General features: G+C 48.5%; 1 protein-coding gene across 8 annotated transcripts; it reads right to left on the minus strand.

Moving 5' to 3' along the window:
• Positions 1 to 14,010: 14,010 nt before the first annotated feature.
• CSF1 (colony stimulating factor 1) lies at positions 14,011 to 33,794 on the minus strand. Of its 8 annotated transcripts, none has more exons than XM_023547449.2 (9): positions 33,622 to 33,794; positions 30,226 to 30,348; positions 28,932 to 28,994; positions 27,006 to 27,176; positions 22,987 to 23,134; positions 20,791 to 20,921; positions 20,169 to 20,221; positions 19,788 to 19,846; positions 16,060 to 16,173 (listed from the first exon to the last, which is right to left on the minus strand). In XM_023547449.2, exons 1-8 carry the CDS (start codon positions 33,658 to 33,660, stop codon positions 19,801 to 19,803), a joined length of 774 nt encoding a protein of 257 aa, XP_023403217.2. In that variant the 5' UTR covers positions 33,661 to 33,794; the 3' UTR covers positions 16,060 to 16,173; positions 19,788 to 19,800. The 8 variants fall into 8 exon arrangements, with proteins under 8 accessions (XP_064138505.1, XP_064138504.1, XP_064138500.1 ...); XM_023547448.2 differs by having other exon boundaries at positions 20,791 to 21,815; positions 33,622 to 33,753; XM_064282435.1 differs by lacking the exon at positions 19,788 to 19,846 and having other exon boundaries at positions 14,011 to 16,173; positions 20,791 to 21,815; positions 33,622 to 33,753.
• Positions 33,795 to 70,951: the final 37,157 nt, after the last annotated feature.

A 70,951-nucleotide genomic window follows, 5' to 3' on the forward strand; every position in this document is an offset into this window, starting at 1 on the left:
ACCAGGGCTCCTCATGTGTGGGATTATTTATTTGTATAATAATTCTTTGTTGGCGACCTACTGTATGTGTGGCAGCAAGTTGGAAGCTGGGAATACAGAGGTAAGTAATGTACAATCCTTGCCCTCACATTGCTCGGTCTCCAGGAGAGACAGGCAAATACATAGTTCAAGGGTGAATCGTAGGTGTAATGGTAATTGTGATAGGCTGAATAATGCTCCCCAAAGATGCCCAAGTTCTAATCCCTGAAACCTTTGAATGTCATATGGATAAGGGACTTCACAGATGTGATGAAGCTAAGTATCTTTAGATGGGGAGATTATTATCTGAATCATCCAAATGGGCCCTAAATATAATCACAAGTGTTCTCATAAGAGGAAGACAGAGGAAGTTTTGACTAAGAAAGAGGAAAAGGCGAAGTGATCCCGGAAGCAGAGATTAGAGTGATACCCTTTGAAGACAAGGAAAAGGACCACAAACCAAAAAATGTAGGCAGCCTCTAAACCAAAATAAAACCAAACCCATTGCCATTGAGTCGATTCTGACCCTATAGGATAGAGTAGAACTGCCCCGTAAAGTTTCCAAGGAGTGCCTGGTTGATTTTCATTTATTTATTTTGCATATTGTTGCCTTTTTATTTTTTTTAATTTTTATTATGCTTTAAGTGATGGTTTACAAATCAAATCAGTCTCTCATACAAAAATGTATATACAACTTGCTGTGTACTCCTAGTTGCTCTCTCCCTAATGAGATAGCACACTCCTTCCCTCCACTCTCTATTTTTGTGTCCATTCGGCCAGTTTCTGACCCCCGTGCCCTCTCATCTCTGCTCAGACAGGAGATGCCCACATAGTCTCATGTGTCTACTTGATCCAAGAAGCTCACTCTTCACCAGTATCATTTTCTATCCCATAGTCTAGTCCCTGTCTGAATAGTTGGCTTTGGGAATGGTTCCTGTCTTGGGCTAACAGAAGGTCTGGGAACCATGACCTCTGGGGTCCTTCTAGTCTCAGTCGGACCATTAAGTCTGGTCTTTTTTATGAGAATTTGGGGTCTGCATCTCACTGCTCTCCTGCTCCCTCAGGGGTTCTCTGTTGTGTTCCCTGTCAGGGCAGTCCTTGGTTGTAGCCAGGCACCATCTAGTTCTTCTGGTCTCAGGCTGATGTAGTCTCTGGTTTGTGTGGTCCTCTCTGTCTCTTGGGCTCATAATTACCTTGTGTCTTTGGTGTTCTTCATTGTCTTTTGCTCCAGGTGGGCTGAGACCCATTGATGCATCTTAGATGGCCGGTTGCTAGCGTTTAAGACCGCAGAAGACCCGTAAGGTCTTCTTAACCCTCAGATTATGTCTTTGGATTTCCAACATCCATCACCTTCACCTTTAGAGAAATATCCCAGCTCCTCGTTAAGGTGCCCAGAGTTGAATCCAAGTTTTGTGACTCCAACCGGTGCTCGTTTTCACCATCAGTGTGCTCTTTCAACATGAGGCAAGTAGTTAAGGGCTAGTCTTCATTAGTCTTCTTTTTTTTTTTTTAAAGGCTGCTCAAGTTATTTTTAATTTTTTATTTTTCAAAACATTCGAAGGATGAAGAGAATCGACTCTGGGCGAAATGATCTATTACATTGAGCCAAAAAGTCAAATGCTGTTAAAAGTGTGTTCTATCTGGACTGCTAACGTCCCCATATCAAATTACACTGTGCTGAAAATTGTTGGAGAATATTTGCACTAGAATAAACATCCTGGTTCAGGGTTTGCTTCTTAGTTCAAAAATAAAAAGTGAAATAATTAGTTTGGAAGTTTCGATTGTCTTCTCTTTCCATTATGTTCTTTTCAGCTACAGAGAGCTGTGTCCAACAGTGTGCTGGGTGGTGGGCAGGCCTGGAGTTCTCAGTCTGATGGGTGCCTGTCAAAGGAGGTTCCTCTACTTCACTATCTGAACTTTTAAATCAGAGTGTTATGATATTTAAGAAGACTCTAATGCCCATTTCAAATTCCTCCTTTTGTATTCTTCCCTAATCATTAGCTAGAAGCCATCTTTCTCTCTTCCTATCTATCAATCATATATCTATCTATCTATTTATCATGGATTGAATTGTGTCCCCCATTCCCCCAAAAATATGTGTTGGAATCCTAACCCCTATACCTATGAATGTAATCCCATTCGAGAATAGAGTTTTCTTTGTTATGTTAACGAGGCCATATCAGCATTAAAAAAAAAGTGTTCTAAAACCTAATCACTTTGAGATATAAAAAGAACAGATTAGGCACAGAAGAAAGCACAAAGAAAAGATAGATGCCACATGGAAATTTCCAAGGAATTGAGGAATACAAGGGCTAGAGAAGCTGAGGCAAGGATTTTCTCCCAGAGCGGACAGAGAGAAAGAGAATTTCTCTAGAGCTGGTACCCTGAATATGGACTTCTAGCCTCCTCAACTGTCAGAATGGTGGCTGGGTGGCACAAACAGTTAAGTGCTTGAAAGGTTGATGGTTTGAACCTATCCAGAGGTGCCTTGGAAGACAGGCCTGGCAATCTGCTTGTGAAAGGTCACAGCCTTCAAAACCCTAGGGAGCAGATCTACTCTGCACACATGGGATCTCCATGAGTTGGAATCAACTCGATAGCAACTAATAACACAATAAACTGTAAGAAAGTAAATTTCTGTTGGTTAAAGACACCCACCTGTGAGATTTCTGTTACAGCAGCACTAAAAAACTAAGACTGTACTTAGGTCAGTGAGTTGAACCCATAAGCTGCTCTATGAGAGGAAGATGTGGCAATCTGCTCGCATAAAGTTTACATCCTTGGAAGCCCTATGGTCTAGGTGTTCTACTCTGTCTTATAAGGTCATTATGAGCCAGAATTGACTCAATGGCAATGGGTAGTCTACTCTAGGAGAGCAAGAAGGATATGGAAGAGAGTGGTTGATTGAAGGGTCGCCCAAGTGATGTGTGGGCTCCCCTGAGCTGGAGATGTGTGAGTAGAATTTGGGTTGTGAGGTGGATGCCACAGCACATCTCTGCATATGTGACATCTGTGCCACAATCTGCTTTTGCACGTGTGAGGACATATGTTTAAATAGTCACTTATGAATGAGGAAACTAAAGATCTCTCTCTTTCACATAGCTCAAATGGCCATAGTCTTTGGAGGACAGCCATTCACAGAAAAGATAAGTGTGTCAGAGTTGGAAAGGGCCTTCAGAGATGCTAAAATCATATCTTTTTTTTCTTATAGATGAATATCTAATCCCTGCTTCATTCAGGGCATTGCTCTAGGTTAACCTAGACCAGGAAGGAGAAGAAGTTTGAGATCAGAAACAGAATTCTCATTTCTTCCTCTGGTGGGGCAAACCTGCCATCTGGTCCCGTTGTCCTGGTGGCGGGACCCTCAAGCATGCCTGCCAGGGTGGGCTGTGCTGGTCCTACCTTTGCTTGAGGTACTTGTAATTTCCCATACTGTCTCACTGCTAGAGGGATTGCATCTCTGTGGCTGTAGGTGTGAGTTCTTATGATAAGTGATTTGAAGGAGGGCAAATTTTGATTTGAAAGTGGTGGGGCTGGGCTTTCTGGAGACCCAAGCCCACTGGCCAGAACAGCTAAGACAAAGGTCTGTTCTGCTGGCCTTTCTGATTAATTGCTCTCTGCTCCTGCTAGACCCATGAAACTGGCAGAGCAGTCCTGGTGACCAAAACAACCATTCAGACACACCAAACAACCAGTGAGCAACGAGCAACTGGCCACTAATTTGTTCAAATAGCCAAACTGGTTTTTATGTTTAGCTGTCATCTCAGAAGGTAGCATTTTGTGGATCCTTCTTTGCTAGAGTAGATAACTTCAGACAAATCACAGCTTCATGTACAAAAGTAGGAGTTCCACACAAAATTTTTTTTTAATTCTCTGATTATAAAAGTAACATAAAGTTAGCATTAAAAATTGGAAAATATAGAAAGGATAAGGAAGAAATTATCCATAATTTTAACCTTAGTAATAACCTCTATTAGCATAAGTGTTTTTTTCCTGCCAATTAGTAGTTCCTTCCAGTCTTTTTTCTGTGTGTAGCTATGTGGCACACTGTATGTACTTTTGATGCCTGCTTTTATCCCTCAACATCATATGATAAGCATTTCCCCACATCACTTAATGTTCTTTAAAAACTGACTTGTAATGACTGCATAAAATTCCACTGTATGATGCACCATCGTTATGCAGCTATTTTCTAATATCAGACCTTTAAGCTGTTGCCAAGTTTTACAGATATAAATATCCTGAGGAAAAAAGAGAGACAACCAGTCCTATGTGCCTTCTGATCAAAGTACACAACACCACTTATGAAGTATCCTTGTCAGAAAATTGAACCTGGATCTGATCAAGCCTCTAGACCCCTAACTTCTGATTTATAGGAGGTAGGAGGACAGATGAACATGTTAAAGACACTATGGGGCTGCAATCAGCAAAATCCATATTCTTTGAAACTCTATAGGACAGACGCAGATTTTGAAGCAGATAAATTACTGGGGAGAGATGAGGGACCTGTGCTGAAAAGAGGCTTAAGAGACCTATCAACCATTCGCAATGTTTGGATGATAAACCCATTGCTGTCAAGTTGATTCCTACTCATAGTGACCATATAGGACAGAGTAGAATGGCGACATAGGGTTTCCAAGGCTATAATCTTTACGGGAGCAGACTGCTACATCTTTCTCCTGTGGAGCAACTGGTGGGTTCAAAGCACCAACCTTTCAGTTAGCAGCCGAGTGCTTTACCACTGCGATACCAGAGTTTCTTGTATGAATGATATTTGGGTCCATATTCAAGCAAACTCTTACAAAAATTTAAGAGACAATTAGGGAAATTGAGACACTAACTTAGATATTTCATAATATTAGAGAATTATTAATTTTTCAGAAGTGATAAATATATTGTGGTTATGTTTTTCAGAATGAATTCTTATCTTTTAATGATGCACACTGCCATTTTTAAGTTTGAAAGATATATTTGGAATTTGCTTCAAAATAATGGAGTGGAGGGAGGGCAGAAGATAGTGTGTGGGAATATGGATGGATCCAGTTTGGCCATGATAATTGTTGAAGCTGTGTGATGGGTATAGAGGAGTTCATCTTACTATCTCTCTACTTTGGTCCATGTTTGACATTTTCCATTATTAGGAAAAGGACCAAAAGACAAGGAACTCTTCAATCAAGTTTCCTTGGAAATGGATGAATGAGAACCTTCTCTGCTTGGGAGATTAGGACAGGAGAGCTGCTGACACAGGCCAGCAAGAATGCCAGGATCAAGAAGAAAAGTAGGCAGTGAAAACTAAAGCTCCCCCATCTTGATGGCCATATGAGTTCAGGCCTGTAGGTTCACAATGGGCAAGGACTTACGTCAAACCTCAGAAATCCTTGGTGGTTTTAAGCATGCCAATGTTTGCCTATCCGTGCTTCCACGCCTCTGAGGGCTGGTAGGAGAGGGCTCTGGGTAAGGAAGGCTGCAGGTCAAATGTGAGCTAGGTTGAACCCAGATATAACCCTTAAAGCCCTTGCTTTGGGACTGGGCACTTGAAGCTCTTTGGCCATGAGCTGGCATCTTGGCGGTGTTTTCTACCAGGGATTGGGGTTGGGGCAATAGGGTGGAGTTGGGGTGGGGTGGGATGGGTATGAGGAGGGAAGCAGAGGCAAGAGAGAACTGTGCCTGGAAATCCTAAAAATGCCCTGTAACTAACTTTCACCAATGCCACTCCCACTCCAGTAGAAAATTCCATCTAATGAACTCCCTTGAAGAATTCAAACCCCAGAGATGCTGGTGACAGCTAAAGAGCGGGGATCCTACAGCCCCTCTTCTTGCTTTGCAGGACAATCCTGTCCCTTTATCATCTCCATGCACAGAAAGCTATGTGCCTCCCTCCTGCTGGCACAACCTTGGCTGCATTACCTCATTTGAAAATTGTAGACGCACAAATTCTCTATTTCCCTGGAAGTAGGATCTCATGCTTTTTTTAAAAGAGAATTTTTATTGTCCTTTAAGTGCAAGTTTGCAAATCAAGTCAGTCTCTCACACAAAAACTTATATACACCTTGTTTTACATACTCCCAGTTGCTCTCCCCCTAATGAGACAGCCCGCTCCATCCCTCCACTCTCTTTTTTCATGTCCATTTTGTCAGCTTCTAACCCCCTCTACCTTCTCATCTCCCCTCTAGGCAGGAGATGCCAACATAGTCTCAAGTGTCCACCTGATCCAAGAAGCTCACTCCTCACCAGCATCCCTCTCCATCCCATTGTGGATCTGATGTATTTTAGAGGACTCTTCAGCTTTAAAACTCAGGACTCTATAATCCATGCATTTCAAGAACTGGGTGGATGTTGAACTTACTTCTCCCCTTGAGGGACATCGTGAGCAAGAAGCCATTGGACTGATCTCCAGTAGAACAGAGATCTTGCCCCATTTAATTTCAGTGCTGGGCATAGAGTAGCACAGGGGTAAGAACATGAGTTTCACATTTTGACAGACCAGGGTTGTAATCCCAGGTCTACCACTTATGAGCTGTGTGACTTTGGATAAGTCACTAAACCTCTCTGAGCATCTGTTGGTTTTGCTTGTAAATAAGAATAGTGGCTACTTGTAGGGTTATTGTGAAGAATAAATGAGATGACCGTATTAAAAATACTAAACTGGCAAAAGGGGTCATGAAATGCTGGCTTTTAAGTGTATGTCTAATGCCTTCCTGCCCTAATTTCCTTGTGGTTACCCACCATTGCCAAGGTGGAAACACATTGTGCTCTGAGAGAGTGAAGACCTGGTGGGATGTGACCAAAATCCCTGTTTCAGTCTGGACACCAGCTCTGCCTTGCTCCTGGACCACACCTCAGACCCCTCTATTCCCACACTTGGGAAGCTTGAGATTAATGCTAGCATCTCTGCTGGCCAAGCATTCAGCTGAACAATGCAGAGAAAACGCTGTACTTGAGTAAGACAGACCTCATTTTAGTCCCAACTCTTATAATTACTGGCTGTATGTTCTTGGGCTGCTCACCTAACCTCTCTGTGCCTCAGAGTCCTCACTTATAAAACTGATATTAAAAAGCCTGCCTCACAGGGCTGTCATGAAGAGGAAGTATGATCTTATCTGGGAAAGTGCTTGGTGAAAAGGAATCCTGGGTATTTTATTTTAAGGGATGAATAGAGTGTGGGGTCAAGGGGCAAGGGGGATGTGCACACTGACCCTCCTCAGGGAGTTAAGGCTCCTCATTTTTCACTGACAGGTTAAGAGTGAGACTTCATAGAAAAATACTCTAGTGCACCATTTTAATTCATTTTACTATATATATTTTGGGTTATTTTCTTAGTGGTTGCTCTGGGGATTACCATTAACATCTTAATTTATAAAAATCTAGTTGAGATTAATACCAGTTTAATTTCAATATTATATAAAATCTTTGCTCCTATTTAGCTCTATTTCCCACTTTTACTCCTTTATACTATTATCACAAGTTACATCTTATACATTCTGTGTCCATCAACATAAATTTATAATTACTGCTTTATACTGTTGTCTTTTAAATCAGATAGAGAAAAAAAGGGGTTAAAAACAAAAAATACATTTAAAGTCTCTTTATATTTACATATGTCTTGTGTATTTACTGGTGCTTTTTATTTCTTTGTGTGGATATGAGTTACTGTCTTGTGTCGTTTCATTTCAGCCTGAAGAATTTCATTTAATATTTCTTGTTGGATAGGTCTTCCAGCAACGGATTCTCTCAGTTTGGTTATCTGGAAATGTATTAATTTCTCCTTCATTTTTGAAGGATAATTTTGCTGGAAATAGAATTCTCGGTTGACAGGTTTTTTTTTTTTTTTTTTCCAGCACTTTGAATATATCATCCCACTGCCTTCTGGCCTCCGTAGTTTCTGATGAGGAACCAGCTGTTACTGTTATTGAGTGTCTGTTGTATATGCTGAGTCTCTTCTCTCACTGCTTCCAAGATTCTCTCTTCATTTTTGGCTTTTGACTGTTTGATTATGATATATCCAGGTGTCAACCTTTTATTTGTAGATTAATGATTTTCGTCAGATTTAAGAAGTTTTCAGACATTATTTCTTCAAATATTCTTTCTGCATCTTTCTCTTTTCTCCTTCTTGGACTCATATTTATGCATGTTGCTGAGACTTTGTTCATTTTTCTTAATTTTTTTCCTCTCTGTTCCTCAGATTGAATAATCTCAATCTTCAAGTTCACTGATTCTTTCATCCGCCTGCTCACATCTGCTGTTGAGCCCCTCTAGTGAATTTTTTTTTTTTTTAACAGAAATTTATTTTCCCACAGTTCAGTAGGCTAGAAGTCTGAATTCAGGGTGCTGGCTCTAGGGGAGGGCTTTCTGTCTTTATCAGCTATGGACGAAAGTCCTTGTCTCTACAGCTGGTTTCCTGGTTCCTTGTAGATCTCCATGTGGCTTGGCATCAATCTTCCCCCATATCTGCCTGCTTGCTCACTTGTTTAGTTTCTTTTATATCTCAAAAGAGATTGACTGGAGACATAGCCTACACTAATCCTGCCTCATTAACATAACAAAGACAATCCATTCCCAAATGAGATTATAACCACAGGCATAGAGGTTAGGATTTACAATGCATATTTTTGGAGGACACGATTCAATCCATAACAATAGTGTAGCTGTTAGTGATGTTGGCAGCTTCCTTAATCTTTTTATTTTCTTCTGTAAAATGTGGTGTATAAAAGTAATTATATCATTGGATTCAAACTCTGGCGATATAGTGGTTAATAGTTCAGCTGCTAACCAAAAGGTTGGCAGTTTGAATCTACCCGGAGCTCCTTGGGAACCCTATGGGGCAGTTCTACTCTGTCCTATAGGGTCGCTATGAGTTAGAATTGACTTGATGGCAACAGGTTTGGTTTTTGTTTTTTTGTATCATTGGATTGCTTAGAGGATTAAATGAGAGAATCTGTGTAAAATAAATTGAATAGTCTTGATACATGTTGTATTTAATTGAATCTAAGATACCATCAAATTGAAGATGTAGCACTACCATTACCAAGGCCTGTCTAGTGAATTTTTCATTTCTTTTATTGTACTTTTCAACTCCATAATTTCTATTTGGTTCCTTTTTATAATTTCTATCTATTTATCGATATTCTCTCTTTGGTGAGGCTTTGTTCTTGTATTTTCCTTTAGTTCTTTAGACATGGTGTCCTTTAGGTCTTTGGGTATATTTCCAATAACCTATTTAAAGTCTTTGTCTAGTAAGTCCAATGTCTGGACTTCTTCAGGGACAGTTTCTCTTGATTGCTTTTCTCCTGTGTGTGGGCCATGCTTTCTTGTTTCTTTGCAAAATTTTTGTTGTTGAAAACTGGACATTTTAAATAATATCATGTGGGAACTCTGGAAATCAGATTCTGTCTCCTCCTCAGGGTTTGTTGTTCTTGCTGCTATAGAAAACTCTGAACATAGCATAGATCTTGGCTAAATTCCCTTTAAGCCTGAAACTCTTCTTTGAAAGATTAGATAATCGGACAGGGCTTCCTGCATGTGGCTGTGGAGCTTGTGTCAGCAAAAGCAACATGGATTGAGCATCCACAGGGTACTCTGAAAATGCAGCCTCTTTGAGGCCCTCAAAACATCACAGACAGGGGGAGGACCCTGTCCCCATTCCCTGGGCCCTCCAGCCTCCAGCTTTCTGCCTGTTTCCCCAGAATCACTAGAGCATGTTGAACCTGCAGATGTCACATTTAGTGGTTCTGATCCAGCCTTGCCCACGCAGCCCAGCACAGGTCTGTAACCTCCCCTGGAGATCGTGCTGGGGCTTTGGGGAGCAAATTTCCAGTCTCTTTATCCAAGAAGGTCACTATCAGGCAAAATAAGAGTAATATCAAAGCCTGTTGTCAGCTGGAATGATCAGCGCCCAGATGTCAACTGGGCCAATAATTAACCAGGGGGCTGGGAGGTGCATGCAGAGTGGGCAGGAAGAGAATGCACGGGTCACAAAAGATTCAGGCCAGAGGAAGTTAGACGGAGGGATTGGCAGTCAAGGGACTGGAACTTTCCCAGAGCCCCAAGCAACAGGAGTGTTCCTTCCATCTTCCCAGGTGGTTTTGGGGTTAGCAGCAGAGCTGAGAGAGCAGGGATCTGTCATACGTACTCCCTGCCCAGTGCCTAACTGTACAATCCTTCTGAGGGGAAAAAAAAGGAGGATGCTGAAACCCTGGGGACTTCAAAGTGCACCAGGCTGGCATGAGCTGTTTATTTGTACAACAAGCATATGTTACATACCAGCTAGAGTGTGACATTATGGCAATAGCATGAGCTTTGAAAACAGCCAGACCTGGGTTCAAATCCAGGTTCTGTCACTTATCAGCTGCTATGACCCTGCCCAAATTATTAAGTTTCTTTAAACCCTAGTTCCTACATCTATATAAGAGGATATTAGTACCTACCTACAGGACTCTTGTATAATGGAATGAAATAGCAGTTTTATAAAGTACCTTAAACACCAACCAGGTAATTAGTAAATGAAAGCTATTAAATCTTCTTGGCAGCACCGGGTAAGGGGGAGGAATAGACCAGGCATCACTGCTTATAACCTTCCTATGGCATCCTGTCACCTTAATTCTCCTGAAGGCCTGCAAGGCCCTGCATCCCTGGGTCAGGTCCCCTATTGTAAGCTGCTACAGCATCTATGTCTTCTTTTCTGTATTCAGGTATTATGATGATACAGTTATTCATGTGATTGCTTGACTAACATCTGTCTTCCCCATTGACTCTTTGGCTCACCATATGCTCAGTGTCTAGCAGTAAATGGGGAATGAATGAATGAGAATGAGGCTCCTGCCTTCACAGATCTCACTAGGTACACGCACATGAAAAGACAGAACAGTAAAGTGGGTGGGCAGGTGTCCAGGACCTCAGAGCAGGGGCAGGGCCGGGGGACTGGAGCTGTTGGGGGAAAAGCTACTGGAAGGAGGACAAGAAAGAGACTGGACAATAGGTAATAAGCAACTCAGGAATCCAACTTGGGATTCCAACCCAGCCCTCCTTCAGGATTCACCCCAAAACTCCCCTGATCCAGCCTTTACCGCCAGCCCAAGTCCATAACCTCTCCCGACTCCCAGCCACCCAGTCCTTGACTTAAGTCAGTGTGGATGGTGGACAAGGCCATGGGGGTCAGCCTGTGGGCTTTCCTGTGGTCCCAGACCAGTGCCTCGGAAGTGAGCCTTCTGTGGTTCAGCCACTTTGTCATGGGGCTTTCCAGGCAGGCATAGTCCACCTTGCTCCCTCAGCATTTCCAGTATCCAGGGCAGCAAAGCCTGGCCATCCCCCTTTCCCAGAGGGCAAAAACACCACTCTGGCAGAGAGGGCCTTTGCTGGGGCAAGGGGAGGAGTGGGTGCTGCCTGGGAAATATGGGCTCTTTCTGCCACGGCTGCCTAACAGCTGACCTGAGCTTCGGGCTGCTTGGTCACTGCCCACCCCTTAAGGACTTTAGCTTCTTCCTCAAGGGGTCTTCAGACACCCACCCCAGCTCTGCCCAGGCCCCCACCAATCCCTTCCCTTCTGTGGCCCCCAGTCTGCCTGAGGTTAACCTCAGGCTTCTTCCTGGTTGCCTCTGATTCACTTTCCTGCCTCTGGCCGGATAGTGGTTTGGGGTTTGGCCAATTCCTTCTGACTGCAGACCCAAAGCCAGCGTTCTCAACCCTGCCTACCAACTGGCATCCCCTGCTCTCCAGGTCCCTTTGCTCTCCAGTCTCCTACCTGTCCCCTGCCTCTAGCCAGATGTCCTTGAACTACAAGGTATCTGCATCCTAAGCCCTGCAGGGAGTTCACAGCTCTGCCGGCTTCAAATAGCCCAGGTCCTGGCAGCATCCGGGCTCCCCAATGACTGCCCAGAGGCATGTGGGACCCACTGGTAGAGGCCCCATCAGGACCCACTTTATTTGGGGACAGCCCTTTGGAGTCTACAAGGTGTTTTAGGGTTTGTCACCTCATTTGAACCTCAGACCAGGTATACCTGGCTTGTACTATTAAGCCAGTTCTACAAATGACTGTTAAGGTCACATGGCTAGGCAGTAAGAGATCTAAGCCAAGGGTCTAGGTCCTCTCGCTCTGGAACCCAAGTGACCATTGCTCCTTAGGCAAGGCACTTTCCAAGCAGCCCTGCAACACTTGAAGCCCAGGGAAAAGCCTGCTGAGATTCTCTGGCCTTTCTGGATACTTCCCGGGGCTTTTGGGCCCTGGTCTGGAAAGGAGGGAGAGGGGCAGGGATTTTGTTTTTGTTTTCTTTTCTGCCAATCCTTGCTTAAAGCCTTGAAATATACATTCCATCCACAGCCTGGCGATCAGGCGGATTTTAAATCTGGACCTATCCCCATCCAAAACTGGGGAGACCCTTCTGCTGAAAATGCCTCCTCTGGTTGGCCCTGAATTGTAGTTGTCAGATATTCATTCCATTGGCTAATAAGAGTAAGGCCCCTAAAAAAGGCCACCTGTTAAATCTGGTGAGTATTTGCATCACCATACCTTTGCTTATGCATTCATCACTATCCTTTGACACACATTTATTGAACACCTACTGTGTGTCAGATACTTTTAGGTACTGGTATACAAGGAGGTATGTGGCACAGTTCCTGCCAGAGCTCATAGCCTAGTGGGACAGACAGACATACAAATGCGCTCTCGGTCCATGGGAGCACAGATGAGAAAGGGACTAAGTAAGCTTGAGTGGGTCTCAAAGGCCTAGGCCTTGGGTCAAGCTGGGAAGGCTTCTCAGAGGAGGTGACTTTTGAGTTGTATCTTGAAGGATGAAATGTAAATCTTTAGAAATCTTTTCTGAGAAGCTTTTGATAAAGAGGGAAGAGCTAGCCTAAGGGAAGTGATGAAGGACAGGGTTGGGGGTAAGGGCACAGAAAGGGGTGACTGAGGCACCTGTACAATTAGTTCCTGGACAAGTAACTTGGTGCCAGTCATGGCCCTATAACCATGGTCCTCTAAATCTAGGGATCCAACCTTCTGTGCAATGCTGTCCAATAAAGTCTTTACGATGACACAAATGTTTTATTTCTGTGTTGTCCGATATGGTAGCTGCTAGCCACATGTGGCTACTGAGCACTTGGAACGTGGCTAGTGTGACTGAGGGACGGAGGGTTTAATTCTTACCAATTTTAATTACAATAGCCACCACGTGGATGGTGAAGCTCTGTGTGCTTCTCATCCTGGATCACGTTTGAATCACTTGAGATGACTTTTAAAAGTCCTGATGCCTGGTGCTTGAGATTATAATGTTGTTGATCTAGGTGGGGCCTGGGCATCATTATTTTTTTAAACTCCCCAGGTGATCCTAAGGTAAGCCAAAGGTTGAGAACTACAGACGCAGAACTTTGTCCACCACTCTCTCATGGGTGGGGAGGCCCCTGTCATAGCTTTGCCCAGGATATGTGTTTGTACTATCTGGGCCGTCAGTCTATGGGTTCTCCCTAACACCCTTCTGCGCCTAAGTGGCCCCAGCTTTGATCAGGTTCCTCTCTATGTCCAGTGGGAAGGTCAGACCCTGAGGACCCTCACACAGCCTTCTGGATCTTTCCCCCTGCTAACCTTGCTGGGCCACAGACAGTGGTCATTTACCTCAGAGCCCTGCTAGAAACTGGCCAGCTCCCTCTGCCCTGAAGCGTCACTCAGTGGTCAAGGAGCTGGTCCTTGCAGACCCCTCAGGCCCTTGGACAGAGCCCAACCACCCATTTACCCAGGCTGGGCTGGGTTGAGCTAGAACGGGGGCCAGTGGCCAGGCCTGCGGTTTGGCTGATTATTGCCTGTTTCCCTATTAAGCAGATAGGCAGATGAATGTGTTTGGGGAAGCAATAAGAAGACGGAAATTTAGAGAGAACCCTCCTTCCCCTTATATCTTGGAAAGAGCTTTCCGAGCTAGGGATCGCCCAGCAGCCGCTGCCTGCCCGCCTGCCCCCATTTTTACCACCCACACCCCGAAAAGCAACTTTTCCCATGACTCACACGTGGCAGCTTGTGCAATTCTTTTATTATTAAATATATAAGCAGCTTCCTATTTTTTTTTAAATAGATATTTAGATGACTTTATATAAAATAATTCACTTCCAAGTATAAAAACAAAATCTCACAGTGCGTGAGCCAATGTTCCCTCTCAGCTTTCCCGGAGAAAAGAAGGGATTCCTGTGCAGTCAGAGGAGACACCCAGAGGCGGCTCTGGGGCCCGCCCCGCTTCTATGTCACCAAGCACTCACAAAGAGCTTCTGCGGTGGGTTGGACATGCTTTTTTGACTTTTAAAATACTGTATGTTTAAGGAGGGGTAATGCCTTTTTTCTGGGGTTTTTTTTTTTTTTTCTTCCAAGCTTCCATTTTTAAATGTGTATTTTCTAGTATCAAATATAGAGTTTGTGACCAGAAGAATGAGTCCTCAGTGAAAGTTCGCTGCCCTTCCCTCGGCTGTCTGCATCAACCTGGGCAGGCAGGAGCCAGCGAGCCTCCCTTTTCGGGGCAGTAAGGGAAGACCCTGAGCCCTGGGATAGTAGCCCAGGCAGGGCAGGGTCTTCAGTGGCAGGGCAGCCAAGGAGGGACACAGCAGCACAAAGGGGCCAAGGGCAATCGACAGCCCTGTCGCCGTTGAGCCACGGCCATGGGCTAGGCCCAGGAAGCTAAGGCCCTCATAAGCAGAGATGAAAAAAGGTGCCCTGATCCCCTCTGGCCCCTTTCCCATCCTGGCTTGCCTGGCCAGAGAGGTGGTGGTAGTGGGGGCTGGAGTGAGAGTTGGAGGGTATCAACTGCCTACTGGGGTCAGGAAAGAACAAGTATGGGAAGAGAAGGGGAGCTGGGTGCCAGTACAGGTGGCAGCCCAGCCCCAGGCTCCTAGCAGAGATAACCTACTGAGCTCCAGGTGCCTGCCGGCAGCAGCCATAAACTGTGGTTGGGGCGGGAGCCTGGTAGGGGGGAAGGAGATTGGGCTGGGGATCAGGGGCCAGGAGCCATAATATCAAAGACCCATTTTCTGTCAGAGCTCCACCCTGCACCCGTTTTCTGTCTCTGCCCTTCCCTCCTTCCCACCAATCACTTCCCTCTTGGGAGTGTCAAAGTGCAAGATGCAGAAACCTGGGCGAACGACATAGCCTAAAGACCAGCTCTGGCTAGCAGCCCGGGCGGTTCTCCCACCCAACTCCTCCGTGGGGTGTCAAAGGCCGGGTCAGGAGAAGGTTAGGGCTTAAGGGCTCCTTCCGTCAACAGGCAAGGCCAGCTCGGTGCTCAGCGCGGGAAGCTGGGAAAGGCTGGACGGGTGGGAGGACGGACAACTGTTTCCCCCGGGACAGCCAGGGCAGGCTGTACAGCAGGCAGGTTCAGTGTTCACAGTGCAATCAATGGTTTCCTTCATGAGGGGCAGCCTCTGCGTGGCTTCCTGAAGACGCTCTGGCAGGGGCTGGAAGGAAGTGGGAGCAGAGGCCAGACCTTGGTCCTCCCCTAGGCGTCAGGAGCAGGCCAGGCAGGTCCTGAGGACAGGGCTGGCCTCCCTTCTCTACCCAGCAACCAGATAGGACACTTAGATGAGCCGAGGGTGTAGAACCCTCTGCTGTTGGTGCAGACCGGCAGGCCCAGAGACCGCCTCTTCCTGTTACCTCAGCTGCATGTGTTTTCAGGAAATCCAGCTGATGCTGTCTCACCCTGCCAATCTCATGCTCCTATCCTTGGAGACAAGTCCTTGCTTGCTGATGCTGGAATCTCTTGGCACCAGGTGGGTCCTCTAGGCATAAGGGCTCTTCCATTCCTCAGCCCCTGCCCTGTTCTCCCTCATCCCACAGGCCTCTGGGTTTCTCGCCCAGGTGTTGGCTTGGAGGGGAATGTGGGGAGGGCACAGCCCCTGGGGGCCAAGGGTCCTGAGACACGCTTGCCAGCCTTCTTCAAGCAGATGGGAGCCTCCAGGCCCCACAATAAATATCGGTATCTCAGGGAGCACCCCCTGGCACTCTCTCAGTCAGTCAAGGGACAGAGAGGGTTGAGGGCAGAGGAACCCCAGCCTGGCTGCTCTGTTCCAGTCCTGGCAGGCGGGGGTGCTCATAGTGGGCAGGCCACCATCCCAGGAGAATGGCTGGGGAGGGATGGTGGTGGATGCCCCCATAACTTCTCCTCCCATGGAGAAACTGTCCTGTGCGCCCAGCTGCAGGGAGAGAAAGAAAGGCTGGTCAGCCGAGTGGGAGTGGAGGAGGGTCGCTGAGGACATGGGTGGGGGAGGTGCGGCGTTCCTGTGGGCTGTTGGTGGTGCTGCAGGAAGGGCTTCCTCCCATTCTTTCCCTCGCATTTCCAGCCACCCCAGACACCACAGAGGGGCCAGGCGGCCTTCCCTGGCAACAGCCCAAGCCTCTGGTCAGACTGGCCTCACCTCCTACCTCCTCCTGTGGAACCAGGGACCACAGGGGGAGGCAATGGGGCCTGATGGAGGTTTGAACAGGGCTGGGGGGAGGGGTCATTGCTCAGGCAGAGGGGCCTGACAAGAAGGGAAGAGGACACTTGAGTGTCCTTAGACCCCTCCTCAGGCAAGGCCATCTCACTGGCCTTTGTGCAGTGAATCTAAGGGTGACTCCTGCTAACTCTAGCAAATAAGAGGAATTTTTCATTTCCACCTCCACACCATTCATCAGTTACCACAGATGATATTCGGGACAGCAGAGCAGAGGTAACTGAAGAGGAAGAATTTGGGCCAGAATGGAAAAGTCTAGAGGCAGTGCTAGGACAAGGAAACTCCCACCATGCCATTAGGCATGCTAACCCTTGAGCTACCCAGCCTCCTCCTGGATGGGCCAAGGGACTTGCCACCCCAATAATTCATAGGAGTCAGGGCCCTGCCCTCTCCCTACCACACCCCCATCCTTGTCCCTTTGCCCAGCATCCTCAGAACGCTTTGTTCCCAGAGCAGAAATCCCCTGGACTCCATCCAACAGTTTGACTTTGACCCTGTGTGGAGCCTCCTACCCCAACCATCCATAGGCCCTACTGACAAAGCCTGGGAAGGGTATGGAGGGAAGATGGGACCACAGCCTTTGGCTCCTAGCCCATTCCCATGCTCTGGAGGGGAACCATAAACTGAACATGAGCCATGCTGGGTACAGCCAGGCCACAGGCCCTGCTGGGGCCCAAGAGGCAAGAAGGACCAGCTGGGAAAGCTCCGGTCTACTGCCCCCCTCTCCCAGTTCCCTGGGGTTGGCATGGTTATGTCTGAGTTTCCTTTCTGTGGCTCTGGGTCTCTCAGTGTCTCTTTCCGTTAGAGTAGCAGTCAGTCTGGGGCTGGCACTGAGTCTTCCTTGGGCTCCTGGTGCCCGGATAGGGGACAGCCTGAGGACTCAACCTGCTGATCTAGGTGGGGTCAGGATGTAGCCCCTGCCTGGGCTCCTCTCTAACTGAAAACTTAAGAGGAGGAAGAGGAAAGTCTGTGACAGGTGTGAGACTAGGCAGGCAGGGGAAGGTGAATGTGAATGCAGAGGGAGGGGACAGAGGGCTAAGACTGGGGAGGGGGGGCCAGCAACCAGTACAGTGAGTGGTGACCCTAGGGACCTCTGTCCACCCTATGCTCACCAGTCCTGAGGGACCTGGGCCATCCTCACAGCCCAGCTAGGGGTCCAGCTGATCTACTGACACACCTTAGTCTACCCTTCTGACAAAGTAGTCCCCAGGGTTCCAGATGTGTGACTTCTTGCTCTTCTCTAAGTTTGCTCCCCTGGTTTGGAGCATTTGCCAGATCCCTTGTCTCTCCAGGAATTGCCCAGGCCTGTTGCTGTACACATAGGAAGGCCTAAGGTGCTTGCTTGCATTTGGCACGGGGTATGACTGGCAACTTCAGTGTGTTGCCCCAATGACCTAGCCAGCCAGCCAATCAGCCAGCTATTCAGTTAACCCAACAACTTGCTAGTCAGGCAGTCACCAGCTAGCCAGTTGGTTAGTCAGTCACCCAGCCAGCTGGTCAGTCAGTCAGTCAGTCAGAGTCAGTTAGTTAGCTGGTTAAGTGGTCAGTCAGAAGGCTGGTTGGCTAGAGACAGCTGGCCAGGGCCAGTCAGTCAGTCAGCCCAGTCAGTTTACTGAGCTATTGCCAAGTGTGGAGAAGCCCTCCCAGTGCTAGAACCTGTGATAGAAGAAACACACAAAAAAGTGGTAGACACATTCCCTGCCCTCGAGGAGCTTACAACCTTGTTAGGGGTGCTGAATGTACACAGACACATAAAATAAGATTTAAAAACTTACAAAAACAACACCCAAATAAGTGCAAATCAATATAGTATTAACCAAATACAAAAGAACAAGAGGGGTAGGAATTAAAGGAGCAACCAGAGGGAGAGGGGGCACTCAGGGAGGCCTCTGACGGGGCTGCCTGTGGGCGTAGGCAAGGAAGGGAGGAGGGCCGGGGACAGGTGGGCTGGGGGAACAGCTGGGAGGAAGAATAAGAGCTACATCTTTATCAACAACGTGGGCAAGGACAATAGAAGGCACTCCTCAGTGTGCGGGAGACGCAGTTGGGATTAGGACTGAAAACAATTTCGTTAGGCCTGGGTGATGGGCAGAAACCAACAAGGTGGCTTTAACAAGGATGAATATAAACTTCTGCACTTTGGTTAAAAAAAAAAAATTGTCCAAGTACAGGATAGAGAAGGTCTGGCTTGACAGAGGTTTATGGGAAATGGGTCTAGGGTTTTTAATAGACTACAGGTTCAACACATGACAACACTATGATGCGGTCGTGAAAGAACTAATGCAATCTTAATCTGTATGAATAGAAGAATATTGTCCAGATCAAGGAAGGTAACAGTCCCACTGTACTCTGAGCTGGTCAGACAACATCTGGAGTACTGTGTCCAGGGCTGGGTGCCACATTTTCAGAGGGACATTGACAAACGAGTGTGTCCAAAGGAGGGCGACCAGGATGGTGAGGGGTCTGAAAACCATATCATATAAGGAATGTTTGAGGGACTTGACCACACTTAGCTTAGAGAATCCTTAAAGGGGACATGACTAACTGACTTTAAATATTTGAGGGCTCTTTGGAGAACTGGAGGGAGGACCAGTGTGGAGGGGGCAGAGCTACCAGTTTTGCTCGTGCAAGGAAAGACTTCTCAGAGTTATTTGGAGTTGGCATGGGCTGTGGCTAGGCAGGGAGCTTGCCTGGAACTGGGAGTGTGACAGGAAGCTGGCTGGGAGAGGGGTGGGACGCTTGGCCAAATGACCCCTGAGGGCCCTTCCAAGACTGAGGTTTTATGGCTCTGTGACTCTAAAGGCAGGGAGGTAGAAATGGCCTTGGTTGAGAAGAAGAACCAAAAAGGGAGCAAACAGAGGGGGAAGCTGGTACAAGGTACCTGTTGAGGGTAGCTGCTGAAGGGGCTTGGAGGCCAAGCTGAGAATATTGGCTGTGAAGTGGCTGGCAGTGTAGAACTACTGAAAATTCCTCAGCAAGGTAAAGACTTTCCAAAAGCTACATTTGAAGAAGAGAATTTAAGTTGCTCTGGGATCGAAAGTGGTAGCAAGACAAGTGACCTGATGAAGAAAGAGGTCATTGTGCCTGGCCTCAGATGCAGTGGAGAGGCTGGAGAGGCAGGAAAGACCCAAGCGCCTGGCCAGGAGAGGGTGGGCCAGACCTGGCCATGGATTAAAAAAGGGAGCAGGAGAGAGGGGAAGGAGTTGAGCATGTGGGCCTTGCGTGGAGAACTGGTGGTATCATCACTGGGTGGGGTACCTGGAAAGGTGTATCTCATTTTAAGGGGTAGAAGGAGATCAAAACCAGAATCTTACCTTAGAATTCCCCCTACACTGGTAGTTCCACCTGTCTCTCCCCATCCTGGGTCAGGGGGCTGCAGGCAGAGCACAGGGCTGGTATGAGACTTCAGCAGGAACAAGGGAGAAAGGGACCCCCTCAGCTTACCCTCCAAGTCCCCTGTGCATGTGCTCCAGCCCCCTCAGATTTGGGACACCCGAGATTGCCTAACCCTGGGAAGAAATCAGGAAAAAACCCAGATGCATAGGAAAGAGGGGAGGCCCCTCATTCTCTCCTGTATCTTCAATTCCTCAGTGCAAGTGGGAGAATGTCCTCCCTTCCCAAATCTAGAGGGAAAATCAGTCCCTAGTCTGATCCCAAGTCAGGCACCCAGGGCCCTAACCCAAGGCCCGCCTCACCTGTCCTCTGGCTGCTCCATGGGAGAATCCACTGTCTGAAGCTCTCGATGGCTCTGGGAACAGGAAAGCAGACTCACTGAGGAGCTGGGAGAGGCTGGTGGCCCCATCCCCAGGCAGGGCAGCCCCAGGAGTTGATGAGAGAGTTGCCAGTCTCCTGTCTTGCCCCCAGCTACCCAGAAGTGGGGGGATCAGCCAGAGGGCCAGAAGACAGCCATGAGGCCTCCCTGCTGGTGAACCCCAGACACACTCCCCCTCTCCCCATGCAGACTGTCTCCCATGGGTCCTCATGTCCCACCAAGACTCTGCAGAGCCCCAAGGGAACGCGCCTGCCTGACACACACACAGCATCACGCTCCTCCTTTGCCTCCCCTCTCATCTGGGTTCTCATCCTGCTGTTGTCCCAAGAATATTCTCTCCCCACTTTCTTCTGCTGCGGTCCCTTCCCTTCCTGCTAACCTTAGGACCAGCTGAGCCTTCCGCATTCTTGAAGAAGCCCCCCTTCCCGACCTCCCCAAGCTCTGTGCTCAGTCAGCCTCCTCTCTCAGTGTCTGAAGAACCCAACCTGCACCTCCACCCTGCCCCCCAAGAGCTGACCTCCTATCCCTCATTGCGCTCTTCTTACCCGTCGCTTCCACCTGTAGAACAGGAGGCCACCAACGGCCAGCAAGACCAGGATGATGCTGGGCACCAGCAGGTGGAAGACAAACCCGGGGAGCTGGGGGTCAGAGTGTTGCACGTGTTGCCTCCCATGGCCTGTGTCAGTCAAAGGAACGGGGTTAAAACGGGCCTGGGGCCTGGCCGCCCCCTCACTTGCTGGTCCTCCTTCCAGCTCTGTGGGGCTCCTCCGATCCCGGGTGCTCCTCTTGCCCTCTAGCTCCCTAAGGGGCAGCACACTGCCCCCTGAGTGGCTTCTGGGAAGCCTTGGCTGAACAGAGAGGGTGGAGGAGCTACTGAGGCCTTGTGGGCGCAGCGACGGAGTCCTGGGAGTACTTGGCTCCTGATGGTCTCTGGGCAGGGCCAATAGACTGTCTGGCTTCTCAGGTATGTGATTCCAGGCCTGGCCCATGGGCTGGACAGGGCCCACACCGGGCAAGGGGGTGCCAGATATGTGTGCTGGCTTCTGGCCTGCTGTTGATCTGGCAACTGGAGAAGATGCCGAGAAGAGATTGCTGGGCCCAGTGGTCTCTGCCTGGATGCTGCTCCCTCCCAGCCTGGAGGGCGAAAGCTCAGACCCTTGGGGTATAGAACCCTCACTAGCCTCTCCAGAGGCTTCTTCTAGGGCCCAGTCAGTGCCCAACACGGAGTCAAGAACATCCTCCATCCCAGGGGTGGGGGCCCCGACAGAGGGGTGGAGCTGAGGTGAACCAGAGGTGGGGATGCCTTCGACACCTGGGGTCTCCGGAGACTCAAAATTCTGGCAGGTGCTCCTGGATGGCCGCTGCTTGGCACTGCCCGGGTCCACTGCATGAAGGGGCTGCTCACTGGGCAAGAAGGAACCATCCTCTGTCCCCTCAGAGTCAGCCCCGGTCAAGCCAGCCAGAGGGACCGCTGAGGGGGTGAGGGGCTGGCGAAGGGAGACAGAGGCCAGGTCACTGCTAGGGGTGGCTTTGGGGTACAGGCAGTTGCAATCAGGCTTGGTCACCACATCTGAAAGAACCACAGAGAGAGGGAGAAAGACGGGGAGGAAATAGAGTCACCAGCCTCCAGCACAGCTCTCCCAGGGTAGGCCAAGACAAGGGCATGGGTCTGGGGTACCCTTCATCCCCTAACTCAGCCCTGAGGCTGAGGAGAGGACGGGATGGAGCAGACGCTCATGACACAGGCCTCAGGCAGAGGAGGTGAAGACTGCAGGCTCTCATGGGTCAAGAGCAAAGAGGGGGCTTAGATGCACAGGCTGCGGGTCAGTGTCAGGGAAGACAACAGAGAACAGCCCGCGGTAGAGTTCCAGCCAGCTACCAAGCCAGGGTGAGCAGCAGCCAGGCCTTGAGGTTGAGAAGTGGGCTCCAGGACTCACACAAGACACCCTCAAGCCAAAAGACACCACGCTGGTTGGAAAGCAGAGAGATGGTTTCATGCACAGCCAGGGACCACACAGCCACAGCCACAGGCGGGAACCGACTGGAGCTGGAACATGGCCACGGCTTGAGGCCTTGGCACTGAGGCAATGAGATTGGACTTGGCCACTGGCAGGTTGCAGGACCTCAGCCCCTGCCTCAGGGAGCTGTAGGGGGACACAGGACGCAGAGACGAGGACACGCAGGGCACACACGTATGCAGCTGGGCCAGCACTGGGAGAATCTGAATGATGCTCAGACTTCAAATCCAGCCTTGTCCCTTGAGGGGACACTCAAAGCATCCTGGCGACTTCTGGAGCCAGGGTATCCCGGTGATTTGCAGCAGGGCTTCTGGAGCGAGGGATCTGACTCCCAAATGGGGCCTCTGCTCTCTCCATGGGACCCTCCGTGTGTTCAGGCAGCCTGCAGCGCCCGTGGGGAAAGCCTCCATGCCTACAGGGCTCTCAGAGAGGGCCCTTTGCCACTCCCTGATCTCGCAGCCATCAGCGTGATCCTTCTTGATGCCTTGGCATGCAGACATATGTGAGTGTGCATGCACACACATGCCAGAAGAGACATGTGCCCAGGAACGCCCAGAGGTGTGTGAAGCCACATATGTACACAAAACAAGCACGTTTACACACACAGGAGCACGAGTAGCTGCCTCCCTGGGGGTCCCTCCAGCCCCACACCTCACCTCCCGGTCCCTCCTCTGTTCCCTACATCCTCCCTCCACCATCCACTTGCAGGCCCCCTGGACTTACCGTGGCTGGAGCATTTAGCAAAGCTGTCACTGCAGTTCTTGCTGAAAACTTTCCAGTCGTTTGTAAGGAGATTCTTTGTTTCGTTAAAGACATTCTTGATCTTCTCCAGCAACTGAAGTGGCGTCTCAGTGAAAGTTCGGACACAGGCCTGGAAGGAGAGCAGGGAGCCCCTTTGGTGAGCATGTTCATTGGCCCCATGTCCCTAGCCCTTTTGTCAAAACACCCTTGAACTTTCTCGTATCTATCTTCTTCTTCCCTTTCACTTCCTCCTTCCTCTCCTCACTGGTTTGCAACAGAACCAACCCTGAGGTTGTGGGACATGTCATTTATTCATAGATCCATTCAATACAAATTATGGGCCAGGCATATGGTAATTACCTGGGAACCCTGCAATGAGTGAGAGTGGGGTGGTCCCTGGTGGGGTTGGACATTGAGTATAGCAGGGGCTTTTGCATTAAACACACTGTTACAAGGGTGATGAGTCCTGTGAAGAAGTACTGAGTGCTCTGAGGGTGTATAACAAGGGGGACTCAATGAGCCTGAGGGTTTAGGGAGAATTTCACCTAGGAACTGATTCAAAGATGAGCAGGAGTTAATCAGGAAGGGAGCATGAGGTGGAGTGTGCAGAGGGTTGTCCAGGCAGTGGCAATAGACTGTGCAAAGATCCTGAGGCAGGACAAAGCCTGAAATGTTGAAGGACTAGAAGAAGGCTAGGGTGCCTGCAGCAGTATCATCTAGGGAGAAAGTAGTGAGAAATGTAGCTGGAGAGATGCCAGCAATGGCCAGGTCTTGCTGGGCCCTGTTGGCCATTTCAAGAACGTTTAACCTTTTCCTGAGAGAGAAAAAAAGAAAAGAGAAGAAAAAGAAAGAAACAAAACAAAACAAAACATCTGAAAGGTTGCTGGGAGGGGGAAGTGGCACGGTAAGGCTTGGGTTTTAGAAAGATTGTCCTGCTGTGGTGTGGAATGTGGGATGGAACAGGCCACAGGGCATGTGGGACTTTCTCTGGCATTGGCTTGTCTTGGAGCGAGGGCTGAAGGTCCCCAGCCCTAGGTAGCCTCTCTCACTGTGCTGAGGCTGCTTTCTTCTGCTTATGGGACCCAGGCCCCCAACATCCACCAGAGCTCTGAGAAGCTTCACATACTCCTCGTTTTCCTCCCACCGCTTAGGCTGCTCTGTCTCAGTCCCCTTACCAGACAGACTCCCCTGACTTCTAGGTGAGGCATTCCTCAGGGCCCAGTCCTGGGCCTGTTTCTCCTTTCACACTAGGCAATGCCAGACATGCCCATCACTTCATCTATGGCCTGTTTGCCCTTGGCTCCCAAATACCAAGTTTTTCTTTCCACTGAGCCACAGAGGGAAGAGCTATGGGTTTTACTAAGCTGTGGAGTCCTGGAGCACATCATTGTATTCCCCATGGCCTATTCACAAAACTGAAAAAACCAAACCCGTTGCTGTTGAGTCAGTTCCAACTCATAGCAACCCCATGTGTCCGATTAGAAATGTGTTCTAATCTGGGCTAAATAGGGTTTTCAATGGCTGATTTTGGGGAGGTAGATCACCAGATCTTTATTCTGAGCATGGTAGGCCCTTAATAAATGTTTACTAGATGAGTGAATGAGAAGTCCTGGGCTCAGCTCCAGCGCTCACCAGCTGTGTGACGCTGGCCAAATGAATTATCCAGTTTGGGCTCATTTCCTCATGGGTAAAGTCAAAACAATAATCCCTGCCAGCCTCTCCCCCAAGGTTGCCGTAAGAAAGAGGTAAACTGGCTCCCCCTCTCTCCTCCCTTCATAAAACTGTCTCCTCCACACTTCCCTTCATTTTTTATGGAGAAAACAGGAACCACCAGACAGAAGTCCCCTATGCTCCTCTGTTGCAGCAGCGGGGTGCCCTTTCTCCTCAGGAGCTCCGTTCTTCTCAGCTCCAAAGGATCCCTCCCTCCTAGAGTCTACCCCTCACTGTCCAGTGTGTACCCACGTGGGGTCTCAGGACTGCTTATATCATATCATGGGTGGGGCTACTTGTTAAAATGCATATTCTTGGGTCTACCCTCAGACCCAGTGAGTTAGACTCTTTGGGGGAGTGGCCTGGGAATCTGCATTTCTAACACACTTTCCAGGTGATTCTTATGAGCCTTAAAGTTGGACCACAAATTTAATACCTTTCATTAAAAAACTTTCCTACTTCAACTTCACATCCCTCCAGCTACATCTCTCTGTCTCTGCCCCCTTTTAGAGCTGAGTTCCTCCACAGCATTGCCTCCACTTCTTTTCTATGCACCCTGATCTGGCACTAGCCTCTAACAGCCACCTGCACGTGGCCAAATCCAATGGATACTTTTTGGCCCTTACCTTGCTTGACTTCTCAACACCATAAGGTGGCTACTTCCTCCATCTTGAAACATCCTCTTTCTTGGGTTCAGTGACACCACACTCCCCTGGTTTTCCTTTCACCTCTAGGGCTGCCTCTCCTCTGCCTGACCTCCAAATGCTTGGGTACCTCTGAGCTCAGGGGGCTGGTTCTTTCTGCCAGTAGGCAATGATATAGTTTCAAGGCTTCATAGGTGACCCATATGCTGGTATCTCTTCTTTCTCTCTCTCTTATCTGTCTCTACATATCTATACCTCAAGACACTATACCCAGCTGCCTGCTCAAAGTCTCCATTCACTCATTTCACAAACATCTCGAGTTTAGTGTGCCCAAACTGAACGCCTGCTCTTGTTCCACCCTCTGATCATCCCCATATCAGGATCATCGAGACGTCCAGGTGCTCAAGACAAAAACCTGGGACTCGTGACTCTTCCCCCTTTCCTCAGCTCCTCACGCCCACTGCATTTACCAGGTCTTGTTGGTTCCACCTCCAAAATCTGTTAGAACATGCCCACTTGCCTCCACCTTCACTGCACCACCTAGTCCGAGCCATGATATCTCTAGCCCGGACTCCCTGCCTCCATTTCCACTCCTACAGTCCACCTTTCACACAGCAACCAGAATGGCTTACAATGTCTGAGTCAGATTATGTCACTTGCCTGTTCACAATGGCTTCTCTTACACTTAAGACAAAATTCCACATCTTTAAGGCCCCAAATGAGATGGCTCCTACTTCCTCCGCTCTCTTCCTTTCATGTCCTGTGTCCAGTCATGCTCGCCACCCTTTGGATCCCTGGATGTGCACGTTCCTGTCCCCCTGAGGGCTTTGTGTTTCGTGTCCCCTGGGCTGGAACCCTCTTAACAATATATTGCTTTCCAGCTCTTATTCATCCTTGGATCTCAAATGAACATTTTCTTCCTCAGAAGCCTGTCTCTTCTTCCCCACTCCCATCTCCATTCAAATTAGAGACCTCTGTTTCTCTCTCTCAGAACCCTGTGTAGCTCTTGTTCGTGGTTCACTATCTCACCTACTCCAGTTCTTCCTTCCTCTGGTTTACTTTTCTCCAATGCAACTACCACCATCCTACATGCCAAATGTTTTACTTATACATTTTGTTAACTGTCTCACCACCATCAACACCACCCCCAAATGTAAGCTCCATGAATATAAAGATTTTTGTCTGTTTTGATCACAGCTGTTTCCCAGTGCCTAGAACAGTGCCTGGTATATGGTAGGCACTCAATAGCTATTTGTTAAATAAATGAATAGTCCTTATGCTTGTAATTATATCTATTTGTGTCATTGTTTGTTTAATGGCTGCTAACCTCACTGGACTATAAGCCCCATGAGGGCAGGAACCATGTGTTTCTTGCTCACGATGACACTGTCAAGGCCGAGTACTGCGCTTCCTGAATAGTAGGTCCTCAGTAGGGGTTTGTGGGTTGAAAGAATGAATGAGAAAGCGTGTGAATGATGACATGAAGGGAGGTAAGTGAATGCACTCAGTGCTGCAGGCACAATGCCAGTGAAGGCCAAGGTCAGTTGGCCAGGGGTCCTTGAGCAGTGGATGGTCCCACCACTGCTTGTACTCTCCACAGCTACCCTCTGCCCTTACTCAGTGCTGCCAGTTCCAGGACCTTCCTACCTTGTCCTGCTCTTCATCATCCTTGGTAAAGCAGCTCTTTAGCCTAATAGAAAGTTCCTGAAGCTGCATGGTGGCATTGGCATTGGGGGTGTTGTCTTTGAAACGCAAGGTGTCCTCCATTATGTCTTGCACCAGGAGAAATGCCTTCTTAAGGTAGCACACGCGATCATTCTGAAAAATGAGAATCTAGAGGTTATGGCCTGACTGGTGCAGCCTAGAGACCTAGGGTCTGTGCTAGATACCCCCATTCCAGGAAGATGGAATGCTGCAACCTGACCTACCCCACCACTGGTGGAGGCGGGTAACACTCCAGTAATAAGGAAAATGCCGTACTAAATTGCTCTTTCATTCTTTCTCTTTGGGATCTGGCACTCCTGGGGTTATGGGATACAGGAAAGGAAATGTGGGTTCTGATCAGACAGACCTTTGGATTTCTGGAGGTTGAGGTTGAGGCTTTAATCATGATGGGGACCTATAGGGTGGGTGGGCTCTGGGGAATCCCTCTCTTCTTCTCTCTTCTTCTCCCTCCCTCTCGGCTTGACTTCACAAAAGTCCTACACCATCTGACTCCTTCTAATCCTCCAGTGCATACTGGCACTGGAGACCACCTCATGGTCCAAAGAATAACATCAGTATTTCATTCATTCATTCATTCAGTCAGTCATCACTCATGCCTTTAACAGCATTTACTAGAAACCTGTTGGCACAAGTGCTGCTAAGGATACAGAGCTAAAGCAGACAGAGTCTCTGTCTTCGATGAGACCACCATCTCTTCAAGGAGACAACTCAAACCACTAATAATGGTGAACCAAAGGGCTCAGTTCTAACAGAGGTGTGTATGGGCAGGTGTGCGGAAGCTCAGAGGTGAGACCGACCTGTTGATATCATGGCAGAGGTTTTGTAAGAGACATGAAGATGAATACACATGGAATAAGGGCTGAGGTGGGGGCAATTGGAAAGGCATTATAGTCGTAAGGTAGAGTTTGTAGAAAGACTTGGAGACAGAAAGGAGCAAAGAATGGGGGGTGGTGGGCGGGCTGTGTGATGGGAGCTCATAATTGCCAGGCTAAGCAACCTGGGCTTTCTCCTGTTGATCAGGGGCCTTCCACACATTTTGGGGAGGGGAGTGAAAGCAACAGGCTGGGGTTTCAGAAAGCTCCCCCTAGTGGTGGTATGAGGGGTGCACTGGAAGCAGGGAAGCCGGTTAGAAGGCCCTCAAATTGTCCAACTAACTGATGAGGAGGGGCAGATCCCAAGCTGCCTGGGAGGCAGAACCAGCAGCTCTCTGGCTGGTTGGGTGTGTGGTAGGAGGAGGAGGGAAAGAGCTGGACTGACTCCCTGGATCCTGGCCTGTCTGGTGGATGGAGGTGACACTCTCAGGCCAAGCACATGACCTGGAAGTATTGGTTTGCTTTAGGTTCCAGAACTAGCCTTCCAGGGTTCAAATTAGGCCTCCAGCACTTACTAGCTATGCTCCTTTAATCTGTCTGAGGATAATAAACAATAGCAGTGTACCATATAGTGTTACTGGCAGAATTAAACTGGAAAAGTGCCTGGCACATAGTAAGCACTTGATACGTGCCATGACAGGAGAAGGGGAAAGCAGGGTACTTGCGCCATGAACCATACCCAGCCCCAGACCCTGGCACCCCACACATGAGCACCTCATGCCCCCAGCCTGCCTGGCTCTAGGATTTCTTCCATCTTCATGCATTCATATATACCCCACCTAAACAAACAAACAAAAAAACCCAAACTCGTTGCCATTGAGTCGATTCCGACTCATAGCAACCCTATAGGACAGAGTAGAACCATCCCATAGGATTTCCAAGGAGCGGCTGGTGGATTTGAACTGCCAACCTTTTGGTTAGCAGCCGAACTCTTATACAGGCTGTCACGTGGAACTCGTAAATAGCCATCACTCACCAACTGGTTCTGGTCTACAAACTCAAAGGGAATTTTGCACGAGGTCTGCATCTGACTGTCAATCTGTAAGAGAGAGCGGGCCAGTGGTATCAGAGTGGCTGAGGCTTAACTTAGCCTGCCTCATAACAGGGACTGGAGTTTTGGGTCCATCAGGATTTGAACATCTTCTACCTCCCACAACCACACCTGGAAAGACGGAGCCAAGGCTAGGGGAGGGCTGTAGAAGAACAAGGAGTCTCTTCCTTCCACCTTGTACCTGATGAAATCTAACAGATGGCAGCTTGTTATAAGGAAGAACTATCTAACAGAGTATACAGAACAAAATCTCCCCTGGGAGGTAATGAGCTCCCTGTCATGGCAGGAATTCAAGCAGAGGATGGATGATGTCTGGGGATTCTGGATCTGGAGGGCTGGAGCTAAATGTCCTCAAGGCCCCCGCTGGACCCCAGAGCAGTGGCTCTGTGATTCTAAGCCTCAGAGAATGCTGTGGCTCTTGAGTCTAGCTTGCATGACTGCTGCAGCTACACGCAGGAGGAGTGGTATAGGGGCTAGAGGGATGGGAGGCCTAGCCTGTAGGCCCCAAGCACAGGGCCCTGGAGCTGGCCTTAGCTGTGGTGCCCCACCTTGCCTGGCTGGCCAGAGGGATGATAAATTCCCATCTGAGCAGGATAGCAGCCATGATAGGAATCTGATTATGCCCGGCTGGGCCATGCCTGGAATGACTCTGTGGGCCGAAGTAGAATGGGGCACCGACTCCTTCATGGCCTAGATGAGCAAGCCATCTCAGCCCTGGGGCTCGGGCAAGAGCCAAGGAGTGGGGGCAGAGGGCTGGGAGTCAGGCAGCAGCCTCCCTTCCAAATCTGGCAAGGGCCTTGGTGCCAGGCTGGCGGCATATCTAAGAGTCCAGGAGCTGGAGGCAACATCTGGACACATCAGGCACTGTGCTGGCTCCCTGGAGGAGGCATCTCACTAAGGGAGAGCAGACCTCAGAAGCCTTTTCAGAGTCTAGAATTGATATTCCTGGGGAATTATTAACACAGGCAACCAGCTGAAAGCCTATCCCGTCGTCCACTGCCTGCAGGCAAGTTAGAGAGGGTTTCAGAGCTGGGGGGCCAGAGGCCCTTACATGGGAAGGTGACTTAGGGGAGCATCAGTGAAGCTGGGTGGGAGCTACAACCACATTTGCGTAGCCCTGTTTCTCTGTCTGCATCCCCTCTCTTTGACCCTGCTCCCTGGCTCCTGCCTCAGTTTCCCCAGTGGGGAAGAAGTGAGGTAGGCATGGAAGAACACTCACCAGCTGCTGTAGGATCGTCAGATGGCCATCCCTAATCAAATGGCTACAGTATTCTGGCACCGCCTCGGTAACACTCGTGCTCACCAGGAGACAGGTCAACAGCAGCCGGGGGCCCAGCCATGTCTGCGACAGAGAAGGTGTCATTTCTTCCCAGCTCTTACTCTCCCCAGAAGCTCCCAGGCCCTGCTGAGGGCAGAAAAACAAAGACTTTATACCTACAGTTCTACAGACTCTGTCCCTCACTCCAGGATGCAGTGGTCCCCAAATGCAGCTTTGCTGGGATTTCCTAACAGCCATGACACAAACTTGCTCTCCATTGATAACAACTCAAAAGTTACCTCCTCCAAGAAGCCTTCCCAGATCCACCCAGGCCAAGCCTGACTACATGTTAAACTTCTGATGATAACATAAATAATATGCCTACCTGTCTAAATTCCTCATTACACAGGAAAATCCTTGAGGGCAGGACTTGCATCTGCCCATTATCCTGTCCCTGCAACATCAAGTACTGAGCTAGGCACCTTCTGAGCAGCCCACTCCTCCCAAGTTTACATTCATGCACCAGGTTCCAGACTGCAAGCCAGAGAGTTTTTCCTGGGCCCAGGCCTTCTTCCCACCTGGCTCCACAGAAAGGCCTGGCTCTGCCCCTGGCACAACCAGTGGTCTCAAACTCAGTTTCACTGGGAACCCATTCCTTGCCAGAGACCTCTTGGAGCGCTGGGTGTATGTTTTGAGGATCCCAACCAATTGACTGCAGGTACCAATGCTAGCTCTGAGCCAGCCCTGGCTGACACCGGCTAGCGAAGCCCTATCAAGCTCTGCATCCAGCCAGCCCAGCTCTTATCATGGTGGGGACATTTTTCTGAGGTCTCTCCCTCCTTTCAGCACCCACCTGGCCCTGTCACTGCTCACTTGCAGAGTGATGGAAATAGCTCCTAATACTGTGTCACTTCTTCTTCCTTCCCTCCTCCTCACTGAGGTACCCTCTGCCCTCTCCTGGCCTTAGGTCTCCCTTTGTCCAGCCAGAGGCAGAGAGACCCTTGAGCTTTCTTTCCTAGCTCCAGGTTGCCTCCTGAGAGCTCCTGAGCCTCCTGTCAGCTGACGCCCCCAGATTTAGGGAAATACCGGCAGGGTGGGGTGAGGGTTGGCACCTCCCTGGCCTCTGGGATCTGGGCTCAGTCCCAGTAATACAGATGATGAGACAAATACTGCAAATAAATAGCACATTGGAAAAACACAGAGAGGCTATGAAACAGCTCACAACAACATGCTGATTTACACATAGTGAAAGGCCCAAACGCGTGCCAGTTCTTACCGGGGAGGAGATGCAGCTCTGGCCGGGTTACCAGGGAGGTTGCAGGGAGAAGGGGCCTTAGTGAGGCCTTGAAGGATGGAGAGGAGTTGGAGGCAGAGAGAAAGAGGGAGGTCTGGAGGGAAGAGGCATAGGGTGGCCCAGTGCCATTCAGCACAGGGACCGTGCAGGTCCTGGCCTGGCCTGAGGAAAGGGGAATGTGGAGGAGGGGGAGAACAGCCATGAGGGGGCTTGGAGTTCTGTTGGGCAGTTGGGGAGGCAGCCCTGGATGAGAATGGCTGCCCAGGAATCTGGGGTTCGACACCCATCGGAGGAAACTGGGCCATGCAGAAAGTGTGTCTCTGTCCCAGGCTGGCTGCCATTGAGGCTCTGAGACCCTGGTATAAATGGTATGAGGAAAGGACCCTGGGGAAAGGGATGCTCAGGAAGACAATCCTGTCACAGGCATGTCAAGATATAGGTGCTTGAGGACAGTGAGGTGAGGGCAATGCTTAACCCCAACGGATGCCTGAATTTTGGAGAAATTTCAGGCATTAGTTTGGGGAGCACATACAGGAGGCTGACTTTAAAGGTGACCAAAGGGGGCCGCCCCTGGATCTAGGGCCCCAGTTCTGCCTCAGAGAAGAATCTGGATGGACACCCTAGGGTTAACGCTGTGACTTGCATCTGGCAGGGCTGACTCTTCTCCCTCCTCTTTTTTTCCTTCTGTCCACCAGCCTCTGCCTCTATGGGGCAGCCTCAGAAAGTATCTTTGTTGCAGGTTCAGAGAGATGTGGGGACATCTCAGATCGGCCATCCATCCTTACCTGCCTCCCATCCTGGTCCATCATCTCCATCCACAGGTCTCTGGAGAGACCCTGGCATGACTGGACCCTTGGACTGTCCCTGCCTAAAACCAACCCCCTTTTCTTTTCTCCTCTGGGCATCAGCTCAGCCTTCCTCATGGTCTCACCCTCCAGCCTCTTTCCTTGTGTTTTGCCCATCACTTCCCCCTTCCCCCCTTTCTCCTCTCAGCTTCATCTCCTCTCTCTCTCTTCCAGTTGGGCTCTTCCTCCCCTGTGGTTGTGTTCTTCCCTCTCCCTCTCCCTCCACCTGCAAGCTTTTCCCCCATTCCCACACATTTTTTCTGCTCCTCTTCCCACCAGGTTCCTCTTCCTATCTCCAGGATTCCTCAGAAGCAAACCCACTGGAAGACCATTTACAGTACTGTTCATTAACAGTGTCATGCGCACCTTCTAGGAGCTGCAGCAGCCGCTATCCACCATTGGGGCCCCGCATCTCCCATGCAGTCCTGAGCTCCCCTTGTCCTGCCCAAAACTCTGCAGAGCCAAACCCACCTTCCACATTCCTCACCACCACCAAGCTCTGGATCTTCTCAACTGACCAAGACCAGATTTTCTACGAAAATGTTTCAGAGCTAGCACGTCCAAAGCCAGGGTCAAGTCAGCTCTGAGGCCTGGGCCCCCCAAGACGGGCTTTAACCCAGCCACTCGAGTCCCATCAGCTGCCTGTGGGCTGGAACAAGTAGTGGCTTGTCTGCCTCCTTCCCTCTACCAGCAGGTTGCTTGGCATAGGCCCTGGTATTGTACAAGCCTGACGATCCCTGAACTTTCCCCACCCAGAAGCGCCCACTCCCCTGAAGCGTCTGGAAGCCTGTGAGTGGCGGAAGAAGAAGGTGCCCAGTGGGGAAGGCGCCAGACCCACACTCGGAGCGCAGCCACTACTCCTGTCCCTTGGCGGTGCCCGGTCAAAAGGTCGGGAAGCCGGTAGAGGCAGGGGCGCCGTGGATGACACCGAGCCTCTGCCCGTGCCTGGGAACCCCTCTTTGCTGCCTGTGGAGGGCTCAGCGTTCCTCTCCATGCAATGGGGTGAGCAGCCTTCCCCTTGCCAGGGAAGCGTCGCAGCCCCGGGAGCAGCCGCAGGGCCGTCCTCGGGGGCAGCTCTGCGTAAAGGAGGGAAGGAAACCGCAGCCCGCCGCCGCGGCGGGAAAGCCCGTGCAGCCGGGGCGCCCGGAGGGTCCGATGAGGGGGGCCGCGCCGCCCTCCCGCCTCGGGCCCGGGCCCCGCGCTGCCGCCGCTGCTTACCGTGGGAGGGCAGCGCCCGGCGGCGCCTCGGGCGGTCATGCGGGCAGCTGGGTCCCGGCCGGGCGCGTCGGCCGCCCTTGGTCGCTCGCCGCTGCTTGAATGGGCGCCCGGGCTGAGGGGCCGCGCCGCGCCGCTCGGCTGTGCCGCGGTGCTGAGACCCGCGGCGGCGCGGAGAGACCCGAGGCAAACTTTCACTTTCCCCAGCCGAGCTTCACTGGCCAGCTCCTCGGCACAGCCTTTTAAGCGGGCTGGGCATGTGGTTTATGGGAAATCACCCTGGACATGCGCCAGGCACACACACACACACACACGCACACGCACACGCACAGATACACACACACACTCTCTCTCTCTCTCACACACACACACACACTCACTCTGGAGGCCCACTGAGCCGCCTCCCCATCTCTTCCCCTCCCCCAGCTCTCGGTCTGGTCTTCCCGGCTTGTCTTTCCAGTCGCCAACTGTTTTCTTCACGAAGAGAACGCGGGCTCCACCGCCTCCTCGCCCTTCTGCACGCCTGGCCTCGTATGGAGCCTTTCCTTCTGTGCTCTGCAGGCAGATCCAGTGCTGTCACCCTCTTTCTAATATTTGTCCCAAGGGACTTTCCCTCTAGGCCTGAAAATTCCCAGACCTAAGCAGGAAATGAGAGCAGGAACAGGCACTGGGAGAGAAAGGCAGGCACTGGGGCCTCTCCCGTGCGCGGCTGTAGCCCCTCGAAGGAGCTTGAGTCAGCAGATTTGCCAGCAGCCCCTTCCATCCTATGCAGGCCCGAGGTAGCCCGCCCAGCCTCTTGTCTCGCACGTCCTGGTGGAAGGGGACACACAGGGAGGCCAGCCACCTGGCCAGGAGGTGAGGGAATGTGCCCTGTGATGGTGAGCTGGGAGGGGTCTGCTATCTGTGCTGGGAGACACTCGGGGCATTTGACTTGTGGGTGATGTAAATACTGGCTGGGACTCGTGTTCCCTCTGGCAGGGCAGGATTGGAGGCCAGGCACCTGGGCCCTGCATTTCCCCTGATGCTTTTGGAAATGGATTCACAGTGATGATTAATCACATTTTGTTTCTACATGGGAATGAATCTAAATGAACCCTAATAAGATGAGCCTATTAATTATCATGCCAACTTCAGGTGCTTTTCCTTTCTTCATTTCGTTATAATTGAAAGTGTTTCGATCTTTCTCTGAGGTTGTCCCCCCATCCCCTGGGAAATATATATGTATATATATGTGTATATATATATATATATTACCAAACTCATCGCTGTCCAGTCGATTCTGGCTCATAGCGACCATATAGGACAGTGTGGAACTGCCCCATAGGGTTTCCAAGGAGTGACTGGTGGATTTGAACTGCCAACCTTTCGGTTAGCAGCCTAAGCTCTTAACCACTGGGCCACCAGGACTCCATATATATGTATATGGTATCTCTTCTCACTTGTCCCACATACCCTTTGCTCCAACCCCCCAAAATAACCTTACAGCCCATGCCTTTGCTCATACTGGCCTGGCCCCTCTGGTTGGAATGTTCTTCCCCTTTCCTCATTTGTCCTGATGGCAAACTCCTCCTCCTTCAAGGCTGAAATTTACCTCATCTTCCACCAGCAAAGCCTCCCACAACTCCCTGGGTAGATCAGTCGTTCCCTTTCCTGTGTTCCCACTGGACTTATTCCTCCATAGTAGCCCAATCAGTTATTTATCATTCATTCATTCTTCACATTATTTTACAAAGTATTTAAAGTGGTCCAGATTAAGGTAGCATTTTAAGGATTAAGGTGATGGCTATATTCTGCCTCCACCCTAGACAGAAACTTCCTCCAGGGTGGCACCTGTGTTCACTTACCTCTGAATCAATGGTGCCTAGCGCATAACAGATAGCCAGCTAATGGTTGAACTGAATGAGGCAATTAGAGAATAGTTCATTCATTGAACAAATGTGCACCAAGTGCCTACTATGTGCCAGGCACTGTGCTGGACACTGGGGATATAACAGTGAATGCGCAGGTGTCGTCCCTGTTTTCATGGGCTTGTGGAGCAGGCAGAAGCTAAGGAGTGTGGAGGCAGCAACTGAGTGCTTAGAGCCTTCAGGAAGGAAGGCCAGAGACAGACACCCAGCCAGAGGAAGCAGGCTGAGAGCTTACTTTACCCAGGAATGTTCTCTCAAGTGGCCCGTGTGATAATGATTTAAGATAACATGTTGACAACAGACACCACAGTACTTAAGATTGGTTAAGATGTTATAGGGAGAAATGTGAGAAAGATAAACCTCTAGACTTCTTGAGAAGGGAGCAAAACGTTTCCTGCTCACTCCTTCATCCACACAACCCTGCTGTAGGTTCACTCCTAGAACCTAGCTCTGCCTGTGGAGAAGAGTAGCCATTCTGGGTCAGCTCAAGGTTTGGGTCCTTACTCCCCCTCAAGTGAAATTCTTGATATAGCCAGGTTTGAATCCTGACTCCACCACTAACAAGCTCTTTGACCTTGACAGCTCTGCCCAGTCATTTGCTGTGTGGTTTTAGACAAACCTCTCTCAGCCTCAGTTTTCTCATCTACAAAATGGAGACATTCATTTATCTTTTTCACAGAAGTGTTATAGGGATTGAATGAGATAATGCCTGCAAATTGTTTAGCACAGTGCCTGAAGGTGGTCAGTATTATTATTATCTGTCTATTTGCTTGGGTTGTAAGCAATGATGCCACAGTGGTACGGTGAGTGAACTTGGGAGTCCCAATGCCAGATTTTAGTTCTAGCTCTGCCACTCACTTGCTGTGTCACTTTGAACAAACCTCTTAATCCTTCTGAGCTCCTCTTTCCCCATCTGTACAATGCAATGATAAGACCTCCTTCAAGGAGTGATTGTGACATACAGAAAGTCTTCAGGGTGATGCCCAGCATAGAATAGGTGCTGAGTTATGAAAGGATTCATTGGAATCTTAGGCTGTGGGATGCTGGGAGGCAGAGCTAGGGCACAGAGGAATGTTCGAGGCCTTTAATAATGGTGACTCCATGATGGGACTGCAGTTCTCATATCTGTTACCTTAAAAGGAGAGATTGTGAATATGTTTGACCCCAGACCAGCTTTGCCACCAGACACGGGGAAGTTGAGGCTAGAAGAACTTTGGACGTGCCTGATGTGGCTGCCCTGAGCAGCATCCCCTGCGCTTGCTCCTGCACTGGGTCCGATACACTTACCCCCGCCTCTGTCTGCCTGCTTGGGAGACCTTGGGTGGGCAGCTCTTGGCTGGATCTCAGGGCCAAGCCAACAGGATGGTGTCCATCTCTGTGTGGTTCCTGAGATGCTCAAACCCATGCAAGACTGTGTGTGTGTCCCCTTCATGGGCAGGGAGTGTTGGAATCACAGAACTAGAAGCTTTTCCACTCACATTACCTCCAGTGAGGAAATGGAGGCCCAGATAGGCTAAGCCCCCTCCTCCAAAGTCACCCATGAATTGGCAGAGTCTGGGGTGGAGGCCTCAGGAGTGGGTCCTGAAGTGAGGAGGCTGGGCTCCGTGTTCTTGCCCTGGTCAGATTAGCCACTGTCCGCTTGCTGACTACTGATGGAGTCATGTCCGGAGCCAGGTCCTGGGGGAGGCAGAGAAGAATTTGAAACAATCCGTGATCTGAGGTTTCAATGGTTTCATAATGTAGCATCATCAAGAAGACAGCGCTCAGCTGACCACGGAGGAGGGCAGAAAGGAGGATGAGGAGGGTCCCTACTTGCTGGAGAAATGAACCAAGGGTGGGAGGAGAGAGACTGAAAAGAGAAAATGGAGATAGATGGCAGGAAGTGGGAGGAAAGCCTCATTTGCTTTGTGGAAATGTCATTTCCTTGAGATTATTTGACAGGCAATTTCCCCTTGAGATCTTTTCTAGGGAATTTGACTTCTACCACAAAGGGCTCCCTTGCTTGTTCTCTCTTTCGTAATCTCTCTCTCTCTCTCTCTGTTGTGGGTTGAATTGTGTTCCCCAAATATGTTCTGTAAATCTAACCCCTATTCTTGTGGATGTAATCCTATTTGGGAATAAAGTTTTCTTTGCTATGTTAATGAGGCCATTACAGTGTAGGGTGTGTTTAAAGCCAATCACTTTTGAAACATAAAAGAGCAGATTAGGCACTGAAGCAAGCGAGCGCAAATGGGGGAAAGATGGATGCCATGTAGAGATCACCAAGGAACACCAAGAAGCCGAGACAAGGATTTTCCTCCAGAGCAGACACAAAGAACCTTCCGCTAGAGTTGGTGCCCTGAATTCGGACATCTGGCCTCCTAAATTGGGAGGAAAGAAGTACTGTTTGTTAAGGCCACCAACTCGTGGCATTTCTGTTATAGCAGCACTAGATAACTAAGACACTCTGGTTCTTTCGACCACTGAAGTGGCCCAGTGGCAGAAATTAGAAGCCTTGGAAGCTGGCAGCTGTGAAGGGAATGCTGCTTTCAGGCCCCAGTGCTCCCAGCAGGGAGCTGCAGAGAGGACCAGAGTGTGCTGAGGTCCCTGACTAATCCGGGTAGAGAAGGGGAGTCAGACCCTGGATGTCTCGCCCCCACCTGTCCTACCTGGGTCTCTTGCCCTTTTACTTAGGTCTTCCCCTCTTTCACAGGGTGAGGGATCCTTGGAGTGAGAAGACCCGAGTTTCACTATTAAGTAAATACAATGGCAGTTGCCTAGTGCCGCTGTAACAGAAATACCACAAGCGGGTGGCTTTGATGAACAGAAATTTATTTTCTCACAGTTTAGTAGGTGAGAAGCCCAAATTCAGGGCACCAGCTCTAGGGGAAGACCTTCTCTGTCAGCTCTGAAGGAGGTCCTTGTCTGAGCTCCTGTAACCCCAGGATTCCTCGGTTCCTGGGTGATCTCTACGAGCCATCTATCTTTCCCCTATTTGTGCTTGCTTGTCTCTGTGACAAATCTGCTCTTTTTATATCTCAAAAGTCATTAGGTTTAAAACACACCCTACATGGATATGGCCTCATTAACATAGCAAAGAAAACCCTATTTCCAATAGATGGAATTACACCTACAGGTCTAAGGGTTAGGACTCCAGCACACATTTTGGGGGCACACAATTTAATCCGTAATAGGTAGCTCTCAGCCTGCCGCTGCCCAGGCAGGCTGTGGAAACCTTGTGTTTAGCAGACTACTTAGGGCCAACATTTGGTCATTAGGAGAACTATGAGTACACCTGTCGAGGCCATCCTATCCTTTGGCGGAGGAGGGCCAGCTGGCCCTTTGTCTCCAGAAAGCTGGCTTTAGGGCTCACACCTACCAGAAGCCTCGCCCAGGAGGTAGGCACTGGTGGGAGGCCTGTATCCTTGGTCCAGCTGCTTTTGCCTGCTCTGAGCTTCTGGCCACTGGGCACCTAGGCAGGGCAAAATCTCTCAGGTTGCTCTCGTGCTCTCCTCAGAGATGATAAATCTAACTGAGAAATTAAGAAACCATTTATCCACAGTGAATTTTGGCTTCCTGAATGCTCTCTCTATACCCTAGAGACTCCAATCTCTCTGCTGAGAACCCCTTCTAGCATGAAAGTTTGTTCTAACCTTCATCGGTAAAAAAGAATTGCAAAGAGGATAGTGTGTCCGCCGGTGCTCAAACAGCAGATCAGGCCCAGATCTAGAACTAATGAACTATTCTGGGCCCTGGGTGACTTCAGAGCAGAGAATTGCCTGGAAACAGGAAGTGAGAACCTATGTTATCTGCATTCATCTGCTAATGCAATCAACAGTTTTGAGCTCCACTTGTGAGCTGGGCCCTATGCAAGCCCCCAGCCAGTTGAATTACATGCCCTCCACTTTCACAGACTGCCAGGGAGACAGACACATCCAGGGATAATCTGACATGAGACCGTGGGTGTGATGATGGAGAAATGTGCAAAGTGCCCTGGCAGTCCAGAGTGGCTTGGCTTCTGGAAGTCACCTGAAGGGAACCAGGAGCCTCTAGCAGAGAAGAGACTGAGGCAGGAGTGGAGCAGATGGAGGAGCTCAGGTCCCAGATAGAGCTGTGGCAACAGACCCTTCCATTCCACCTCATGTGATTTAAGGCTCTTCTTGCCTTGGTTCTCTGTGTTGGTTTGCTCAGTGCCAACTGAGAGGTCTGAGAGGAGACTTCCTCATGTGGGGGCCGGCCAGGCGGGGACGGAGGAGGCTCAGAGGCAGTGCGAGTGGGGATGTGAAGCCTTCCCTGGGTTGCCCTGTGTGGGTTAAGGGAAGTGTGGGCAACCCCATTCCAGTCTGCAACACTCATCTCTGTGGGTTGCTCCAAGCTGCAGGCCAGGGTCCTAGCCCACCCCAGGCCCTCCCTTCCCTGGGAGCAGGAAATTCCAGCTGTGCCTCCTGCTAGCTCTGTGGCCCCAAGTTAACAGAGCTATCTGAACCTCAGCTTCCTCCTCTGTAAAATGAAGATGATAATGGCACCTTCTTCTTAGGGTTGTTGTAAGGATGTTGTTGTCGTGTTGTTTAAAATGCCTAGAACATTGCCTGGAATATAAAACCAGTTGCCATCCAGTCGACTCCAACTCCTAGGGGGTTCCATGTGTGTCAGCGTAGGACTGTGCTCCATAGGGTTTTCAATGGCTGATATTTTTCGGAAGTAGTTCAGCAGGCCTTTCTTCCGAAGTGCCTCTGGGTGGACTCAAACCTTCAACCTTTCAGTTAGCAGCCGAGAGTGTAAACTGTTTGCACCACACAGAGACTACTGCCTGGAGTATAGAGGTGCTATATAAGGAGTGGAATCCCTGGTGACATAGTGGTTAAGAGCTATGGCTGCTAACCAAAAGGTCAGCAGTTTGAATCCACCAGACGCTCCTTGGAAATCCTATGGAGCAGTTCTACTCTGTCCTGTAGGGTAGCTGTGAGTTGGAATCGATTCAATGGCAGCAGGTTTTGATTTTTTTTAATATACGCAGTAGGGGCCCTGGTGGCATAGTGGTTAAGAGCTCAGGCTGCTAACGAAAAAGCCAGCAGTTCAAATCTACCAGCTGCTCCTTGGAAACACTATAGGGCAGTTCTACCCTGTCTCATAGGGTTGCTATGAGTTGGAATTGAGCTGACAGCAATGGCTTTGGTTTATATGTATATATATATATGTATATAAGGGGTGGAATCCCTGGGTGGTATAAAAACTCTCCACTACTAACAGAAAGTTTGGTTGATTGAACCCACCCAGAGGTGCCTCCCAAGAAAGGCCTGGCAACCTGCTTCCCAAAGATCACAACCTTGAAAACCCTATGGAGTACAGTTCTACTATATACACAGGAGGTCGCCACGAGTTGAAATTGACTCAAAGCCAACTGGCTTGGTTTGGGTTATATAAAGGGTAGAGAGGCCAAGAGGGCATTGCATCTGTTATCCAGTCAGTGCCACCGTTGGTTCAATTCAAAGAGGACTCCAGTGTGGCTGTGGTAATGCCTCTTTATCAGGGCCCTGGTCAGGGAATGAGGGTGGGGGTGGCTCACGGCCAAGGCTGGTTCTACTTCAGGAAAAGACCCTTTCCTGCTATAGACATTCATTTGGATCCTGTTGTGAGGAGGCATTGTTCTGGGGACCAGGAGAATATGAGGGGGTAGACTTAACCTGGAGCCGAGAGGGGTGGGCAGGAGCTGTGTTCCCACTTTTTGTGTTCCTGAGCACTCTGAGTTCATGACAAGAGCAGGAATGCAGTGTTTATCAGGAGACCCCTCCCTTCTCCTAACCACAATTGGCCCACGTAACCTACAACTACCAATTGGTCCATTCATTAGAAAGCATCCTGACTGAGGAGTGCCAGGCACAGCTCCCCGCCGCCTCACTCACGCTCCAGCTCCCACAAGCTGGGCTGCTGGCCCCCACAGCAGCCTGGCCACGAGGCCTGGAGCTCCCTCCTCTGCCTTCCCAGAGACAGAAGTCTGGGGCAGAGTCCAGGCGGGGCCACAGCCAGTGATGGGGTCCTTGGGGTTGTTGTGAGAATTCTGTTTCTAGAATTAAACTCCTTCCACAAGACTGCAGTGCCCAGCTTTGGGCTAGCAGCTGGAAGGGGGCCAAAACTAGAAGATCCAGCCCTTGCCATGGTGTAGCAAAAGGAACACAGGATTTGATTTCGGATCAAATCCGGAATATATATTTATTAACAGAGCGACCTTTGACAAGTCACTTGAACCTCAGTTTTCTTATCTGTAAAACAGAGATTATAATAACGTTGACCTCAGGGGATTGGTAATACGACCAAATTAGAAATTTACCAGAAAATACACTGTAACCTTGGGAGACCTCATGCAGATACTGGCTATCATTATCAAAGGACTTTGAGTTTGAAATCAGGGAATCCACATTCAGGTCCCAGCTCTGCAACTTGCTAGATGTGAGACCTCTTTGTGCCTCAGTTTCCTTATCTGTTAAGTAGAAATAATACTAACTGCCTCAGGGTGTTTTTGTGAAGAGTCAAAACCAAACCCTCTGCCATCGAGTCGATTCCGGACCCATGGTGGCCCTGTAGGACGGAGCAGAACTGCCCCATGGAGTTTCTAAGGCTGTAATCCAGAGACCTGGTCCTGTCTCCGGCTCTCCTGGACAAGTCACAAAGTGTATTTGGATAGTAGTTTTCTTGTCCGATGCAGTGGTTAAGAGCTCGCCTGCTAGCCAAAAGATCAGCAGTTCAAATCCACTAGCCGCTCCTTGGAAACCCTATGGGGAGGTTCTACTCCGTCCTATAGGGTCACTATGAGTCGGAATCAACTCGTCGGCAATGGGTTTGGTTTGTTGGTTTTCCTTCTTTTTTTTAATCTTTATGGAAGCAGACTGCCACATCTTTCACCCGAGGAGCAGCTGGTGGATTCGAACTGCCGAGCTTTCGGTTAGCAGCCAAGCGCTTTAACTACTGTGCCACCAGAGCTCCTTTGTAAAGAGTCAATACAGTATATAAACAGGCCTTCATTGCAGAGTGGGTGCCCAGTGAACGTTGGATACTCTTATTCGTAGAAGTGATAGTAATGGTATGACCAGAAGGAGCTTACCACAGAAAGCAAACCAGGCTCACATGCTTCTTATGTTCCTTTCAGCTGTGGCTCCAAGTGCTGTAATCATTCAATAAATATTTGCTCATTGATTGAGGATGATTGATCCTGGATTCCAGGGCCAACATCCCTGGAGAAGCTGGAAACCTCTGGCGATCCTCAAGCTTCCTGGCGCCAGGCCTGGGGCCTTCTCTGGCAGAGATAGAACTACCCTGCCTGGAGCCCCTCCCCTTTCTCTTCACCCCGGCCTGAAGTCAGATATTTGTTGCCCTTAAAACTCATAAAATGCTATTTCAATAAATGGTGCTTTCACTTACACAAGAAGTGTCATGCCGAAACTATTTTATTGTGAAGAAAGCAGAAAGCAATAAAAAAAAATATATTTTTAGAATACAACAATAGAAATCGTATTCTAGATCCTCCTTGGATTTGAAAAATAAAATCATGGCTTATAGTCCTAATTTTTAAAGCCAACTTAAGGAAGGGTTTTCTTAAACCTGATGTTTTGGAGACCCTGGACTGTGGGCTCATGTCGTCTTGGACACTGTGTATCCCTAGTGAGTTTCACCCCTTTTTACAGGTGGGTACTAGGACTCGAGAGGAAATTTGGAAGTTGCCTCTGGAATCACTAGCACTTCTCTACACATTAATTAACATATTCATTTAATGAACCCTTATTGAGCACCTACCGATTGCCAGGCCCTAGGCACTAGGGCTAAAATCACTGAACAAGAGCCTCCCTACTCCCAAGACAGAAGAATTGATGCATCCGAACTGTAGTATTAGTCAAGAGTCTTGAATACACTGGGGACTGCCAGAAGAACGAACAAATCAGTCTTAGCAAAAATGCAACCAGAATGCTCCTTAGAAGTGAGAGTAGAGAGACCGGCTTGCTTACTTTGGACACATGGTCAGGAAAGACCAGTTGCTAGAAAAGAGCATCATGATTGGTAAAGTAGTTGTTGTTAGGTGCTGTCTAGTTGATTTCAACTCATAGCAAGCCCATGTGATGGGGCACAGCTGCTCCAAAGGGTTTGCTAGGCTGTAATCTTTAGAGAAGCAGATCACCAGGTCTTTCTTCCAAGGAGATGCTGAGTGGGTTCCAACCACCAACCTTTTGGTTAGCAGCTGAGCACTTAATCATTGTGCCACTAGGGCTCCTTGGTAAAGTAGAGGGTCAGTGAAAATGAAGGAAACCCTCAATAAGATGGATTGAAACAGTAACTGCAACAATGGACTCAAGCATCCCAATGGTCATAAAGATGGCACAGGACTGGGCAACATTTTGTTTTGGAACACATGGGGTTGCCGTGAGTTGGAGCCAACTTGATAGCAACTAACAACAACAACAAACCCCAGGAATCTCGCAGTCTCATGGAAGAGGCAGGATTGTACACACACTGTTCCTACATATTTCAACAGTGCTAGGTGGGAGTTAGGAGGAGGTGGTTGGGGTGAAGAGAGAGCCAGGAAGGCTTCCTGGAGGAGGAGATCCTCAAGCCAAGTTGAAAGCAAAAGTGTAGACAGTATAGAAGTGGGAAAGACGTATTCCAGAGAGAGGGAACAACATGCACAAAGGCCAGGAGAGGCAAATCACAGTGTGGCAGGCTCTGGATAGTGCAAGTATTCTGGAATGATTAGATCAGGGGAGGAAGAAGAAGTGGGAGAGAGGCCAGATGCCTGGTGTGTCCTACACACAAGACATTAGGTCATACATGTATGTAATCATACACACACATCATTTTGACTTTACCTTGAGACACCACTGAGGAGCTGGGAAGTGATAGGATCAGGAATATCCATTTGATGAATAGTTCCCGAGCCTAGGGCACAGTCCTTAGGTTTTGAGGGGCCCCGGAAGACATACATGTTGTACTGCGTGTACCCCTGCCCATATGAAATGCACTGTTTAATCAGAAAGTGCGGGGGGGGGGTGCTTGGAAGATACCAGACAAGCAGGTTTATCAGCTAAAGAGAAGGAACCTGCAGAGGAGGGGCTAAACAGATGGAGAGAAAGAGGCCACTGAGGGAGTAGGATCCCAGGGAGGGAAGGAGGGTGAGATCAAGGGGCTGGGAAAGCATTCTGAGAGTCAGGAGGAGGGACATTTTCTCTTTGAGGTCAGAGGTTTCTTGAGGCTACAGATGGACTTGCAGGTAGAGGGCAGGTAGCCCTCTTCTCCTCAGTGATGTGGTTGGTAGAAAACTGGGCTCGCTGAGAGAGGAGCAAGGCCATTTAAGGAGCGTGAGGAAGGGCTGCAGAGCTTCTGAGAAGGATGCCATTGAGGTCATCTAAGGACAAATTAAGCCCTGTGGTGACCACAGCCCAGCTAAGGCTGGACAACATAGGTTTGTCCAAGTGTTCATCTGTGATGTGGGGAGCTGGGACATTGATCTGGGGCTGGGGTTGCTCTCCCAATCCCTTGGCAGAAGGAGAGGGGCTCAGGAGACTTTAAGTGCTATTGAGAGACAAGTTCAGGTGATTAGTGGCAGGTCCAGGAAGGGAATGAAGGAAGAGGAGCTGGTAGAAGTCCATCGTCTCATCAGACAAAAGAGACGAGTGATTATTGAGCATCTACCAGGGACAACTAGAAACCCATCCCCCAAAGATTTCGCCCTTACAGTGCTCATGTCTCTTTCTGTCTGGCTTACCTGTTCTTCTTTACCCTTCTCCTGTCTTCTTGTTGAAATCACGGTCATCTTTTAAGGCCTGAGGTAGGCCGGAAAATAGTTCCTCAAAGATATGTCTACAGCAGATCCCTAGAGCCTGTGAATGTTACCTTGTTTCGAAAAAGTTTTTGCAAATGTGATTAAGGTAGGTCTTGAGATGAAGAAATAATCCTGGATTATCTGGGTAGGCCCTAAATCCAATAACGAGTATCCTTATAAGAGGAAGGCAGAGGGAGATTTGAGACAGACAGAAGAGAAGACATAGACACACAGAGGAGAGACAGTGTGAGAGAGATGCGGTCACAAGCTAAGGAATGTCGATGGCCAGCAGAACCTGGAAGTGGCAAGAGGATTCTCCCCTAGGTCATCCAGAGGAAATGCAGTCCTGCTGACACCTTGATTTCAGACTTCCAGCCACCAGAACTGTGAGAGAGCCCATTTCTGTTGTATTAAACCACCTAGTTTGTGGTAATTTGTTACTGCTGCCCTGGGAAGCTGAGACAAGACCGGTGTGAAATGCCCCCTCCTTGGGGAATCTTCCCAGTTCCGTTTCCATCCTCTGGCCCGTGGTGCTCTGGTCTCTATGTCTTCTCTGATGTTTATGACCCCTTTTCGTGTGCACATTTCTTACTCTTCCTCCAACTTCTCGAAGATGGTTGCTGTTGTTATTAGTTGCCTTGAAGTCGGCTCCAACTCATGGTGGCCTCATGTGTATGACAGAATAAAACACTGCCCCGTCCTTGCCATCCTCTCAATCTTTGGGATGTCTGAGCCCATTGTTGCAGCCATTGTGTCAATCCATCTCACAGAGGGTTCCTTTATTTTTGCTGACCCTCTGCTTTGCTTGAGGGTCTTTTCTTGAGGATGGAGACAGCTTTTTAACCTCCCACAGGACTCAAACCTACCAATAAAGTTTTGTTGAATGGATAAAGTAATGAATGAATGAATGGATTTCAAGAACCCAGGTCATCCCTCTTGCTGGAAACAACCTTCCCTTTCCTGTTTCTAAGCTGATCTCCTTCCCCTCATCCCGCTGTGCCTGTCCCTGGGCTGGCTGCTGGGTCACATGCTTGTCACGGGATCTGTGCACTTGGGTGAGGTCATGGGCTCTGGTAGGAGGCCAGAGCTGAGGGCCAGCACTCACTCCGTTAGTGAGCTCAGGTGGGAGTGGAACCTGGGGGCTGATCCAGGCACACCAAACCCTTAGAAGACCTCGTGAGTGCATTCCAGAATGCCAGAGCAATCGTCACACCTTCCTCCCTCGTGATCCTCCGTGTTCTTCTTGAGTCCTCATGCCCTGTAGAGCCCTCCTGTTAGTGGGCAGCACCAGCCTTAGGAGGCCTTCCTCAGCACTGCCAGTGGCTCCACATGCCCACGGTGTAAATGCCAGCAGCCTTGTCTGATGTCCAGGCCTTCCTCAGGTTGGTCCCAACCTCCTGCTCTGGCCTTGTCTACCATAACACATTCCTTTGCCCCATGTAAGTTGGATAGTTTTCCACTTAATAATAATCTTTATTGCATGTTTACTATATGTCCACCTCAAGGTAAACTGCTGGAATTTCCAAAATAAAAGAGAGTCTAGCAAGAGTGGAGGGGGTTAGGGAAGGCAGCAGCCCATTACAGCTCCTGCGGTTAGAGCTATTGGGGAGGAAGCCCAGGTTGCCCCGTGGGAGCCCCAGGAGAGGGTGGGGAATTGGGGACAGCTTCCAGGTGAGGTGGTGGGTGAGCCAAGGGATGAAGAGAAGGGAGGGGGAGAGGAAAATGCCCCAGGCAGAGGGAGTAGTGAGGGCAAAGGGGTGGAGGAGAGAGTGATTCAGTGAGGCAGAGTGGGGGTGACAAGGAGTTTGATGCGGAGAAGGCTGAAAGGCAGGCAGAGGCTGGGCCATGGACATGTACGAGGAAGGCTCTCCATTTCTGCTTGTAGAGATAAACCCCTCCAAAAAAGGGCCCATGAAAACAGGGAAACCCTCAGTGAGATGGACTGACAAAATAGCCGCAGCAATGGACTCAAATGTGAAGACGGCACGGAACCGGGCAATGTTTCATCCTGTTATACAGAAGGTCACCAGACGTTTGTAGAGGGGAGGGGCTGTGCTTTTGATTACTCCTCCCCAGAGAGCACCTTCCAGAAAATGCCCAGCCTCTGCAGAGCAGACCTCTCTAACTGGACAGGGCTAATCTACAGCTCAGGTCACTGCTCCTGTCCAGCTTGTCCCATCCCCTCCTTTTTTGTACTTCTTATCAGAAGGAAAAGCTTTCAGCACTACTAGGAGGCCTCCTTCCTGTGTTGGGCTTCGATTTCCAAGGTTACGGTTTATCTCCTTTGTCTTCGTTATCTAGTGCTGCTATAACAGAAATACCACAAGTGGATGGCTTTAACAACAGAAATTTATTTTCTCACAGTTTAGGAGGCTAGAAGCCTGAATTCTGTCTCTAGGGGAAGGCTTTCTGTCTCTGTCAGGTCTGGAGGAAGGTCCTTGTCTCTTCAGTGTCTGCTACCTGGTTCCTTGGAGATCTCCAAGTGTCCTGGCATCTATCTTACCCCATCTCTCCTGTGCTTGCTTGTTTAATCTCTTTTATATCTCAAGAGATTGACTCAAGATACACCCTGTCCTAACCTACCTCATTAACATAACAAAGACCATTCTCAAATCAGATTATAACCACAGGCATAGAGGTTAGGATTTACAACACATTTTGGGGGGACATAATTCAATACATAACACTCTGATGCTAGAGGATCTACTTATTGGTTTCGTGTTTCTTCAATTTCTGACTTGAACTGCATCCAAATTTAAACATCAGAGAAATGAATGAGTGGTTCCCAAACATGTTCACAGCGTGGAGATAGAGCGTTTTTTTGGTGAAACGCCAAAAAAAAAAAAATGCTATGTCCAACCTTAAATTACCCTTATCTGTATAAATCGGAAGAAGCCCTGGAGATACAGTGGTTAAGCATTCAGCTGCTAATTGAAAGGTTGCTTCACAGGAGAAAGATGTGGCAATCTGCCTCCATAAAGATTATAGCCTTGGGAACCCTATGGGGCAGTTCTACTCTGTCCTATAGGGTCGCTATGAGATAGAATCAACTCGATGGCAAGAGACCACAGATTCTTGATTCCTTGATTCTTGCATAGATAAGCAGTGGCAGGGGTCAAAGGTTTAAGAAAAATGTTTGTGGTAGTTGCTAGCTGCCATCAAGTCAGCCCTAACTCATGGTGACCCACGCATAATGATAGGGAACACTCCCTGATCCTGCACCATTCTCACGGATAGCAACCTTTGTGCCCTATGGGGTTTTCGTGGGCTGATTTTTGGAAGTAGATCGCCAGGCCTTTCTTCCTAGCCTGACTTAGCCTGGAAGCTCCGCCAAAACCTGTTCAGCTTCATAACAATTTGCAAGCCTCCACTGACAGACGGATGGTGGCTGCGCATGAGGTGCATTGGCTGGGACTCAAACCTGGGTCTCCGGCCTGGAAGGCAAGAATTCTACTACTGAACCACCAACACCTCATTAAGAAAAATGTAGGGCCCCAAGTCCTAAATGGAGAATATTTTCCACTCCGTCTCAGATTAAAGAAAGAGGGTCTTTGTTTATGTTTTGGGGTTGATCCAGGGGCTCTGGGTCTCAGTGCCTGACCGAGTCTCAAAAACAATGACCCAGGGTCTTAAGGGCTAGCCTTACACTGGGTTCTCTAGAGAAGCAAAACCAGCAAAGCATATAAATATATATATAGAGAGAGAGATTTATATCAAGCAAATGGTTCACATAGTTGTAGAGGCTGGAACGTCCCAAGTCTGTGGGTCAGGATAGAGGCTTCTTCTGATGCACATAGTCACAGGGGCTGGTGAACCCAAGATCGGCAGGTCGGTGAGCAGGGCTCTTGTTCACAGGCTGTTAAGATTGATGAATCCAAAGATTGGCAGGCAAGACCACAGATAAACTGCTAGCTCAAGTCCCAAGAACTGGAGATCAGATGAACAGGAGCCAGCTGCAGGATCCAGAATGAGCAAAAGCCCACGAGCCTTGCCAGAATGTCTACTTATAATTCAATGCTGGCCACATGCCCAAGGAAAATCCCTTTCAACTGATTGGCTACTCACAGCAGATCCCATTATGGAGGTGATCACATAATATCAAATCTCATCATGGAAATGGGCACACCATCATATGACTATCAAATCACTGAGATCATGGCCCAGCCAAGTTGACACACAACCTTAAGCATTACAGGGCTTCATTGGCCTCCTAGCTACCCTGGAGTTTATCTTTCATTTTCTTTTCATGTTTTCCTTTTCCTCTGTTACAGCAGCACTAAGAAACTAAGACACTGGCATTGATAAGAACATGTACATATACACCCACGGTGCCTACGACCAGCCTGCCCTCTCTCCCTCCCTCCTTCCTTCTGTTCATTCCTAGAAAGGTAGTGGAGTGTGGTAGCTGGGAACCTGGGCCTTGGAGCAAGGCTGTCTGGGCTCATATCCAGCCTCTGTTCTTACTAGTTGTGTGACATTGGACAAGTTCTCTGTGCCTCGGTCACCCTATTTGTAAGATAGCACTAACAATAGCACTGACCTCAATGGTGTTGGTTAGTATTTAATGAGTTAATAGACAGGTTGGCAACCCTCCTCTGTAAAAGGCCAGGTAGCAAATATTTCCAGCTTTGCCACCCATACTGCCTCTGTCTCACCTACTCAATTCTGCCATTGTACACAAAAGGGTATGTGCTCCTATAAAATTTTATTTTTGGAAATAGGCAGGGAAACAGATTTGCCCCCTTGGCCCATAGATTATTGACCCCTGAGTTAATACATGACAAAAGTGTTTGGTACATAGCACCCAATAAATGTTGGCTATTATTATTCATTCATGAAAAAAGCTAATACATGAGTGCCTACTCTGTGCCACACTCTGTTCTAAGCACTGGGGATACAGCTACAAAAAAGACAGAAAAAGTCCTGCTCTCATGGAGCTTACACTTTAGAGAGGAGCCAAAAATAAACAAGGAAACCAAGAAATAACTGAGAAAATACCAGGTGGTGGTAAGTGCTGTTACGAAAATAAAACGGGGGGCTGTGATAGAGATGTCAGGGCAGTCAAGGAAGAGCTCTCCGAGGGTGTGATATTTACACCAAGAGCAGCATGTCAAAAAGGAGCCAGCTTTGTAGTGGCTGGAAGAGTTCCAGATAGAAGGACAAACCCGCTCTGGCTCCTATTTCTGCCCTTTGCCCCATTAGGAGCCAGTTTTAGAAGGGCCAGGAAGGCGAAGGAGGAGGATGACTAAGGACATACAGAAAGGAAAATCCTGGTCTCTTGCTGATCTTGCAACTCAGCAAGCTGTGGGAGGGCTTTTTTTCTCCTCACCCTCTTGATCCTTGGCCCCTCTCCTGGTATATATTCCTTTTCTGTACTCCGCAACCCTCAGCACAGCTCCCTCTTCTTTTTTCTCTCTTCCCAATGACTGGCTCAAAGCCCTCAGCCCCAGGTATGACACCCACACCTTCTTCACACCTATCCTGAGTTCCAGGCTTCTTAAAGCCAGTTCCCCACTACCTTAAGCTGGAGGTGCCCCCCTTTCCCACCACCTAGCAGGTGAGTAGGAGGGTCTGGATTCTGCTTCCTCCTGTACAGGGGAGGATGAAGTTCTTGTCATCCCTAGTAACACAATGAGCGAGGTAGGCTTCACTGGAGCCACCCCCAGACATAGGCCCTGAAGTTGGGCAAGAATTAGAAGTCCTGTTTTCTCGTTCAGTGGTTCTCTGTTGATTGAAAAAATACCTGTTGCCTATGGATTCCTGGACCCTGCAGATTCTCCAAGTCTCCCCTGCTTCCTCCCCCCACTCCAAATCTGCAGCCCCCTCTTCTTTTTATTTAATTGAGTTTTTTTTTTAATTGTGCTTTAAGTGAAAGTTCACAATTCAAGTCAGTTTCTCATACAAAAACTTATACACACATTGTTATGTGACCCTAGTTGCTCTGCCTACAATGTGACAGCACACTACTTCTCTCCACCCTGTATTTCCCATGTCCATTCAACCAGCTTCTGCCCACTCTGCCTTCTCATCTCACCTCCACGCAGGAGCTGCCCACACAGTCTCATGTGTCTACTTGAGACAAGAAGCACACTCCCTACCAGTATCATTTTATGTCTTACAGTCCAGTTAAATCTTTGAAGAGTTGGCTTCAGGAATGATTTTAGTTTTGGGCTGACAGAGAGTCCAGGGGCCGTGACCTCGGGGGTCCATCCAGTCTCAGACCATTAAGTCCGGTTTTTTACTAGAATTTGAGGTCTGCATCCCACTTTTCTCCTGCTCCTTCAGGGATTCTCTGTTGTGTTCCCTGTCAGGGCAGACATTGCTGGTAGCCGGGCACCATCTAGTTCTTCCAGTCTCAGGGTGATGGAGTTCGTAGTTTTTGTGGCCCTTTCCTTCTCTTGGGCTCATATTTTCCTTGTATATTTGGTGCTCTTCATTCTCCTTTTACAGCCCCCCTTCTTAGCTGAACATTACAGCTCACACAGAAATCTGTGGGATGGCCAAGCCCAGGAACTAGACCACCACATGTGACACTGCACTCCAATAGACAGCAAATTCTAAACTCCAACAGTTTCGGGGGTTGGAGCCAGCCTGTTGACCCCCTGGCACAGTGGGTTAACTCTTGCCATCTTCCATGTCAGAGGGACAGTTTCTGACCAAGTTCTGTGTTCCAGGTTATACCTTTTTGGGTGGGCTGTAGACCTCTGTCCCCTCTTTGAATTCTTACTTCTTTGCTTTGCCAGTCTCTGTCCCCAACTCTGATGCCCTCACTGGTTCCCACCTTCCTCTCATAACATGTGCCTTACAATCAGCTTTGTTGGTGTGCAAGCATCTGGGCATGACACTGCTGGGCTCTTGATTCTTGTGGTCATACTGCCTCTTGACCGGACTAGGAGCATGGGTCAGAATGGCGCCTCTGCTTTCCTCTATGTCACTCACATCTCCTTACATGGCTGTGAGAGGGTTCCCAAGGCTGCCTGACTCACTGACAGCTGCTGCTTTTAGGCTAGCTGTCATGTGGCACAGTGGGGCTGAGGGGGTAGGCGGGTGGCATGGGTTGGGGTGGGGTGTCCCCAGCCCCTTCAGGAGGCTCCCTCCCCAAGCTTTGTTGTCCTGTGTTGCTGTCTTGGTGCCCAGGAAGCTGACTGGTGAAGGGAAAGTCTGACCCCTCTTCCTGTCAACAATGACTTTCTGCTTGGAGCTGACCCCTCTGGGTGAGTCACCAGGAAGGGCAAGAAGCCTCTGCCAAGTGCAGGAGGAAGTGCGGGTGCACGAAGTTTTCCCTCCACAGCCTAAGGCTGCCAGAGGCTTATCACTGGATCTCAGGGTCTTTCAGTTGAAAGAAAGACTCAGGACAGCCTCCCTGTTGGCTCCCCAAAGTAGAAGCGGTCTTGAAATTCCTCCCACCTCCCATACTCCCCTGCAGTCCAACCAGATGGATGTTCTTAAACATGGCTTTGACCATGTCACACTTTGCTCACAATCTTTGGAGACGCCACACTGGCTCTAGCATAAAGTTCAAATGCCTTAGTTTGGCTCCAGCCTCCCTTTTTGACCTCATTGCCTTTCACTCCCCTTTTCCTCCTCTGCTCCAATCAGGCAGGCCTCCTTTGCTCCTGAGCATGACATAGTACACATGGCCATCTCTACACCTCTGCCTTTGCCTTGGCCCTTCTCCACCATCCCCTACACTAGAACGTATTTTCCTCTCCAGATGCCACCATACTTCTTTAAACTTCATTTTCGTTGTCACTTTTCCATCCATCCATCCAAAACACATTCACTGAGTACCTTCTCTGCCAAGCCCTGTGCCATCAGCTGAAGTTTCCATTTCCAACAAACTAAACAAGGTAAGCACTCATGGATCTCCAGATTCAGGGAAGATAAAGCTGTTGCCTTCAAGTTGACTCTGACTCATGGTGACCCCATGAACTGTGTGTCATAGGATTTTCAATAGCTAAATTTTTTTTTTTAATAATTTTTATTGTGCTTTAAGTGAAAGTTTACAAATCAAGTCAGTCTCTCACACAAAAACATATACACCTTGCTACACACTCCCAATTACTCTCCCCCTAATGAGACAGCCCGTTCTCTCCCTCCACTCTCTCTTTTCGTGTCCATTTCGCCAGCTTCTAACCCCTTCCATGTAGGAGATGCCAACATAGTCTCAAGTGTCCACCTGATCCAAGAAGCTCACTCCTCACCAGCATCCCTCTCCAACCCATTGTCCAGTCCAACCCATGTCTGAAGAGTTGGCTTCAGGAATGTTTCCTGTCCTGGGCCAAGAGAAGGTCTGGGGGCCATGACCACCAGGGTCCTTCTAGTCTCAGTCAGACCATTAAGTCTGGTCTTATCAGAATTTGGAGTCTGCATCCCACTACTCTCCTGCTCCCTCAGGGGTTCGCTGCTGTGTTCCCTGTCAGGGCAGTCATCGGGTGTAGCCGGGCACCATCTAGTTCTTCTGGTCTCAGGATGATTTAGTTGCTGGTTCATGTGGCCCTTTCTATCTCTTGGGCTCGTAATCGCCTTGTGTCCTTGGTGTTCTTCTCAATGGCTAAATTTTTGGAAGTAGATTGCCAGACCTTTTTCTCTGAGGCATCTCTGGGTAGACTTGAATCTCTAACCTTTCGGTTAACAGTGAAGCATGTTAACCATTTGCATGACCCAGATGCTATGGGAACACCTGGGAGGGACAGCTCACACAGCCTTGAGAGATCAGAGCAGGCTTGCAGGAGGAGGTGGCACCTCTGCTGATTTCTTGAGGTTGTTGTTGTTGTTAGGTGCCGTTGAGTCAGTTCCGGCTCATAGGGACCCTATGCACAACAGAATGAAATACTGCCCAGTGCTGAGCCATCCTTACAATCGTTGTTATGCTTGAGCTCATTGTTGCAGCCACTGTGTCAATCCACCTTGTTGAGGGTCTTCCTCTTTTCTGCTGATTCTATACCCTGCCAAACCTGATGTCCTTCTCCAGGGACTGATCCCTCCTGACAACATGTCCAAAGTGTGTAAGATGCAGTCTCGCCATCCTTGCTTCTAAGGAGCAAGGTTGTACTTCTTCTAAGACAGATTTGTTTGTTCTTTTGGCAGTCCATGGTATATTCAATATTCTTCACCAACACCATAATTCAAAGACATCAATTCTTCTTTGGTCTTCTTTATTCATTGTCCAGCTTTCACATGCATACAATGCGACTGAAACCTTTACATAGATCAAGAGGCAGTTGTTCAGACAGAACAAGGGGATACTGATTGGTTTAAAGTCCGGAAAGGTGTGCGTCAGGGTTGTATTCTTTCACCACACCTATTCAATCTGTATGCTGAGCAAATAATATGAGAAGCTGGACTATATGAAGAAAAACGGGGCATCAGGATTGGGGGAAGACTCATTTCTTGAGGAGTGAGTAGGAAATAGGTAGGCAGGGGAATCAGGGAAAGAAGGGGGCAGAAGAGTGTTTGGACCAGAAAAAACAAAGTAGGAAGGCCTGAGGCAAGAGATGATGCATTCTAGGAACTGAAAGTTGGTCAGAAAGTCTGGAGTAGAGGGTATGAGGGGGAGTGGTGAGAGAAGATCCTTGGGAATTACCCAGTGGGCCCACAGTTTGGACTTTATCCTAATAGCCATGAGAAGACAATGGAAGGTATATAGAAGAGGTTCACAATGAACAGATTTGCTGACTAGAGTGACTAGAGTGTGGGCAACAGATCGGAGGAGGGCAAGTCTTGCTTAGTGTGGTCTGGATGGGATGCAATGGTTGTCTGAATGAAGTGATGGTGGGAAGCTGAGGCAATGAGAGAGGTCCAGAGCTCTCTCCAGTTGATAAGACTTGGTGATTGCTTAGACATGGGGTAGAGGGAAGAGGGGTTAAGCATGGCTCCCAGGTTCCTGATTAAGTGGATGGGTGTTAGGTAGCCCATTTTCCTGAGAGGAGCAGGCCTGTAGGCAGGGGAATGATGAGTGCAGACTTTGACGTCAACAGTTTGAGCTCCCTGAGGGGCAGCCAAGGGCAAGTGCACAAGTGAGTGGACAAGGCCAGAAGCTTGTGTTGGAGGGATAGACTTGGAAGCCCCAGTTGTATATAGTCATTGGACTGGGAGAGTATGAGATGTCCTCCTTCCACGAAGCCTTCCCTGGCCCCTCCAGCTTACTGTATCCAGGCCACAGCCCTTTCTTGACATATTGCATGCTGCTTTGTGTTATGTATCATCTTTCCAATCAGAGGATTACCAGAGGGGAGCTAGTTAGGAGGGGTTGCAGTGATCCTCATGACAGGGGTGAGAGCCTGACCCAGGAAAAGAGAAGATGGATTTGAGAAATGTTTAAAAAGAGCATTGGTGTGGTTTGGTGATTGGCTGGATGTGTGGGGCGAGGGAGAGAGAGGGGCCAAATCTGCTCCCAGCTTTCAAGCATGGGGGATAGTTTAGACTAGACAATACGAAGAAGAGCAGGTTTCACAAGGAAGAAAACAGGTTAACTTTTGGACCCACTGAGTTTGTGGTGATGCCTATGGAGCTTGAAGCTGGAGAAGTCCAGTAGGTTACTGGACATTGTAGCATGAGGTTAGATGTTGAGTCTGGAGTTAGGCATAATGAGCCTCATCTCCTACCATGCGCTCTCCGTGCTCCAGCTCCATTAGTCTTCTTTACAAGCTCATTTCCCACTTCTGAGCCTTTGTACTTATTGTCTCCTCTGCCTGGAACACTCTCTCCCCAAACATTGACAAGGCTTGTGCACTCAAATAATTGTGTTTCTATCTAGAGTTACTTCTTATCTCCATCACTGTCTATCCCCTTACACTGCTTTAATTTTCATCGTAGCATTCCTCACTCCCCAACATCACATCATAAAGTTGTTTCTGTGTTTTTCTGCCTCCGCCACTAGAATGTGACTTCCCTCAGGACAGGAGCTTAGTCGGTCTGGCTCATCTTCACTTAGAAGGTGCCCAGGAGTGCCCAGGGTGGGCTCCTGGTGAACACTGGGGACAGGATGCAGGGGGAACATATGACTCGCCAGAGAGAGTGATAGCAGAGGACAGGAGGGAGGTGTCATGGTGAACAGTGTAGACGGAATGGAAGTAGAAGGGGCCCAGGACAGAGCCTGGGAGCCGCAACATCTAAGCCTGGGGCAGAGAAGAGGGGCCCCTGGAGGAGGGGAGAAGGAACAGTCAGAGAGTGAACCTGGTACCTTTGCACCTTGTTCAGGAGCCCAGTGCCAAGGTGCCAAGGGAGTGGAGATTCCCAACAGGAAGAGGGGACCAAGATCATCAAACATCTCAGAGAGGTTGTCTTAGTCACCTAGTGCTGCTATAACAGAAATACCACAAGTGGATGGCTTTAACAAAGAGAAATTAATTTTCTCACAGTCAGGTAGGCTAGAAATCCAAATTCAGGGCATCAGCTCCAGAGGAAGGCTTTCTTTCTCTACCCGCTCCGGAGCAAGGTCCTTGTCATCCATCTTGCCTTGGTCTGGGAGCATCTCAAAGCAGGAACCTCAGATCCAAAGAATATGCTCCACTCCTAGCGCTGCCTTCTTGGTGATATGAAGTCCCCAACTCTCTGCTTGCTTCCCTTTCCTTTTATCTCTTGAGAGATAAAAGGTGGTGCAGGCCACACTCCAGGGAAAATCCCTTTACATTGGATCAGGGATGTGGCTTGAGCAAGGGTGTTACATCCCACCCTAATTCTCTTTAACCATAGGCAGAGATTATGATTTATAACACAGAAGAAAATTACAAAATGGAGGACAACCGCACATGGCCTAACCAAGTTGACACACATTTTTGGGGGACACAATTCAATCCATTACAGAGTCTAGTCTCAAAAAAGTCCCTTGCAGTAGGCAAAGGTGTCAGGAAAGAGGATAGCCTCAGGGCAGTATGGGGACAGAGCCCAGACACAGTGAAGAGAAGCAGAGAGTTGGGATGAGAAGAGGAAGAGAGATGGAAAGCAACTGGATACTGTGTGCTCAGCACTGCGATGACAACTGGGGGCAGGGATGGAGCTGGGGGGATCAGTAGTGATGATTACTGATCACAGCCTCCTAACTGCTCTCCTGGCCCCACTTAGGCTTTCCATCAGTGAATTGTCCTTACAGAGTAATCCGCCCCCCGCTCCACCACCATAATTAGATAATCTCACTCCTCTGCTCAAAACGATTACTTAGAATAAAACCCACACTCCCTAATGTGATAAACAAGCCCCAATGGAACTGGCCCTGCCTTCTCCTCTGACCTCATCTCCTCCATGGTCCCCCGGCTCATTCCACTCTGGCCACACTGACTTCTGTGCCAGTCCTTGGGCCCAGCTCATCCCTGCCTCTGAGCATTGTACTTGCTGTTCCTCTGCCTGGAATGCTCTCCCTCTAGACTGTCGCCTGGCTTTTTCCCTTACTACACATTTTCAGGTCTCTGTTCAAATGTCTTCTCAGAGAGGCCTTTCCTGACATTCGAAGAGAACTCTCTCACCCTCTGTTGTCTTACCCTGCTTTATTTTTTATCATGGCAGAAAATTGCTCAGTGATTAGGATCTTCAGTGAGCTACTGCTGCTAACCGAAAGCTCGACAGTTCAGATCCACCAGCTGCTCCTTGGAAACGCTATGGGGCAGTTCTACTCTGTCCTATAGGGTTGCTATGCATATACATGCACACATACATAATGCATATATATGTATATATATGATGTATAAAACCAAACCCATTACCAAACTCTGGCCTATAGGGTCGCTATGAGTCGAAATTGACTTGATGGCAATATATTTGGTTTTATACATCATATATATATATTTATATATGTATATATGTATTTTATATATATTCTAACTCACAGCAACCCTGAAGGACAAAGTAGAACTGCCCCATAGGCTTTCCAAGGAGTGGCTGGTGGATTCAAACTGCTGACTTTTTTGATTAGCAGCTGAGTTCTTAACCGCTGTGCCACCAGGGCCATATATATATATGAAATCTTGTGCATCTTTCCCAATAGAGTGCAAGGTCCATGAGGACAAGGATTTTTGTTTTATGCATGCCTACATCCTTAGCACCGAGAATAGTACATGCTACATAACAGGCTCTCAATAAATATTTTGCTGAAGGCATGTTTGTATACATGTAAATGAGTAACTGTACCTTAAAAGCAAATTTGCAAAGAGTCCTTACATACAGTGGCTCTTCACAACAATTTTGCAAAGGGGCATCCTCATTTCACAGAGGGGCACTACTAGCCAAGGCCCAGAACAGTTGAGAGGTTTGCCCAGAGCCAGAGCTAATTGGTGCTGGAGGTAGGACTGGGTCAGGTGAGCAGGGACCAGACCCTAGGCTCTTTGCACCATGCCCTGAAGCCCCTCTACAAAGAGGAGAAAAACCTGGCCCTTTCTCTCCATTTTCTCCTAGTCTGGGTGGGGAAATGAGAGGAAGATTGTGAGGGGAATAAATAAAGGAGTCCCGGGGCCGGCTGGGGGCTGGGAGTGTGGGAAGGAGAGCTGAAGGAAGAGCCAGGAGGGGCCAGGGAGGAGCTTACCTTGGCTCCTTGAAGAGGCCTAGAAGCAGTGAGGCCGCGCATGGGACCTGAGCACCCTGTGTCCTGCCCCTTGAAAGGAGTACCTTGGACTCCATCAGCCCATGTAAACCTCCAGGGGATAAGCAGGGACTTGCCTCAGGAGGGGAGGGCCCTGGCTGCTGAAGCCCTGACTCCTATTTGGCACCCTCTCCCCTCCTGCCCCCTCCCTCCACCCTGGCTGCTGGGAATTCCCCACTTCCTGGTTGGAACTCTAGAGCCATGGGGGGATTTTCCTCAGCCCAGGAATTCAGAACGCTTTCCAGCTTTTACAATAACATCTTTACCCTCTGCATTCCAACTTCCCTCTGCACAAACTGGGGGTGGGAATGTGAGGGGGGGTGGGGGGGTGAGGGTGGGGTCTCCCGGGGAATCCTGTTCCTCCCCTGCATCTCCCCAGAAGTGGCCTGTAAGTCTGGTCCCTTCAGGGCCACACTCAGGGAACAGAGCCCCTATGTCGTCTCCTGAAGGTGGGAGATTCAATGGCTGAGGGCAAAACAATGAACCCACAGCCTCCAAAACCAAGATGGGGGACGAATCCACAACTGGAGGAGGAGGCATTCTGTTGGTGCCTCGCAGCATTCCTCTGCCGTTTCTAGTGAGTCACTCCGGCCCAGTCCCGGTTGTTCCCGGCCCTGCCTCTGCTTGCTGAAAGTGTCCATTCCCTACCCTGACCCTTATGCAGGAGGGAGGGACAGGGAGGACATGGTCAGTCAGCTGGCCTCGGGGAGCCCAGCCCAGATGAGCAGTGACTGGCTATGTCTGGGGTCCAGACAGCAGTTCCATCAATCCCGAGTGCATGTCTGGTCTGGAACATACCCCAGGCCAACTATTTACTCATGACTCCCCAGAGTACCTGCTGCTTGCGAGGAACTCTTTTTCTTGATACATTTCAGCAAACACTGACCCCTGCCAGGCCTCAGTACAATGTACTGGGAGGGAGAAGGATAAAAGGATGAACGAGACACAGGTCTTGCCTTCCAGGAGCCTCCAGACTTATCCTTAAAACAATCACATATTGTGCTTTCAGGACATGCCAGCTTCTGGGCTGGGGCGTGGGGATTCAGAGATAAATAAAACACTTTTGTGAATTCAAGGAACTCACATTTCAGCTGGGGAGATAGACATATAACTGGGCTAAATTAAAATTATGTCCCCCCAAAATATGTGACGTAAATCCTAACCTCTATGCCTGTGGTACAGAGCCCTGGTGGTACAGTGGTTAAGAGCTCAGGCTGCTAATCAAAAGGTCAGCAGTTCAAATCTACCAGCTGCTCCTTGGAAATCCTGTGGGACAGTTCTACTCTGTCTTGTAGGGTTGCTATGAGTCAGATCGACTTGTCTGGGCAATGGGCTTTTTTATGCTTGTGGTTATAATCCCATTTGGGAATGGATTATCATTGTTATGTTAATGAGACAACATTAACGTAGGGTGTGTCTCGAGCTAATCTCTTTTGAGATATAAAAGAGATTAAACAAGTGAGCAGAGGACAGATGGGGTAAGATAGGTGCCAAGACACATGGAGATCTCCAAGGAACCAGGAAACAAGATGAAGGGACAAGGACCTTCCCCCAAAGCCGACAGAAAAAGACTTCCCCTAGAACCGGTGCCCTGAATTTGGACTACTAGCCTCCTAAACTGTAAGAAAATAAATTTCTGTTTGTTGAAGCCATCCACTTGTGGCATTTCTGTTATAGCTGCACTAGAGAACTAAGACGACTCATAATTCCACGATGTGGGTAATTCCACCCAAAAAGCCCTGCAGCTCCTCCTTCCAGGCTCAGCTTAGATGTCATCTTCCTCCAAGAAGTTTTCTCGACGCCATCTCAGTGGACGTCCTTCCCCCATCACTAAGCTTTGTCATTGTCTGTCAGCCCCCCAGTACCCCCCACCAGAACATGAGCACCTTGAAGGCAGGGACTGGCCTTCTCTCTTTGTATCCTCAGTGTCTCACATAATGAAAACTATTAACAGAAAAAGTGTGATATCAATCAACCACTTCTAAACAGCTAACTGTAATATAAGGCTGAAAATACACCATAAATATAGAGGCTGGTGACACACTGCCTTTGCTGTAGAAGAAGGGCTGATTAATTCTGAATGGTGGGGATCAGAAAAGGCACCAGGGAGGTGTGGCTGCAGCTGAACTCTGCAGGATGCATAGACTTTTGATAAGTGGAGAATGGGAGGAAGGCATTGCGGGCTGAGAGGACAGCAGACGTGAAGGCTCAGAGTCAGGAAAGTGGATGGCTTATTACAGTTAATGTAAAAAAGCCCAGAGGGACTGGCACATGGTGCATGGAGGGGTGGAGGAGAAGATGTGGGTGGCAAGGAACACGGGGTCAGACCAAGAAGAGACTAACATACCCCACTAAGGAGTTTGGTCTTTGTTCTGTAGGAACAGAGATTCTCTGAGAAATTTTGAAGATGGGAGTCAAATAAACTGACCCATATTTTGGGAAACTTACACTGATGGCTTTGTGAAGGGTATATTTGGAGAACGCATTGCCAGAGGTATTCTGTTCTCAGTCTCTGCTTCTTAGGAAGGTGGAGAATGCTGAGAAGAGAGGACTGGGCAAAGTCGCAGAGACAGAGAAACCAGTTAGGAAGCAGTTGTAATGTGAGGAGACAGATGACAACGATCCATCATCTGGTCAACAAACAGGGGCAGCGAGAATAGAAATAGATAACCAATTGGATGTGGGAAGTGAGACTCTGAATCTTCTGGCCAAACTGGCTGAAAGAACACAAGAGAAGCAGCAGGTTCCAGTGGGTAGGGGGTGGAGGGAAGGAAGATGAGCATACCATTTGGGGTTGTTACCAGTACAGTAGTTCTTGAGCTCCTGGAGTACACTGAGAAGAGAAAAAATCTCAGTCCTGATGCCAGCTGTAACCAACCATGGATGCCTCCAGCCTGGCTCAAAGGAGTCCATTTTGTTCAAAGCTTACACAAGTGACCAAATCTCTTTCTCTATGGAAAGATTTCACAGTCCTCTCCCAGTTTTAGTCACCAGCACCGCCCCTCTTTCTGCCCACCACCATAGAAACCCATGGGGCCTGACAAACAGGGAGATGTTGCCAGGAGAGATAAGATGTTTGGACACAGTGACGCCCTGCCATCATCATGGATGACTTCAGTGTCCATGAGAGTGATGCAGCCCACACTCTAGTCACTCAGTTGCTTGGTCTCCCTGTCTCTGATGACTTTATGTCCCACTATGTCTTGGCCACCCACTCCCATCACCACTCCCTAGACATAGTCACTTTCCAGAACTTCCCCACTTCTGAAATTACTAATTTGGACACACTTCTATCCTTTCAGCTTAGCCACTCAATCACTTCCCCTACACCTGTCCTCTGACCTTATCAGGAGCACCTGTTCACTGACCCCTCCACCTTCTCCCTATCCAGAAGCTTCCTTCTTTTTTCACAGTTTGGATTGCATAGCCCAGAATTTTATTCGTTCTCTTGCCTATAACATAATCTTCCCTCTGTTGCACCACCTGGCAAAACCTTGTCTATGGATGAATCAGCCATCCTTTTTCCCTGAACTGCACGGGGTAGATGATTTCTGCTGGAAACCACACCAGCAAGCAGACTGGACCCATCATCTTTGACGGTCACGAAACTTAGCTGAGCCCTCAGCACTGCCCTGCTATATTTTGCCTGTTGTTATTAGCTCCCGACAAGCCGATTCTGACTCATGGAGACCCCCTGTGTACAGAGTAGAACTAATCCATAGGGTTTTTAAGGCTGTGACCTTTCAGGAGCAGATAGCTAGGCCTGCCTTTCGAAGCACCTCTGGGTGGGTTCAAATGGCCAAGATTTCAACTGTTGGTGCCACCTCTCCAGCTCCTCACAAATCACTTTCTAAACCTTCTCCTCTGTCCTCAAACCTTTCACATCTTTAATTCCATCTTAATTCTCTGCAGATGGTATCATCTCTTCAGATGCCTTTAGACAGGGAATCTTTCAACATCCTGGCACCCCTTTTACCAGCCTGTATCTTCCTCTCCATTTTGCCTCCTGATTTAATAGAAGATGTGCATCCTTCTCTCTAATCTTGCCACTTACGTTCTGGATCCCAAGCTTTGCTGCCATCTCGGAGACGTTACCTGTCCCCTCTTTTTCCTCATCTTCAACGCCCCCTTCTCTACTCACTCCTTCCCATTAATGTTTAAGCAAGTTAAAGTCTCTCTAACGTTAAATCAAATCTTCCTTGATCCCACCTCGTCCTCCAACTACCACACCCTCCTTCTTAGAAAAACATCTCAAACACTTTTCATTTACTCCTCGACTCACTGAAATATATTTTTCCCCATCATAAAACCTAAGTGCACTGCTGTCGCCAAGACCACCAATGACTTTCATATGATCAGTGACCACTTTTAGCCCTTTCATGTTTGATTTTTCCATTATGGGTCACTTCCTCCTTTTACTACCCTTGGCCTGTGTGACACTCTCCTGTTTTCCCTCCTACTTCCTCTTCTACCCAAACCCTAAATGCTCAATTCAATCAGGCTCTGTCCCAGGTCTTGTCTCCTCTATCTATTGACCCTAAGCCACCCCCTATACTTGTGACACTTCAAGAGCTACTCTATGCTGACGATGGTCAGACATACACCTCTGTTCTAGACCTCTCTCCTGAGCTTCAGATCTATTTATCTACTTGCCTGTAGAGTTGTCAGATTTACCAAATAAAAATTCAGGAAGCCCAGTTAAATTTGAATTTAGATAAACAACAAATAAGTTTTGAGTGTGAAAAAAGAAAAAAGAAAGCATGCCCTAAATATTACATGAGACATGCTTAACATTTCAGAAATACATATAATTTCCACCAGAAGGCAGAATAGGCTACTCGCATAGTGTCATGGATTGAATTTTGGCCCCCCCAAAATGTGTGTATCGATTTGGCTGGGCCATGATTCCCAGTATTGTATGATCTTCCTATATGTTGTAAATCTGGCCTCTATGATGTTAATGAGGGAGGATGGGTGGCAGTTGTGTTAGTGAGGCAGGACTCAATCTGAGATGGATAAGGTTAGCTGTGCTGGCAGAACAAAAGAGCTGTTAAAAGATTACCATCTGCAAGTTGGGTAAACAGGAACCACACTGTCAACTTGAGATAAGGTTGAAACAACCCATGGGTTACCATCTCCTTCTTAGTGTTTTTCTAGTCCCTTCCACCTTTACAGGCTCCACATGCACAGAAGAACAAAGTGTGACTGCTGTTTAACCTTCCCCAGCCCTCCAAAGATGGCGATGTAGTGTTGAAGATCAGTGCGCTTGCACTACATCCCGTAATAAGAGACGGCAAGGGCTGCCAAGAAGACTCCATCTTGAATATCAGTGACTTCCATCTTGGATTCCAGATGCCTGTGCAAACTAATTAGCATGCACCGCCATTCTGAGAAGTATCCGCCTCTTGAAAGAAGCCCACTAAATACTCATTACTCTATTGTCTCCACTGAACCCATATAAGCCCTAGCCTTGCTTCCCTTTTCGAGTCAGTCTTGTGGAGAGGCTTAGTCCCCTGCTGACTCCTTTTGCTTGACTCAAGCAAAATAAAGCTTGCTGAAGATAAAGTTTGTCTTCCTCGTGTATTCTTACTCAGGAAAAGAGAAGGACCCTTTGTGTCAGTTTGGCGATTGGTAACAAATCTACAAGATTGGATTGTGTTTTGAGGCAATATCTGGAGATATAAAAGAGAGAAGCAAGCAGAGACACAGGGGACCTCATACCACCAAGAAAGCAGTGCCAGGAGCTGAGCAAGTCCTTTGGACTCAGGGTCCCTATGCAGAGAAGCTCCTAGTCTGGGGGAAGATTGATGAGAAGGTGGACAGAGAGAGAAAGTCTTCCCCCTGGAGCTGATGCCCTGAATTTGGATTTTTAGCCTACTTTACTGTGAGGAAATGAATTTCTCTTTGTTAAAGCCATTTACTTGTGGTATTTCTGTTACAGCAGCATTAGATGACTGTCATGGATTAAATTACATCCCCTCCATAATGTGTGTATCAGCTTGATTCCCAGTATTGTGTGGTTGTCCTCCATTTTGTGATTGTAATTGTATGATGGAAACCCTGGTGGCATAGAGGTTAAGCGCTATGGCTGCTAACCAAAAGGTCGGCAGTTTGAATCCACCAGGCACTCCTTGGAAACTCTACGGGGCAGTTCTACTCTGTCCTACAGGGTCGCTATGAGTTGGAATGGACTTGCCTGCACTGGGTTGGGTTTGGGTTAATTTTATGATAAGAGGATTAGGGTGGGATTGTAACACCACCCTTACTCAGGTCACTTCCCTGATCCAATGTAAAGAGAGTTTTGCTGGGGTGTGGCCTGCACCACCTTTTGGAAAAAGAAGCAAGCAGAGAGTTGGGGACCTCATACCACCTAGAAAGCAGTGCCAGGAGCAGAGCTCATCCTTTGGATCCCAGAGTCCCTGCACCCGAGAAGCTTCTCGACTAGGGGAAGATTGATGAGAAGGCCGATGGAGAGAGAAAGCCTTCCCCTGGAGCTGACTTTTAGTCTACCTTACTATGAGAAAATAAACTTCTCTTTGTTAAAGCCATCCACTTGTGCTATTTCTGTTATAGCAGCACTAGATAATCAAGACAATAACTAAGACACTTAAAAAATAAATATTATAAATTAAAGGCTCATGTAGTTTACATAACTTTGGTTAATTAATTTTTTGGTTCTTGTTTAAACCTGGAAATAATGACACTCTTTCACTAATTTCTAATATGAAATATATTATGGCCAAAGATAAACCGTGTTGATGATTTTCCTGTTGTGTGCTGATTCCTACTCATAGAGACCCTATAGGACAAAGTAACACTGCCCTATAGGGTTTGCTAGGCTGTAATCTTTACGAAAGCAGTTCTCCAGGTCTTGTCTCCTTGGAGCCACTAGTGGGTTCTGAGACTGAGCTAACCTTTCAGTTAGCAATCAAGTCCTTAACCATTTCACCACCAGGGTTCCTTATGTTGATGCTAATGCCTTTTAAAAGGAATTTTCTTTCCAAAATATGATACCAAAGGAGATTTTAGGATAAACCTCCTTGTAAGATTTGTAGGAGAAAATTTCTTTGCTGAGATCTTTTAAATAAAAGTGTATCTTATTGAAGGGTTAAAAAAAACAAAAAGTGACTCCCGAGGTCATATAATTGTAAAGCTAAAGATAACTGGCATTTGATTCCATTATCAAAAAAAGAAAAGAAGTTTAGATATCATATGATGTAGTCTTATTTTGTGGATTAGGAAGCAATTGCCCTGGTAGGATTTTGTTTTTTGTTTTTTTTTTTACGATATTAGTAAATTTTTAGCATAAGTATGTTGCATGTAACATTTAGGATATACTTATGCTAAAAAGTATTTGTTGTTTATCTGAAATTTAAATATAACTGGGTGTTCTGTATTTCATCTGGCAACCCTGCATGACTTGATATGTTTATTTAAGGCCGCAAAGGCATCTCAACAGAATATATCCACAACTGAGCTTCCCATGGCACAAAGTCAACCATCCACTGGGTTTTACAAGTGAAAGAGGAAAAAGACTGTCCTTAACTCCTTCTTCCTTCTTTAGTTTCCAAGTCCTCCTACACACAGTGAAACCTGGGAGAGCCAGAATTTGACAGGCAGGACTGCCTTGTTTTTCCAGGTCTTGCAAGTTTTCTGCCTTTGACAGGGTGCAGTCTTATCACTTTTCTATCGCTCTCTGTCAGTGGAAACTATTTGAGTTTTCCTTCTCTGAGAGGTGTCTGCCTTACACAGTTTCTGGTTTTTGCAGGTTTTAGTGTATCTCTAAAATCTGACCACTTTTCTCTAATCGTAGCATTCTCCCTTTTCCAGGCCACTAGCATCTTTTGCCCACTATAAGGTCCTAGCTGGTTTTCAGTACGTGATTGCCACATAGTAGCCTAAATAATCTTTAAAAGCACATTAAATCATGGCTCTCACTGGTTTAAACTCTGAAGTCCAAAATCCTTACCATGGTCTCCAACGGCGCACATGACACAGCCTTTGCCCACTTTTCTAGCCTTTTTACATGCCTCTTCCCCTTTCTCAACACTCTAGGGCCACACTGAATCTCTTTCAGTTCCTCGAAAGTGCTGAGCTCTCTCTTGGCCTTGAGCCTTCCTACATGCTGTCTTCTCTTCTCTTACTCTTTTACGTTAGCACTTTAGGTTATCCTTTAGGTCTCAGTCCCTGGTCTTCATGCCCTCTCGATTCTGTACTTTCCTTTTGGAGTACTCAGCACACTTTAATTACTTTTTCAGTGGCTCATCCTTATTACACTGTGAACCCCATGAAAGAAGGATTTTCTCTCTCTTCTCCATTGTATCTCAGGCACCTAACACAGTCCCTGGCAGAGAGAAGGAGCTCAATTAATAATTCCGGGATGAATGGGAGAGTAAGCTTTCTCCCTATTTAGCCTGGAAGGTCTCTTCTTATTTTCATGTGAGCTCTCAGCACAGAGCATTCACCAGAGCTGAAACGGTTTCCAAATGGATTTAGAATTTATGACTCGGAATCGACTCTACGGCAACGGGTTTTTTGGTTTTATGACCCCAACCGCAGTTTCTCAGTTGTCCTCCTGGTGTGTCTTAGTTATCTAGTGCTGCTATAACAGAAATACCATAAGTGGATGGCTTTAACAAACAGAAATTTATTCATTCTCTCACTGTATAGGAGGCTACAAGTCTGAATTCAGGGTGCCAGCACCAGGGCAAGGCTTTCTCTCTCTGTTGGCTCTGGGGGAATGTTCTTATCGTCAATCCTCCCCTGGTCTAGGAGCTTCTCAGCACAGGCACCCTGGGTTCAAAAGACATGCTCCGCTTCTGGCATTTCTTTCCTGGTGGTGTGAGGTCCCTCTCCTCTCTGCTCAATTCTCTCTTTTATATCTCAAAAAAGATTGACTCAAGATACAAACTAGTCTTTTAGATCGAGTTCTGCCTCACAAAATGATGGGCAACCACACAATACTGGGGATCATGGCGTAGTCAAGTTGCTACACATTTTTGGGGGATACAATTCAATCCATAACATGAATTTTGGACCTCCAAAATTCATGTTTTTGCCACATGTAAAACACACTCACCCCATCATATCATCCCAAAAGTCTTAAATCAACTGCAGGTCCAAATTCCATCCCGGAGCAAAATTACTCTTCATCTGTGAAATCTAGAATACAAGTTATCTGCTTCCCAAGTACAATGGTGGAACAGGTACAAGATAGGCATTTCCATTACAAATGGGAGAAATTAAAGGGAATGAAGGGATAACAGGCACCAAGCAAGTCAGCAGAACACATCACATTAGCTCTCAACACTTGAAAATACCCTCTGTTTTCTGAGACCATTCAAGCACTGGCCCTGCCCTCTAGACTCTGGGTGTTCGTCATGCTCTCCAGATTCTGGGTGGAGGCCTCTCAGCCCTGGGCTTCAACTCCACCTTCCAGGCCCACTAGAATGGCAATTCTGCTCCTTCAGCTTTGGGCAGCCCCACTCACCTAGTCCATCTGAGTGGTGACCCTACCTCCTTGGCCCCGGTAGGCCCCATTCTTCTCTCCTTGGGAATGGCAGCCCTACCCCCTCAGCTTTGGGAGGTGGACTTGGCCCCATCCCCTTGGCACTCATGAAAGGCAGCCCTACGTTCCGGGACTCAGTTGGTGAAAATCTGACTTTTTGAAACCTAGGAGGCTGTGGCCCTACTCTTTGAGACCCAGCAGGCCGTGGTTGACCTTTTGAGACTCCAGAGGTCTTGGCTTCACCCTTGGAGACTGAAGCAGCTCTCCCCTTGCTCCTTGTCTCTTCACCTTTTGCTTCCTGGTTCCTTGGCTTCTTGGGCCTCTTGTACCGGCCTGGTCTCTGCCCTGCTCAGGCAAATGTTACAAAATTCTTTACCAGTAAGTTCCTGGAGACAACCCTCTCTGCCAGTAAACCTCGGCTGGAAGGCTCTCAGCTGTCTTGCTTCATGGGTTGGCTCCCACCATCTCCTGCTGGTCTGGTTGTGCCATTTCTCTCCTGCTGCTTCTCACCATCTGCACTGTCTCAAGTGTTATGGGCCTCCCCACTTCCTTTTGAGCCCTCATGAGAATTGTCTTTGATATCCATAATTCCACCAACAGTCTCTTCAAGGCAATCAAGACTTTTACTATTATGCACCTTAAAACTCTTCCAGCCTCTAACCATTCACAGTTTCAAATCTGACTCTACATTTTAAGCATCTGTTAGAGTAGCACTCGACTCTCAGTACCAAATCTTGTCTTAGTTATCTAGTGCTGCTATAACAGAAACACCACAGTTGGATGGCTTTAACAAACTGAAGTTTATTCTCTCACAGTCTAGGAGGCTAGAAATCTGAATTCAGTGCACCAGCTCCAGAGGAATGCTTTCTCTCTCAGTCAGTTGTAGGGAAGGTCCTTGTCATCAATCTTCCCCTGGTCTAGGAGCTTCTCAGCACAGGCAGCCCAAGTCTAAAGGACACACTTTGCTCCCCATGCTTCTTTCTTGGCCACATGAGGTCCCTCTCCTCTCTGCTCAAGTCTCTCTTTTATATCTCAAAAGAGATTGACTCAAAATACAGCTTAATCCCGTAGATTGAGTTCTGCCTCATTAACATAACTGCCTCTAATCCTGCCTCATTAACATCATAGAGGTTAGGATTTACAACACATAGGATAATGACATAGCTCACAAAATGGTGGACAACCACACAATATGGAGGATCATGGCCTAGCCAAGTTGATACACATTTTTGGGGGACCTATCCATAAGAAGGTCCAGTGTCAATAACTCAGCAACCTTCCAGGGTTATGTGAATCCTGTATGTCAGCAGGGGAAAGAAGAAGGCAGAGTGGCCAGAGACAGAGGGAGAATAGGCAACTTCCTGCATATGGTGACCTGATGTTGGGGAATTGAGGCAAAGACATGACAGTCAGGACAGCTCTGTCTCCAGGCCCAGTTGGTTAAGTGTAGTATCCAGAATAGCTCTCCCAAGTCCCATGGAAGATCTTTCAACAATGGATATATTGAGTTTGGGGTTTGTGGAGGACTTCTAGGTGCACCTGTCCAGCAGGCTGTTGCAAATAAAGGTCTAGAATTGAAAGACTGATCAGGGCTAAAAGCACAAATTTGGGAATCACTAACAAGCAAGTGACCATCAAAGTTGTATGAATGGTGAGAGTACCCAGGAAGACCATGGTGCTGTCCAAGGAAAAGTGACCAAGGACAGTAACTTGGAGACACCTGGGTATAAGGGATTCAGGAAGAAGAGTAAACTAAACTGGAAGCAGAGAAGAAGTACAGTGTGATTGATTGCTTTTATATGGCCTTTTTCACCATGGTCTTGTAACTCCTACCAAATGACTGGGTGAAATTATGCAGGTAATAAGGTGCTTGTGGCCCACCAAAGGGATTGGATGCTTGTTAATAATGCAAATAAGGTGCATGACACCATTGTGGGGGCAGAACTATGCAAGTAAGGTATATGGAATCCGAACAAGAAGACAGGTCAATTCTGCCATCCTGCTAAGCTTAAAATGAGCCATCTCGGAGGTGGAAAGGGGGGACTTCAGTACCACCATAAGAGATAGGAGTGATGCGCATCCTTTGGACCCAGGCCCCTGCACTGAGAACCTCCTAGGCCCATGAGACAGAGAGAGCTGTAACACTGGAGATGGTGCAAGACAGTGAGAAGTGGTGACGGAGAAATGGCAGCAGCAGAACCACAAGACCAGCACCATATGGTATGGTGGGCTTCCCAGCCCATGGAGCAAGACTCTTATAGTGGGTGTGCTGACCCATGGAGCAAGAAAGCTGAGCGCCTTTGGGCAGGAGCCTTCCTGAAGGAGTGGTGTGACCCAGGCACGTATCGGTGGAGCTAAAGTGCTTTGTAACACTTGCTCGAGCAGGGCAGAAGCTGGGCCGAGGGGCTGAGAGCCAGAGAATGGCCTGCCTGCCGGCATGGCTGAGAAGAGACTGTCCTGATTGAAGAACAGTATCTGGAGTCCTTCCTGATCCTGAATTGTAACCTGTTACTTCCCTAATAAACCCCATAACTGTGAGTTCTGTGTGGCCTTTGCAATGT

The sequence above is a fragment of the Loxodonta africana genome, chromosome 3 (assembly GCF_030014295.1).
Source record: "Loxodonta africana isolate mLoxAfr1 chromosome 3, mLoxAfr1.hap2, whole genome shotgun sequence".
NCBI lineage: Eukaryota > Metazoa > Chordata > Mammalia > Proboscidea > Elephantidae > Loxodonta > Loxodonta africana.

Coding starts and splice junctions, on each gene's coding strand:
- CSF1 (XM_064282430.1), bottom strand. CDS start 30,522: ATGGCTGTTAGGAAATCCCAGCAAAGCTGCATTTGGGGACCACTGCAT. Junction 28,995..30,225: donor TGACGATCCTACAGCAGCTG/GTGAGTGTTCTT, acceptor TCTCTCTTACAG/ATTGACAGTCAGATGCAGAC. Junction 21,816..22,986: donor TGCTAAATGCTCCAGCCACG/GTAAGTCCAGGG, acceptor TGGTTCTTTCAG/ATGTGGTGACCAAGCCTGAT.